At 41.6% G+C, this 72089-nt stretch overlaps 1 protein-coding gene across 3 annotated transcripts; it reads right to left on the bottom strand.

The window, feature by feature from the left end:
- Window positions 1-22546: 22546 nt before the first annotated feature.
- LOC115145796 (uncharacterized) lies at window positions 22547-65860 on the bottom strand. Of its 3 annotated transcripts, none has more exons than XM_029687330.2 (6): window positions 65784-65860; window positions 65148-65217; window positions 48821-48902; window positions 48126-48634; window positions 34386-34439; window positions 22547-24029 (listed from the first exon to the last, which is right to left on the bottom strand). In XM_029687330.2, exons 2-6 carry the CDS (start codon window positions 65214-65216, stop codon window positions 23904-23906), a joined length of 840 nt encoding a protein of 279 aa, XP_029543190.1. In that variant the 5' UTR covers window position 65217; window positions 65784-65860; the 3' UTR covers window positions 22547-23903. The 3 variants fall into 3 exon arrangements, 2 of the variants coding, with proteins under 2 accessions (XP_029543190.1, XP_029543189.1); XR_003866052.2 differs by lacking the exon at window positions 65784-65860 and adding an exon at window positions 32101-33076 and having other exon boundaries at window positions 23940-24029; window positions 65148-65777; XM_029687329.2 differs by lacking the exon at window positions 65784-65860 and having other exon boundaries at window positions 65148-65777.
- Between the last annotated feature and the right edge of the window lie 6229 nt (window positions 65861-72089).

Here is a 72089-nt window from a genome sequence, read left to right as displayed (position 1 = left end):
TAGCTTCTACAGATTGTAAATTAAAAATAAACATTTTTGCTAAAATAATTATTATATTATTGATTGATTGATTATGGCTAGTTCTAGGCAAATGTTGCAATTCTTCAGCCATTCCTGGACTTGTGACCAGAAATGAGCTACATATGGACAATACCAAAATAAATGATCTAATGACTCTGCCTCCTCACAGCAGAATCTGCAGAGCTGGGAAGATTGTATCCCCCATATATATAACATTCTATTAGTTGCAAGAATTTTGTATAGTAATTTATATTGAAAAATTTGAAGTTTTGAATCCGGCCTTTTTTGCGTATCAATTCATAAACCATGTGCCATGGAATGGGTACCTCGAAAATCTATTCCCAACTATTTTGCTATTTATATGGCACAGCTTTTTTGGTCCTTAAATGAAATTGGTATATGTTTTTATTTATCACACTTTTCTTTAACCATTTATGTTCTTTAATACAGGGCCGACATACAAGTTCCTTACTTTTTTCCCCTTCTACTTGCCTCTTCCATTATTGTGGTAATGCTGCAATTAATTGGTTGTAATTTTGGGTAGAGCAGACATTTCCATATGTCTGTGTTAGCTGCATGTGTGACATAACCCCACCAGTCCTATTTATGATATCATTCACTAAATTTATACCTTTATTAAACATTTCTTCGATAAATACAGTTTTTTTAATCAATTAGTATATTTGAATTTAACCACAATATTTGTTGTACTATTTGTTCCGTCCCTTCAGGTGGACTAAACTGAAATTGCAACCAATTTTCTAAAGATAATAAAATAAAGATATTTTGGAGATTATTTCCTTTTCAAACAACCGAAAGTGAGCAGGTGTAATCTGAACAAAGGGGAAAAGGCCCTTCCTGAATATAGGATGAGACATTTGTACCAATTGACTAGAGAACCAGTTTGGATTTAAGTATAACTTTTGTATGACTGATGCCTTTAGTGAGAGGTCTAATGTTTTAATATTTAATTATTTCTGCCCACCGAATTCATATTCGTTATATAAATAGGCCCTTTTAATTTTATCTGGTTTGCCGTTCCAAATAAAAATTAATATTTTTTGTTAATATAATTTAAAAAGCAGGTAATTAGGTGTAGCCAAAACCATAAGCAAATAGGTCAACTGTGATATAACTAAGGAGTTAATCAGGGTGATTTTTCCACAAATAGACAGGTATTTTTCTTTCCATGGTAGCAAGATCTTATGTATTTTTGCTAACTTTCTATAAAAATGTATTGGAGTGAGATCATTTATTCCTTTCGGATTTGTATACCGAGTATGTCTACATCTCCGTCAGACCATTTAATTGGTAAACTACATGGTAATGTGAAATGTGCATTTTTTAGTGATCCAATGCGTAATATGGTACATTTATCATAATTTGGTTTTAATCCAGACAGGATAGCAAAAGTATCTAGATCCTCTAAGAGGCCGTGGAGAGACTCCAATTGTGGTTTTAAAAGAAAACATGAATCATCAGTGTACAATGACACCTTAGTTTTTAGGCCACGGATTTCTAATCCCTTAATATTATTGTTTGATCTAATCTTTGCAGCTAACATTTCGATGGCAATAATAAAAAGATATGCCGATAGTGGACAACCTTGTTTTACTCCTCTAGATAGTTTAAAACTTTCTGAGATGTAGCCATTATTTATTATTTTACACCTAGGGTTACTATACATAACCTTAACCCATTTTATAAGAGATTCCCCAAAATTGAAATATTCTAGGCATTTATATTTAAACTCCAGTCGTACTTTATCAAAAGCCTTTTCAAAATCAGCTATGAAAACCAGGCCTGGTCTCCCCAATATTTCATAGTGTTCTATTGTTTCCAGTACTTGTCTTATATTATCTCCAATGTATCGTCCATGTAAAAAACCTGTCTGATTAGGATGAATAATATCTGACAATACTTTTTAAATTCTGTGTGCCAAGCATTTTGCTAGGATTTTTGCATCACAACACTGAAGTGTAAGAGGTCTCCAATTGTTTTTTAATGGACTGGATCTTTATATATACCACTTGGGTCCTGTTTCAGTAATAATGACATCAGACCTTCTTGTTGCGTGTCTGATAATCTACCATTTATATAGGAGTGGTTAAAACAAGCCAATAATGGTCCTTTGAGTATACCAAAAAAAGTGTTGTATACTTCCACTGGTATGCCATCCAGCCATCCTTAATTAAAGGCCCCAATTGCCTCAAGCAGTTCCTCCTCTGTAATTTGGCCTTCACATGAGTCTTTCTGTACAGATATTAATTTTACATTATTATTAGGAAAAAAATCCATACAATTAGTTTCAGTTAGTGGAGATGGAGGAGTCTGAAATGAAAACATATTCCCAAAGTACTTTAAATATAATCCGGTGAATCATCTGTGACTCCATCATTTGTAACAAGTTTTAATACATTTTTTTTGGTAGCATTTCTATATTGAAGATTGAAAAAGAATTTGGTGCATTTCTCCCCATGTTCCATCCAGTTCGCTTTATTTTTATAATATATTACACTAGATCTTTCTTGAATAAGTTCCTCCATTTCTTTTTGTTTTTCCTCTAACTTATTCAGTGCCTCTATAGTACCGTTTTTATTGTATCTAACTGTACTGTTAGTCCTTCAATTTTCCTTTGTTAACCTGTTGCCTCTACTTGGGACGCTTGCGTCCCAACTAGAGCTCTGGAAATGCAAATGCGCTACGCTAAATGCTAATAGTATTAGTTAAAACTCAAAAGTTCATTAAAATACACATGCAGGGTATCAAATTAAAGCTACACTCGTTGTGAATCCAGGCAACAAGTCCGATTTTTAAAATGCTTTTCGGCGACAGCATGAGAAGCTATTATCTGATAGCATGCACCAATACACTACAACAGAAAAGCACAGCAGGGGACGTAAACAAAATAATTAGCATTTTGGCGTTACACAAACCGCACAATAAAATAGAAAACAGTCATTACCTTTCACCATCTTCTTTGTTGGCACTCCTAGATGTCCCATAAACACTATTGGGTCTTTATTTCGATTAAATCGGTCCATATAAAGCCAAGATATCGTTATATGTAGACTGTGTGATAAACGAAAAAAACAGCGATTTCACAACGTAACGTCATTTTTTAAAATTCAAAAAGTAGACGATAAACTTTCACAAAACACTTCGAAATACGTTTGTAATGCTACTTTAGGTATTAGTAAACGTTAATAAGCGATAAAAATCATCCGTGGGCGATGTAAATATCATTAGCTGTCGTCTTGGAAAAAATTTCAGGAGAGAGCTCTTCCGGAATGATCTGGGCGGAGACCGGAGGTAAGTCGTGCCCCTCTTTCGGTTCAACCAAGAATCAAAGAGGATTCAATTCACAAGACTCTAGACAACATGGGGATGCTGTGGGAGTTGAATGCTCGGTCTTATCTAATTCGGCTCACTGTTAACAATTGCTTGAAGTGGCGCAAGGATATTTATTTCCATTTTCTGTGATCAGGTTTTCCTGCGCTTTCCGATGTAACGCACGTTATGTAATAGCCACAGTCGTGATTTAACCAGTTTTAAAAACGTCCGAGGGTTTCCTATCCACACATTCTAACCATATGAACGTACTATATTCCTGGCATGAGTAGCAGGGCGCTGAAATGTTGCGCGATTTTTAACAAAATGTTCAAAAAAGTAGAGGGTCGACTGAAGAGGTTAATATGGACTCTTTTGATCTAAATTGCTTTTGTTTTATAGATGAGTACTGAAATGCATGGCCTCTAAAGGCACATTTAAAAGTGTCCCATACAGTAAGGGGATCTGCTGTACCTATGTTATGTCTGAAAAAGTCAGTTATAAATTATTCTGTCCTAGTTCTAAACAATTTATCATCTAGTAGGCTTTGATTAAATTTCTAATATCCTCGCCCACGTGGAAATTCTGTAAGAGTAATATATATGCCAATTATGTGATGATCCGACCGCGTTCTGTCCCCTATCCCCTATTTTCCACCATAATTTGCAAATAAATTCATTAAAAATCCTACAATGTGATTTTCTGGATTTTCTTTCTCATTTTGTCTGTCATAGTTGAAGTGTACCTATGATGAAAATTACAGGCCTCTCTCATCTTTTTAAGTGGGAGAACTTGTACAATTGGTGGCTGACTAAATACTTTTTTGCCCCACTGTATATCCATCATCTGAACAGCAATACATTGGCTCTGGGATATGCAACCATTTCATTACTCACTCACTCAACTTACAAACATAACAAATCAAAATAAACATACACCACACCATCTACACATTCTGTGCTTTCTGTTTACTTAGTTTTTATCTTCACTATGTTGAATTAGTGCTTGTGTGTTCAATTAGTTATATGTGAAGATATATAGAAAAGCTATATTTTTTATTGTATTGTTACAATCCATAACCGGGCAAGAATTGTGTTTATTTTCCTCATCTATGAGAATTTAGCAATTTTTAAAGTAACCATGTCTCTGAACAACTGGTTATCAATATATAGTTTATCAACAACGAGAGCTACTCCTTTCGCTTTTAATCTATTTTCTTAGAAAATTGGATACAGAACTTTGCGCCGTTCTGCAATATCCTTCGGAAACTGAACATTCATGCCAATTTGGTCCCAGCAAGTCTTTTACCCAGGCTTTTAACCATTATTTTATCTTTAAATGAAGCAAATTTGGCAACGATTGGGCTGTCATACCTTTGGCCTCTCTGTCCGAAGCGGTGTACACGTTCAAGTTGGATTTTGTCGATAGCTTGGCGTGGGATCTGAAGCGCTGTAAGGAGGAACTCTCTAACTACAGATTCAGGAACTTCCCCTTCTTTCTCCTGGATACCTAAGGAGTAGGTACCAGATTCTCCCTCATGGATCTAGTGTGTATGTCCAGTAAGGCTTCCCTCAGAACGGTGTTCTCCTTTTTAATTTAGTTCATTTCGGTTTCAATCTTATTGACTATCCCTTTTAGCTTGTGTGTTTCCTTCTCCAATGTCACAGTCTTTTCATCCCTCATCTCGAGGCTTGCCTTCAACTCTTTTATATCCTTACTAACTAATTCAAGTATACCCAGTTTGTCATTTATTAATTTTAACAGATCAGTTTCGACCTTTACTATTCCCGGTGGTGAGATTATTAAATTGTCTGTGTCTGTAGAAGAGTCACGTTTTCGTTTTGAAATTGGTTCCCCTGTCTTACTCTCCGTCATCCTTTGCTTGTTTTCGTAATATTTGTCGATAAATGTCTCTAGTCTTAAGATTTGTTTTGTGTTATTATCCAGATTGAAGGTTATCACCCACCAGGTTATGTAGTACTAATATTTTAGTCTAACTTGTCAATATTGAATATTACGTTTTATCTTGAGGTGCTCCACATAACTTTGTTCAGTCCGCCATTACCATTACCTTTAGCCGCACTGGTTCTTGACACACTGATCGCTTAACCCGGAAGCCAGCCACACCAATGTGTCAGAGGAAACAACATATTACTGGCGACCGTGTCAGAGTGCATGCGTCCGGCCCCCCCACAGGAGTCGCTAGAGCACGATGGGACGAAGACATCCTGGCCGGCCAAACCCTCCCCTAACTTCAACGACGCTGGGCCAATTGTGTGTCACCTCATGGGTCTCCCAGTCACAACACAGCCTGGGATCAAACCCGGATCTGGAGTGATGCCTCAAGCACTGCAGTGCCTTAGACAGCTGCGCCACTCAGGAGGCCCTCATCCATCACCATTGGACACCTCAAATGAGTTTCCCACATATTCATCCTTACTCAACAAACACATCACATCAAGAAGCGATTAATTATCATTCATACAAGTAAACTCCACTCCAATTTTTTACAATTTGTTCCAGTTCTCGCTACTACTGATGTCCATTCAGAACCGTAGTCTTCACCAACTTTCCTCAATGCGCTGCTTGATTCGAACTCTACATCCACTTCTGCCATCAATCGGGGCGGCAGGGTAGCCTAGTGGTTAGAGCGTTGGACTAGTAACTGGAAGGTTGCAAGTTCAAATCCCTGAGCTGACAAGGTACAAATCTGTTGTTCTGCCCCTGAACAGGCAGTTAACCCACTGTTCCTAGGCTTTCATTGAAAGAATTTGGTCTTAACTGACTTGTCTAGTTAAATAAAGGTAAAAATAAATAAATACCTATAACATGATGCAGCCACCACCATGCTTGAATATATGAAGAATGGATCTCAGTGATGTGTTGGAGTAACCCCTCATTTATTTTGCAGTTTTAATTTAGTATTGTGGAGTAACTTCAACGTTGTTGATCCATCCTCAGTTGTCTCCTATCACAGCCATTAAACTCTGTAACTCTTTTAAAAGTCACCATTCACCTCATGATGAAGTCCCTGAGCGGTTTCCTTCCTCTCCGGCAAAGTGAGTTAGGAAGGATGCCTGTGTCTTTGTAGTGACTGGGTGTATTGATACACCATCCAAAGTCTAATGAATAACTTCACCATGCTCAAAGGGATATTCCGTGTCTGCTTTAATTTATTTTGTAGGTACCTTTCTTTGCGAGGCATTGGAAAACCTCCCTGGTCTTTGTGGTTGAATCTGTGTTTGAAATTCACTGCTCGACTGAGGGACTTAAAGATAATTGTATGTGTTGGGTACAGAGATGAGATAGTCATTCAAAATGCTATTATTGCACAAAGAGTGAGTCTATGCAACATTTTGTGACTTGTTAAACACAAAAAAACATTTTTACTCTTGAACTTAGGCTTGCCATATGAAAGGGGTTGAATGCAAAAGGGGGTTGAAAATTGAAGTAAGCATTCGCTGAATAGAACACCTGGTTTTCTGAGCAATCTTAATCCGTGTTCAAGCTATGTATTTGATCTTCGCATGTGCTAGCACCAGCCGAGCGAGCCTCCCTCTTTAGTGAGAGTGATGTGAGTTTGGTAAAACTGAAAGTATACATATTAGAAATCGTTTTCACATTAAAAAAATGTATATGCCGAACACAGAATCAAATATGCTTCCCAAAAATAACATTGTCGCTGTGGTAGAACGTTTATTTTGATTGACGATTTTCTGCATTTATCAGAGTGCCATCAGGTAGCCTGATTTCAGATGTGTCCATGTAAACAGGATTATTAGGGAAATCGTTATTTTTACAAAGCATATAAATATTTGAATCAAATAATCATATTAATTTGACTATCCACAATTGTATTATTGTGTGCATGTCACCATACTCAATGTGGCATGATCATGGTGATGTTGTATTCCGTTGCAATGTGTTAATATTTATTACTATGCATGATATCTAAGGAAGTCTCAATGTTTTGCTCGCCTGAGGTAGAGTATCTTATGATAAGCTGTAGACCACACTATCTACCTAGAGTTGTCATGTGTATTCAATTTTTTCGTAGCTGTACATTCCACCACAGGCTGCACTCAATTAGCTGTATACCGCCATAAGCAAACAGGAGAAAGTTTATCCAGAGGAGGCACTCAAAGTGGCCGGGGACTTTAACCTCTTCAACCTATGGGGGCGCTATGTCATTATTGGATAAAAAAAACGTGCCCGTTTTAAGCGCAATATTTTGTCTCGAAAAGATGCTCGACTATGCATATAATTGCCAGCGTTGGAAAGAAAACTGCCAGCGTTGGAAAGAAAACACATTTTCAAAACTGCAAAGATATTATCTGTGAGTGCCCCAGAACTGATCTTACAGGCGAAACCAAGATGAAACTTCAAACAGGAAATGATCAGGATTTTTGACCATCTATTTTACTAACGTCTCCTGTGAATATGCTGTGAACGAGCTTATGCACTCTGCCGTTCGTCCAAGATGTCTGCAGCATTGTGACGTATTTGTAGGCATATCATTGGAAGATTGGCCATAAGAGACTACATTTGCCAGGGGGCCGTCCGGTGTCCTTTGTCTAAATTGGTGCGTAAATTCCCAGTGGCAATCCTTGTACCATGTGATACAGAAGGAGACTCATACTTCCAGGAACGATACATCATTGAAGAGATATGTGAAAAACACCTTGAGGATTGGTTCTAAACAACGTTTGCCATGTTTCAGTCGATATTATGGAGTTAATTTGGAAAAAAGTTCGTTTTTTTTGGTAGCCAAACGTGACGCACCAAACGGACCGATTTCTCCTGCACAAAAAATATTTCAGGAAAAACTGAACATTTGCTATCTAACGGAGAGTCTCCTCATTGAAAACATCCGAAGTTCTTCAAAGGTAAATGATTTATTGAATGTTTTTGCTGGTTTTTGTGAAAATGTTGCCTGCTAAAGCTAACGCTAAATGCTAATGCTAAATGCTAACGCTAAATGCTAAATGCTAGTTTGCTATGGTAGAGAAGCATATTTTTGAAAATCTGAGATGACAGTGTTGTTAACAAAAGGCTAAGCTTGAGAGCTAGCATATTAATTTCATTTCATCTGCGATTTTCATGAATAGTTAACGTTGCGTTATGGTATTGAGCTTGAGGCTATGATTACGCTACCGGATCCGGCATGGCTCGACGCAAAGAAGATAATGAAGGGAAACTTAACCTCTTGCGTCCCCCCGACACGCAGGCGTCCCATCTAGACATCTGGAAATGCAAATGCGCTACGCTAAATGCTGATAGCATTCGTTAAAACTCAAACGTTCATTAAAACACAAATGCAGGGTACTGAATTAAAGCTACACTCGTTGTGAATCCAGCCAACAAGTCAGATTTTTAAAATGCTTTTCGGCGAAAGCATGAGAAGCTATTATCTGATAGCATGCAACACCCCAAAAGACCCGCAGGGGACGTAAACAAAATAATTAGCATAGTCGGCGCTACACAAAACGCACAAATAAAATATAAAACATTCATTACCTTTGACAATCTTCTTTGTTGGCATTCCTAGATGTCCCATAAACATCACTATTGGGTATTTTTTTTCGATTAAATCGGTCCATATATAGCCTAGATATCGATCTATGAAGACTGTGTGATCAAGGAAAAAAACAGCGTTTTATAACGCAACGTCATTTTTTTAAATTAAAAAAGTCGACGATAAACTTTCACAAAACACTTTGAAATACTTTTGTAATGCAACTTTAGGTATTAGTAAACGTTAAAAATCTATCAAATTGATCACGGGGCGATCTATATTCAATAGCTCCATGTCTTCAAATCATTTCAGGATATTTCAAGACCAAAACACCCGGTCGGAGACCGGAAGAAATGGGCTGTCTCTTCTTCGTTTGACCAAGAAACAAAGCCTAGGCAATTGACAAGACTGGTGACATCGTGTGGAAGCTGTAGGAATTGCAATCTCGGCTCCAGGTAATGTGGTTTCCATTCAACAATACATTCAAGTGGCGCATTGATATATTTTCCCATTTTCAGTGATCAGATTTTCCTGCGCTTTTCGATGAAACGCACGTTCTGTTATAGTCACAGCCGTGATTTAACCAGGTTTAGAAACGTCTGAGTGTTTTCTATCCACACATACTAATCATATGCATATACTATATTCCTGGCATGAGTAGCAGGGCGCTGAAATGTTGCGCGATTTTTAACAGAATGTTCGAAAAAGTAGGGGGTAGGATCAACAGGTTAAATCAGTTTTACCTAATTTCTATCAGAATGTTAAATGTGCAACCAGAGGGGAAAAAAACTCTAGACCACCTTTACTCCACACACAGAGACACGTACAAAGGTCTCCCTCGACCTCCATTTGGCAAATCTGACCATAATTGTATCCTCCTGATTCCTGCTTATGAGCAAAAATTAAAGCAGGAGCACCAGTGACTCTGTCTACAATGCCTTGAAAAAGTATTCATCCCCCTTGGCATTTATCTTATTTTGTTGCATTACACCCTGTCATTTAACTTCTTGGTGACAGGGGGCAGTTTTTTCACGTCCGGATGAAATGCATGCCCATATTCAACTGCCTGCTACTCATCCCCAGAAGATAAGATATGCATATTATTAGTATGGATAGAAAGTATTGGATAGAAAACACTCTGAAGTTTCTAAAACTGTTTGAATCATGTCTGTTAGTATAACAGAACTTATATAGCAGGCGAAACCCAGAGGACAAACCTTTCAGATTTTGTTTTTGTTGAGGTCACTCTCTTTTCAATGATTTCTAAGGGACCTTCTTGCAGTTCCTACCGCTTCCACTGAATGTCACAGTCTTTAGAAATTGGTTGAGGTTTTTCCTTTGTGTAATGAAGAAGTAGCCCTGTTCAAAATGAGGGTCACTTCAAGTGTATTGTTAGATAGAGGCACGTGACCAGAAAGGTAGCGTCAGTTTGTTTTCTTCCTGTATTGAACACAGATCATCCCGTCTTCAATTTTATTGATTATTTACTTTAAAAAACACCTAAAGCTGTATTACAAAAGCAGTTTGAAATGTTTTGGCAAAGTTTACAGGTAGGTTTTTGAGATATTTTGTAGTCACGTTGCACAAGTTTGGAACCGGTGTTTTTCTGGATCAAACGTGCCACATAAATTCACATTTTGGATATTTATCAACGGAATTAATCGAACAAAAGGACCAAGGTGTCACGTCCTTAGTTCCTTTTTTATGTCTGTATTTTAGTTTGGTCAGGGCGTGAGTCCGAGGTGGGCATTTTATGTTTTGTTCTGTGTGTTAGATTTCTATGTGTTTGGCCTGGTATGGTTCCCAATCAGAGGGAGCTGTCAGTCGTTGTCTCTGATTGAGAACCATACTCAGGCAGCCTGTTTTCCCACTATGGTTTGTGGGTAGTTGTTTTCTGTGTCTGTGTTTCACCATACAGAACTGTTTCGATTTTCATAGTTTCACTTTGGTTATTTTGTATTCAGTGTTCAGTTATATTTCATTAAAATGGACACTTACCACGCTGCGTTTTGGTCCGATCTTTCATACTCCTCCTCAGAGGAAGAAGATCGTTACATAAGGCATGATTTATGTTTTTATTTCTGTGTTTTGTGTTGCGCCTGCAGGGTATGCTTTCTCTCTTTGTTTACTATGGTGCTATCCTCAGATAATAGCATCGTTTGCTTTCGCCAAAAATACATGTTGGCTGGATTCACATCAAGTGTATCTTTAATTTGGTATCTTTACATGTGTGATTTCATGGAAGTTAGATTTTTATAGTAATTTATTTGAATTTAGCACTCTATGTCCCACATATCCCAGAGAGGTGAAATTGATTTTTATTTTGATTTCATGTAATGGACATACACAAAATAGTCCAAATTGGTGAAGTGAAATGAAAATAATAACATGTATCAAAAAATTCAAAAAAATAAAAAACAGAAAAGTGTTGTGTGCATATATATTCACCCCCTTTGCTATGAAGTTCCTAAATAAGATCTGGTGCATCCAATTACTTCAGAAGTGACATAATTAGTTGAATAAAGTCCACCTGTGTGCAATCTAAGTGTCATATGATCTGTCACAGGATCTCAGTATATATACCTGTTCTGAAAGGCCCCAGAGTCTGCAACACCACTAGGCAAGGGGCACCGTGAAGACCACGGAGATCTCCATACAGGTCAGGGACATAGTTGTGGAAGACTGGAATATGTTCCGCGATTCTTCTGGTGGCATTTGAGGAGTACACCACATCAGTCACTGGCCTCATCAATTATGACGTCGTCCCCACAATAACTGTTTATACATACCCCAACCAGAAGTCATGGATTACAGGCAACATTTGCACTGAGCTAAAGGGTAGAACTGCCGCTTTCAAGGAGCGGGACTCTTAACCAGATGCTTATAAGAACTCCGGCTATGTCCTCCGATGAACCATCAAACATGCAAAGCGCCAATACAGGACTAAGATCGAATTGTACTACACCGGTTGCAACGCTCGTCGGATGTGGCAGGGCTTGCAAACTATTACAGACTACAAAGGGAAGCATAGCCGAGAGCTGCCCAGTGACACGAGATAAACCAGACGAGCTGACAAGACGAGATATATAACTTCTATGCTCGCTTCGAGGCAAGTAACACTGAAACATGCATGAGAGCACCAGCTGTTCCGGACGACTGTGTGATCACGCTCTCCACAGCCGATGTGAGTAAGACCTTTAAACAGGTCAACATTCACAAGGTCGCAGGGCCAGACGGATTACCAGGACGTGTACTAAGAGCATGCGCTGACCAACTGGCAAGTGTCTTCACTGACATGTTCAACCTCTCCCGGTCTGAGTCTGTAATACCAACATGTTTCAAGTAGACCACCATAGTCCCTGTGCCCAAGAACACTAAGATAATCTGCCTAAATGATTACCGACCCATAGCACTCATGTCTGTAGCCATGAAATACTTTGAAAGGCTGTTCATGGCTCACATCAACACCATTATCCCATTATGCCAGAAACACTAGACCAACTCCAAGGACACTGGGACTAAACACCTCCCTCTGCAACTGGATCCTGTACTTCCTGACGGGCTGCCCCCAGGTGGTAAGGGTAGGTAACAACATATACGCCACGCTGATCCTCAACACAGGGGCCCCTCAGGGGTTCATGCTCAGTCCCCGCCTGTACTCCCTGTTCACTCATGACTGCATATCCAGGCATGACTCCAACACCATCATTACGTTTGCAAATGACACAACAGTGGTAGGCCTGATCAGCGGCAACGATGAGACAGCCTATAGGGAGGAGGTCAGAGACTTGACTGTATGGTGCCAGGACAACAACCTCTCCTTCAATGTGATCAAGACAAAGGAGATGATTGTGGATTACAGGAAAAGGAGGACAGAGCATGCCCCCATTCTCATCGATGGGGCTGTAGTTGAGCAGATTGAGAGCATCAAGTTCCTTGGCGTCGACATCACCAACAAACTAACATGGTCCAAGCTCACCAAGACAGTCGTGAATAGGGCACGACAAAACCTATTCCCCCTCAGGAGACTGAAAAGATTTGGCGTGGGTCCTCATATCCTCAAAAGTTTTTCCAGCTAGACCATCGAGACCATCCTGACGGGTTGCATCAGTGCCTGGTATGGCAACTGCTCGGCCTATGACCGCAAGGCATAACAGAGGGTAGTGCGTACGTCACCGGGGCGAAGCTTCCTGGCATCCAGGACATCTATACCAGGCGGTGCCAGAGGAAGACCCTAAAAATTGTCAAAGACTCCAGCCACCCTAGTCATAGACTTTTCTCTCTGCTACCACACAGCAAGCGGTACCGGAGCTCCAAGTCTAGGTCCAAGAGGCTTCTAAACAGCTTCTATCCCCAAGCCATAAGACTCCTGAACATCTAATCAAATGCCTACCTAGACTATTTGCATTGCCCCCCCCCCCCCCCTTCTACGATGCTGCTACTCCCTGTTATTATCTATGCATATTCACTTCAATAAGAATTGGGCCCTGTTTTTCAATTTTCGCCTAAAATGACATACCCAAATCTAACTGCCTGTAGCTCAGGCCCTGAAGCAAGGATATGCATTTTCTTGGTACCATTTGCAAGGAAACAGTTTGTGGAAATGTGAAAGGAATGAAAGTGAATATAACACATTTGATCTGGTAAAAGATAATACATCTTTGAAATGCAAGAGAAAGGCCATTATGTATTATTCCAGCCCAGCTGCAATTTAGATTTTGTCCACTAGATGGCAGCAGTGTATGTGAAAAGTTTTAGACGGATCCAGTGAACCATTGTATTTCTGTTCAAAATGTTGTATCAAGATTGCCCAAATGTGCCTACTTTGTTTATTAATAACTTTTCCTGTTCAAAACTGTGCACTATCCTTAAACAATGGCATGCTATTCTTTCACTGTAATAGTTACTGTAAATTGGACAGTGCAATTAGATTAACAAGAATTTAAGCTTTCTGCCAATATCAGATATGTATATGTCCTGGAAAATGTTCTTGTTACTTACAACCTCATGCTAACAGCATTAGCCTACGTTAACTCAACCAAACCTACGTTCCCACCGATCCTGAAGAAGTTAATAACTACTAATAACCTACATGTATATATATATATTATATATTATATTATATATATTAACTCAATTACCTCGACACCGGTGCCTCCGCATATTGACACTTGAATCTGTTACTTTGTTTAGGTATTTTCTTAAAACTGCATTGTTGGTTAAGGGCTTGTAAGTAAGCATGTGACAAATACAATTTGATTTGATTATTTAGCAGTGTTTTTATTTGGTTTGTTTTGGGAAAATGCCCTCCCAGAAATGCAAAGATGAGTCTGATAGAACCATGGAAACCAAAAACGCCTCTTGGTCGTTTTTTAAAGCTCTTACCAGGTACAGGGACACACTTTTTGTGTCTGTTTGCTCTTCTGCTGGTATGCTGTCTTTCTCTCTCAGTGGTTCTTCCTTTAAAAGTTTTGAGCTTATGTCACAACCGTTAGTGGTAGATGGTGGCATTCTGTCATTGCACCACACTATCACAAGGGGGAGTTAGAACGCTGATCTATCGGTAGTCTGAACTGTGGCACAAATTGGCTATCTTTTTATAGATTAATGGAGGTGTTTTCAGTCTGAGAGTCTCTTTTCTCTGGCACTAGAGTCGTGCATCAGGCAACAACAACAACAAAAACTATCAGTGGTCCTGGAGTTAAGAGAGAACTTGGGTAAATACAATGGGGAATTACACTTGACATGTGGATTGACGATTTTCGAAAAATAGCCACATTGGGCTTTTGGTTTCTCTCCCTCTAAAAACAGAAATAAATCATTCTAAATAACAAATTGGTTTTTACCACAGTGTGAAAGAGTGATAGCCCCTATATAAAGTGAGTTTCTGAAACACAGAGTCCTTCTTTGCTGATGTGAAAAAGACATCGTTATTTTTAAATTAAACAATCCATAGAAAGTTGGTTGCAAATTCAGCTTAATCCACCAGAAATACAACAAATATTGTGGTTAAACTCAAATATACTAATTGATTAAAAAATATATATATACAGTATATTGGAACCTTTATCAAGTGGAATGGGGAAAAAGTACGGAACTTGTCTGTCGGCCCTGCATTAAAGACCAAAATTGGTTAAAGAAAATTGTGATAAATAAAAATATATACCAGTTTAATCTAAGGACCAAAAAATGGACAGCTGTGCCATATAGATTGCAAAATAGTTGGGAAGAGATTTTCGACGTACCGAATCCATATTATTATCCTGAAAGCCCAGATTAGAACGAAAAATTGCTTGTCAATTCATGGTTTATGAATTGACAAGCAATTTTTTGTTCCTCCCAAAAGCCCTAATCTGCTCACTTTAAATTAATAGAGATCCTGGTCATGGTGCTACAGTATGTTCTTACAGCATAATCAAAGTGAGGACAATCGGCGATCTGCTATATACTTATGGCCTATTGTAACCTGGAGTCACCCCTTTCCAGTACTGCTCACTCCACCCCAAACTCCACCCTTAAACACAGTTACAATGAAACAATGAGCTCTTTATCTAAAAAAAAAGACACCTAAGAGAACAGATGAAATTGACATAGTTGTCAACCAGCCAGCTTTCTATGGTGCTACCCTTTCCAGGGTTAAAACTGTAACCACCAGAAGACTTGAAAATGAGATTATGAACTCCGAGAATGAGAATGGTAAATAGCTGTAAGTAATACATTCATTCAATGCATTGGAATACAAAAGAATGATGGGCTATTAGCAGGACAATAGACTCTTGCTAAGGAGGGTAGGGAACAGAGGGTAAGGGGAGCATTGTAATTATATAAAAGCACCTTAGATATTCTCTGTAAGGTTTTACATTTCTAAATCAATATCACAGACCAGATTTGAATGACAAATGCCCCTTAGATATTAATTTACAAAAGGATAGCCTAACATCTCGGCTGTGACAAAAAAATCCCCCCAATTTGCAATGTATTAAGTACTCTAAAGTTTTACATTTCTAACTCCAAATCACATGCAACTGCAAAATGTCGGATCAAGTATATATGTTGTATCATGTGCTTTTGTCTTCCAGCCACCCTATCAGGACAGTACCCTGAGGATGGCCCCGACTATTGTGTCTTGTTACCACTAATCTTATTTATATTCACTTGTTTATTATTCTGTTAGTTCTTAGTTTATAGTTATTTCATCTTGTGAGTTCAATTACAGACCACCTGGCCCCTTGACTTAGTGCGGCCATGTCTAGAGGTAAACTCTACTGTAGGTAGGGGTCAAAGACAACTCAATTTGGCTTGGCTTTGTCTAATAAGCAAGGACATTAACCCTATCAACTGTAGTTCATCCATTTAACAGAAATGTAATTTCTGTCAAATTTTTGTTGTTGCTGAAGAACCTTCCCCAAGACATAAGACCTTTTTGTCTAAGCAATCTCACAGGCTTGTAAGCTGGCAGCTAGGTGACATTTACTGTAGAGTTACAGCAAGCGTATCTCTCACGCAATACAAGGCTAAGGAAATGTACAGTACAAAGCAAGATTATTGTCAACCTAGTGTTGTCCACTGCACCGTGTTCCTCATCAGGGACTTTATTGTGTGCTCTGACACTCCTAAATTAGAAAAATAAGACTGTCCCTGACCTCCCTGGGATGACTGGGCGTGGGAGAAAGAGAAAAGGGAAGTCAAACGGGCTTTATGGCCAATTTGTGAAAATAGAGAGTTTAGACCGCATTTTCATTGGATGGCCAAGGAATGTAGATCAAAGCAACTCTGTTACCATAAGATAAGGTTTTAATGTTTGGGGGGGGGGGGGGATTGTTTCTCTGCAAATTAGCTATAAACACTGACATGATTCATTGCCAAAACTCATTGTATGTAGCAACTAGCAAGTAATCCACAATTTGTTTCTTGGATGATTAGAGGGATAAATCTGCATCCGAGTGCCTACAGAGAAACGTATGTCATTGGCAGACACTGTGACATGAGAAAGGTTGGAGTGGTTAGATAGAATAATTATTTTTCCCCATAGCTTTCACACATGTGATTAGGTAGGGTTTTGTTCGTGGAGCAGATGGCCAGAAACTTCATATATCAACAGGCCAACATACTAAATGTGTGATCTTGCGAGGCCACTAAGTATTCAAGCAGGAACTTAAGATTATTTGGTCACCGCCCTGTCTCTTCTTTCTTATTGTACATGTTCGTGTTCAGACTAATATGCCTAAAACGTTGTCCTCCAAGTCTACAGGTCAGTCTGGGGATGGCCATACCCACCTCAACGGCTTCTGAACACAAGGCATAAATGTTTGACCCTTCTGTCGACTCCAACCACCTGCAAACTTATCAGCAACACACACACCGGTAACTGTCGCCTCAGTGTTTACCCCCTCTCCATATTGCATACAACTTATGTTTTACCATATTTTAATTAATTTTTTGAGTAAATGGCAACATTGTAGAGGCTGAAACAGCCTGAAACTGGTAAAACATTCCATGTTTTCCGGGGCGGCAGGGTAGCCTAGTGGTTATCAGGTTATCCTCTAGGATTTTGCTTATGCTTAGCTCCAATTTGTTTATTTTTTATCCTGAAAAACACCTGTCCTTAATGATTACAAGCATACCCATAACATGATGTAGCCACCCCTATGCTTGAAAATATGGAGCAGTACTCAGTAATGTGCTGTATTCGAATTTACCCCAAACATAAGACTTTGTATTTAGGACAAAAAGTTAATTGCTTTGCCAAGGCTAATTCCTTGTTGCAAACAGTATGCATGTTTTGGAATATGTTTATTCTGTAAAGGCTTCCTTCTTTTCACTCTGCCAATTAGGTTAGTATTGTGGAGTAACTACAATTTTGTTAATCCATCCTCAGTTTTCTCCTATCACATACATTAAACTCTGTAACTGTTTTGAAGTCACCATTGGGCTCATGGTGAAATCCCTGAGCAGTTTCCTTCCTCTCCGGTAACTGAGTTAGGAAGGACACCTGTAATTAATAACTTCACCATGCTCAAGGCAATATTGGGGCGGCAGAGTAGCCTAGTGGTTAGAGCGTTGGACTAGTAACTGAAAGGTTGCAAGTTCGAATCCCCGAGCTGACAAGGTACACATCTGTCGTTCTGCCCCTGAACAGGCAGTTAACCCACTGTTCCTAGGCCATCTTTGAAAATAAGAATTTGTTCTTAACTGACTTGCCTATTAAAATTGTGATTTTTATGTGGTAGCCAGTTTGCAGTTGACTCGTGGTAACAATTGCCTCCTTTTTTCATGATAATCATGAAATTGAAACAACATGGTGAATGTTTTGCATTACTTATCCTTGAACAATGTGAATAAACCAATATGGTTTAGATATCAGTCCTCAGATTCTGGTTAGGCTCTCCCCTTGTACGTAACAAAGATAGCCTGCACTTAAACCTAGTCTCTAACTGAAATTTGATTTGGCCCTATCGTATGTCTGATGACTGCACATAATATAGTGAAACATTTAGCATTAGCGCAGATATTCACTCATCTGAGGTCAGCTTTGTTACTTTGGCTGCTCTCTTGCAGCTAAGCCCACCTGACGTCCAAACAGTATGGACTTCCTGCTGGGTTTCACTCTGTCGATTGCTGGCGTAACCCTCTTTCAAAGGAGAGTGAGCGGGGCGGAGAGGGAGGGAGAGCATTGAAGCAGCTTTGCAGGCCATCTGGACACTTGTGTGGCATTACCAGATAAAACGCAAGCTGATAATGAGTCGTCAACAGTAGTTTGTGTGTGTGTCCTCCCACTCCAAAGTCTCTTTTTAACCAGATCTTCATTACGAGTGAGTGATTCAGCGTTTGGCAGGCTGGTTTGTGTGTGAAATAGGGTTTTGTGTGTGTGTGGCAAGCTGCCTAGAGTAGGATTATTCTGCCTCAGAAATACCACATGGCATTTGTTCCTGTGTTCTTCATTCTCTTCCTCGTTCTCCTCCTCTACCTCACTACTATTGTATCCTATCCCCTCCTTCAACTGAGACTTAAACCCGGAAGGTTAAAAGTATTACCCTTTCCAAAAGTCACATATTTTGCTACTTTTTATTTGTACAATAAAGTTGACCACACAGTACTTAGCCCACGGATTGTTCGGTTTTCATCTTTGAAGGTTTGCAGTGAATACTAATTTCCCCTCAGAAATAGCTACATGTTTGTAGCCATTCGTGCCGTCTCATCTCCAGTTCAACCACTCCATCCAAATCTTCCACTCCATTTTCACACTCCCTCTCTTCCAAAGCATCCACCATCCCCATCTGCCTCACTACAGGCCCTTTTCTCACAGCCAACCCAGTAGAGTGGTGCTGACGTCAGTGGCTCTCACACACACACACTGATGGTAAAAAGCTTGCAGGATTGGCTTGCACCGTTTGGTGAGATGTTCTATTGTGACCCAGTGAGGAGGCTTGTGAACCTTGCAGTCTTGGCAGGCTTTGGTGTGATACAACACAAGTCCTGCCTCGGTCTACCAGGCCACCACTCAACCTCTGCACATACAGAGACACACACTGGTGTTAAATACTCATATACTGTATGTTACTCTTGATTCTTAAGATTAATATATATCTGCAGATGCCTTAGCTGCATATAACCCACATACCAGGCGCACAAGCTTTACACACTCTGAAAATACACACAGTTGCATAAACGAATACTGTATGCAAGCACATGCTGTAATCACATACATTCAAATCCCACTTCCCCACCCACTCCTAAGGTGTATTGGGAAGTGTCCTGCTGGACCTCCAGACAGCTTTGGCCCTGGGCTCTAGCTCCAGATGGGCAGATTGAAACCAAAAATTGGTCCTGGCATTTCTAACATACCACCCCATTTTATTCCTTGAGGCCCACATTATTAGCCAGAAAATTATAATTTTGTGTGAAAAAAACAAACAAAGTTAAATAGGCCCACTAGGCTAAAAATGGACCAGTCTGCCCCTGGCTCCAGATCCACCTCTGTTTCATTTTATTTGTGATACAGCATGAAATCAAACCAGGGTCTGTAGTGACACCTCTAGCACTGAGATGCAATGCCTTTGACCACCGCGCCACTCCGGAGCTCTAAGCACCTGGCCCAGCACAGTTGAACCATGCTGCCTGACCTTCTATATCAGGGTTCCTCAACTGGCAGCCCGTGGGCTGAATTTGGCTCCCGGGTGGTTTTATTTGGCCCCCCAAGTTTTCAGAACAATGTTTTTTATCTCCAAGTAATTTTAATTTGGGAAATCTGTTCTATTCCCACGAATAATAAAGATACGTGATGGTACACAAATGTAAGCAAGATTTGAAATGATTGTTTTATTCAAATATCTGTTTGGGCTTCATACAGTCAATTTGAGTGACCCAGGATTCAACTCCCAGAGCTCCACCAGTACTGGGGCTAGAGATGCAGTAAGCCAGGGTCATGGATCAGGAGCTGGGTGGGCCAGGGCAACGAGGACGGCCACACAGAGTATAGAGACACAAAAGAGATTGCATGGGAGATTGTCCTCATTGAAAATAAATTCACTTGTTTTTGGATTCACCTCCTGCATTGAAATGGAATTGACACCAACCCTGGTACATAGCTACAGTAATACAAAATGGTAATCTGTGTCAATGCATGTAGAATTATTACCTGTAATGTGCTCACAATGGAAATTGTGAGGATAATTATTTTGATGACAGCACTGTACAGTGCATTTGGAAAGTATTCAGACACTAAGTTGTTAGAAATGTTTGCAAATTCATTCAAAATAAAAAACTTAAATACAGTGTGGCAAAAAAGTATTTAGTCAGCCACCAATTGTGCATGTTCTCCCACTTAAAAAAAGATGAGAGAGGCCTGTAATTTTTATCATAGGTACACTTCAACTATGACAGACAAAATGAGAAAAGAAATCCAGAAAATCACATTGTAGGATTTTTAATTAATTTATTTGCAGAATATGGTGGAAAATAAGTATTTGATCACCTACAAACAAGCAAGATTTCTGGCTCTCACAGACCTGTAACTTATTCTTTAAGAGGCCCCTCTGTCCTCCACTCGTTACCTGTATTAATGGACCCTGTTTGAACTTGTTATCAGTATAAAATACACCTGTCCACAACCTCAAACAGTCACACTCCAAACTCCACTATGGCCAAGAACAAAGAGCTGTCAAAGGACACCAGAAACAAAATTGTAGACCTGCACCAGGCTGGGAAGACTGAATCTGCAATAGGTAAGCAGCTTGGTTTGAAGAAATCAACTGTGGGAGTAATTATTAGGAAATGGAAAACATACAAGACCACTGATAATCTCCCTCGATCTGGGGCTCCATGCAAGATCTCTCCCCGTGGGGTCAAAATGATCACAAGAACGGTGAGCAAAAATCCCAGAACCACATGGGGGGGACCTAGTGAATGACCTGCAGAGAGCTGGGACCAAAGTAACAAAGCCTAACATCAGCAAGGGCATTGAAGATGAAACGTGGCTGGGTCTTTCAGCATGACAATGATCCCAAACACACCGCCCGGGCAACGAAGGAGTGGCTTCGTAAGAAGCATTTCAAGGTCCTGGAGTGGCCTAGCCAGTCTCCAGATCTCAACCCCATAGAAAATCTTTGCAGGGAGTTGAAAGTCTGTGTTGCCCAGCAACAGCCCCAAAACATCACTGCTCTAGAGGAGATCTGCATGGAGGAATGGGCCAAAATACCAGCAACAGTGTGTGAAAACCTTGTGAAGACTTACAGAAAACATTTGACCTCTGTCATTGCCAACAAAGGGTATATAACAAAGTATTGAGATAAACTTTTGTTATCGACCAAATACTTATTTTCCACCATAATTTCAATTTTTTTTATAAAAAATCTTACAATGTGATTTTCTGGATTTTTTTCTCTTTTTGTCTGTCATAGTTGAAGTGTACCTATGATGGAAATTACAGGCCTCTCATCCTTTTAAGTGGGAGAACTTGCACAATTGGTGGCTGACTAAATACTTTTTTGCCCCACTGTATAGCATTTAAATAAGTATTCAGACCCTTTATTCAGTACTTTGTTGAAGCACCTTTGGCAACGATTACAACCTCGAGTCTTCTTGGGTATGATGCTACAAGCTTGGTACACCTGTATTTGGGGAGTTTCTCCCATTCATCTGCAGATCCTCTCAAGCTCTGTCAGGTTGGAAGGGAGTGTCCCTGCACAGCTATTTTCAGGTCTCTCCAGAGTCTTGGCTGTGTGCTTAGAGTCATTGTCTCTTTTGTAAGGTGAACCTTTGCCCCAAGTCTGAGGTCCTGAGCAGGTTTTCATCAAGGGTCTCTCTGTATATTTCTCCGTTCATCTTTCCCTCGTTCCTGACTAGTCTCCCCACAGCATGACGCTGCCACCACCATGCTTCACCATAGGGATAAAAATGGACCAGTCCATAAAGGCCTTATTGGTGGGGTGTTGCAGAGATGGTTGTCCTTCTGGAAGGTTCTCCCATCTACACAGAGGAGCACTGTCAGCGACCGTCGGGTTATTTTTGCTTTGTCATTATGGTGTATTGTGTGTAGATGAGGGAACATTTTGAATGCATTTTAGAAAACGGCTGTAACAATGTGGAAAATGGGAAGGAGTCTAAATAATTTGCAAATGCACTGTATATTGTATATTGACGCAAATGTAGAAATGTAAAAATAAAAATCACTCCTAAGAATCAAGAGGCCACAGGGCGTTTATTTGTTCAGAAGTAATGCGAGGGACACAGAAACATCACAGCAGTCACTTTAGAAGAGCTTGGTTACGGTGACGACACTGTTTTGATCTCAACATGTCCATCACGGTATACATTCATATGCATAAATAGGTTGTCATGTCACTCGAGAAAAGGTTTTTCATATCTGTCCTCTGATTACCCTAGCATAACGACTCTACAGCTAAGACTACTTTCAGTTTTACATTCAATCCATCAGGAATGTCATTCAGAAGCATAATGTTGGTTGTCTCATACAAGAAAAGAAGGTATGGGTTAGAAATCTCATGTCATTCTAGTAGATTTCTTATACTTCCCTTAAATGCTTACATACTGTTCTTTTCTACACCTCAGCACAGTGAAATGCATGCAGGAAAAGAGGACAATGGTTTTCCTCTACAGTGAAAATCAAACTCAGACAGGTTGAAGCAACAAAAAAAAATGTTTTAAGGTTAACGCGAACTACGATCATACATGCCGTAGTAGCTTATTACCTGGACAATTCAAATAACATCCACAAAATAGTAGACAGACATCTACTTTACTTTCAAATGACTGCATGTGTCAGGGATGCCCTCTGTCACCACAACCTATTCATGTGTATTAGGACAGATTGTCAGGCCAGTTTCCCTCTAATTGGTTGATACATACAAAGAAATCGACTCTACATGTATTGTGCAGTGTACAGCTTGCAATGTATCAAGAACCCCTCTGTTAATGAGTGGTCCTAATGAGCTTTTTCCAGTCTAGACAATGAACCTGTCTTGAGTTTGATTGACCCTTGATTGTCATCAAGATACAGTTCTCTTGTGAATATCAAATGCATCGGAGTAGTCTGAACGCTTTCCAATGCTTGTGTTGTCCTTTGAAAATATATTTGATAGTGAAGTCCATTTTCTGAACAGACATCCAAAAGACAGCTGTTAATGTATGAAATATCTGAAGTGTCCTTGGAACTAAGAGCTTGAGTGAAGCGGTGTATTTTCAAAGAGACTTCTATTGCAGCCTTATCATTCCCCAGTACATACAATCTGCATGTCTCACATCATCATTCAATATCAGGGTTAAGATCACCCCATTCTTGGTGTATTAGATGCTTGTGTTTGTTGAGCAGTTGTCCGAGCAAGCGCATGACTTGACAGAGTGGGATTACCTGAGAGTACAATATTGACCTTTCAAACATTGGCTTTGTCAAATTATCCCATCGGTCATTATTACTCATTATTTAGCACAGTCTCATCTTCAAAGCTGAGACAAGTTATAGTCTGGGGGTCTCCTATACGGTCAATAAGTGTGTGGGGGGTCTGTTGGTGTTATCCCCTCACACACATGGGCGGTCTTCGGACGGAGTCAGTGGACTGCAAGGAGGGACCGTGCTGAGGGACCGGAAGGCAAAAATGGAGGGATCGTAGGCATACCTGGGTAGAGGGCGAGTGCCAGTCAAGTTCTGTGGACAGAAAAAGAGACAGTATGGTTAACCAAAGGAAGGAATAGTTAGTGTTTTGGCTAATCTGTTTTTTAATCCTCTATGATTCTGGGTAGATGGAAAGAGCAGGGCTTACCCTGCTTCCCTCGGCATTAGTTAGTGGTAATATACTGGTCAGCCACCCCTACTGTAGCTAGGTCAGAGTTAGAGGCTAATGTGATGCTAGCTGGTGCCCTCTTTACAGAGCTAAGATTCACAGTAGGCAGAAGATAACTATTTATGGGATGGAGCCCTTTCATTCAACTAGTCTGGATGGGGTAGAAACTAAGGCAACCATTTACACCGAGTTGTCCCTATGCCATGGAGATACCCTGGAACGACTTTGGTAATCATTCCATTGCATCCAGAATAACTGCAGATAGGGTACATAAAGCAATAATTGAAACTCAATTTCTCACTAAATTCTGCTTCAACTGAGCTTAGAACAATTACTTTAGTGACTTTAAATAGTGACGCCAAGAATGGAAACATTCCTGTTAAGTATATCTGATATTTTTGCATGTGAATGACAAATGTAACCAAAACCACAGACATGTAGGAAGAGAACTGAATGGAAAAGTATGATATTTCATTTCTACCTTTTCAGTGAGACTTTATATTCATAACAGGGCTAGTGACATAACACTCTTCCACTGGATACTGTACAGAGCCCTGGGCAGGACTCTCACTCTTCTCTGTTGTGAAGGACTGCAGGGTATGTCTAAAATTAGCCCAAGTCGTTTTCCCCTCGACAGGAAATTGCTTTGTGTCATTTGGCAGTGAGGCAGCACTTTCTCCGGCCTACTCAGAGGGGTAGTGGAAGTTCTAGGGTGAAAGATTGACCTACAGTATCACAAGGCCCCACACACTGTAATCAGGAACTGGCCTCCGTGGATAGAGGGCAAACAGAGTAGAATGAGAGAGTCTGGGGTTTGTGCGATTCATTCTATCATTTCATCATCCGCCTTCCTCTCTTTTAATCCCTCTCTCAACCTGAACCCATTTCTCCACCCCACCCCACATCCCTTCAGTATCATATTTCTCTGCCTTCTCCATCACCTCAATATACTGTACATGCTGTTACTGTAATGTGCAGACTTCCACATCAAGTGTAAAGTGCATTAAAAGATAAATAAAGCTCTGCTCTACAATATATTGGGGTAAGTTTTTCTGACCAGCAGCTCTAATAAGATGTCATTTATGTCTCCTCTTCACTCCCGTATCCTGACCTGAGCCTGGATCAAAGCACACTAATATTGCCAGCTAGCACGATAATGCTAACTTTAAATGGACACATTGAGGTGCTGCCAGTCTCACGCCTCTTAACAGGAGTCTTTCATCCAGCTCTGCATCCCTCTGTCTCGAACTTGCTCTTCCACTCACAATCCTCCCCCTCTCTTCCACCTCCTCTTCGGGGGCTGAAATCAGACACTGCTCTTGGCGGCTCCATCCCTGAGAAAGACCTCTCTCCACCTCCTCCTACTCTCTCCCACCCCAGAGCTGAAGTTTCAGGAGTAGAGGAGAGTGGGGTAAATTGAGGTGAAGGGTTAGTTAAGCCAACCCTTGTTACTAGGAAAGCATAAACAAAATGGAGTCTGAAGGAAGAAACCACATGGAAAAAGTGGTAAACAAGTTGTCCAAAAAACAGACTTTCACAAAGTCAGAAGTCTAAACCAAAGTAGATCGTTGTAAGATTGTTTTGTTCATCAGTTGGTGTCTCGACAAGCTTCAAAATGAAGTCCTAAACCTAGCATGAAAGTGCATCGTTGTAGTTGTGTCGGCTAATAGTCAAATTGTTTGCCTTGGGGTAAGTTGAGCCAATGGCCACCATACCCAATACAAATGATTACACAGTCAGTTTTTGTGATAATATGCATAAGTATTTTTGCAATAGCTCATGCATTTGAACTCAAGATTTTTATTGTTACAGAGAATTGTTACATCATGCCCCGTATTTTATTTTATTTATACGTTATTTTAGAAGGTAAGTAGACTGACAACACATTCTCATTTGCAGCAACGTCCTGGGGAATAGTTACAGGGGAGAGGAGGGGGATTAATGAACCAATTGTAAACTGGGGATTATTAGGTGACTGATGATTTGAGGGCCAGATTGGGAATTTAGCCAGGACACCGGGGTTAACACCCCTACTCTTACGATAAGTGCCATGGGATCTTTAATGACCTCAGAGAGTCAGGACACCCGTTTAACATCCCATCCAAAAGATGGCACCCTACACAGGGCAGTGTCCCAATGACTGCCCTGGGGCAATGGGATATATATATTTTTTTAGACCAGAGGAAAGAGTGCCTCCTACTGGCCCTCCAACACCACTTCCAGCAGCATCTGGTCTCCTATCCAGGAACTGACCAGAACCAACCCTGCTTAGCATCAGAAGCAAGCCAGCAGTGGTATGCAGGGTGGTATGCTGCTGGCTTATTGAAACGTAAAACAATCGTGGGTCTAGCTCCCCTTGAGGTTTTTGAGAGTCCATTTGAGCAGCAGCAAGGGATGACAAAATGATACTGACGAGGTACATTGACAAAAAGAAAATGAACATGTACGGTTTCTCCAGAGAAGGTGAACCATCGCCCCAGTCTGAGGTCCTGAGCAGATTTTCATCAAGGATCTCTGGTTCATCTTTCCCTCGATCCTGATTAGTCTCCCAGTCCCTGCAGCTCAAAAACATCCCCACTGCATGATGCTGCCAACACCATGCTTCACCGTAGGGATGGTGCCAGGTTTCCTCCAGACGTGATGTTTGGCATTCAGGCCAAAGAGATCAATCTTGGTTTCATCAAACCAGACAATCTTGTTTCTCATGGTCTGAGAGTCTTTAGTTGCCTTTTGGCAATCTCCAAGCGGGCTGTCATGTGCTTTTTACTGAGGAGTGGCTTCCGTCTGGCCACTATCATAAAGGCTTGATTGGTGGAGTGCTGCAGAGATGGTAGTCCTTTTGGAAGGTTCTCCCATCTCCACAGAAGAACACTGGCTCGGTCAGAGTGACCATCAGGTTCTTGGTCACCTCACCGGCCTTCCTCCCCCGATTGCTCAGTTTGGCCGGGCTGCCAGCTCTAGGAAGAGTCTTGGTGGTTCTAAACTTCTTTGGAGGCCACTATGTTATTGGGGACCTTCAATGCTGCAGAATATTTTTGGTACTCTTCCCCAGATCTGTGAATGGACACAATCCTGTCACGGAGTTCTACAGACAATTCCTTCGACCTCATGTCTTGATTTTTGCTCTGACTTGAACGGTCAACTGTAGGACCTTATATAGACAGGTGTGTGTGCCTTTCAAATCATGGCAATCAATTGAATTTACCACAGGTGGACTCCAATCAAGTTGCAGAAACATCAAGGACAATCAATCGAAACAGGATGCACCTGAGCTTAATTTCGAGTCTCATAGCAAAGGGTCTGAATACTTTTAACATTAAAAAAAAAAAAAAAAAAAATCTTAACCCATTTTCACTTAATGTGGTATTGTGTGTAGATTGCATTAAATATTTTTTCCCTCATTTTAGAATAAGGCTGTAACGTAACAAAATGTGGAAAAAAGTCAAGGGGTCTGAATACTTTCCGAATGCACTGTACCCGTGCAAAAGAGAGGCTCTGATGACATGGAGTCTGAGCTTGCTAAACATATGAAGAATCACCCAAACCAGTTTCATGGACTTAGGCAACTTCTCTGCATTTGAGGCTGCTATGAATTGGCACATCCCTGTCCCAGACAACTGGTCAAGAAATGAAGGGTACGTCTCAACAGAGATCTATATCTGCATGAAGGAATACATTTAAGATATACAATATACCACACCCCCATTCCATGAATCAGAGGAGACTGGTGGGAGGAGCTATAGAACGGGCTCGTTGTAATGGTTCCTCCCACCAGCCTCCTCTGCCACGAACAAAACCTTTTACCTACCATCACCCAGTTATCTCAAGGCTGCTCAACTTACCCTGTCCCTATACTGACCCCATACCTGGGGTAAGTTTTGCCAAGAGACCACTTTTTTGGGACAAGCCATGTTTTCAAAACATTTTTGTTTACATGAATTCTTATTATTTCCAGGGATACACAGCATCCTGAAATCTAGTGTCTCTCCTGGTCCCATGCCAGGAAAGAGAGAGATAATTAGGTTAATGGAGAAAAAAGGAGGGCGAAAGAGCAAGAGAGAAAGACAGAGGCGGGGAGAAAGGGAGAAGAGACGTGTAGGGGGAGTTAAAGGGGAGAGTAGCAAGGAGAGCGAGCACGGGGAGGAGGGAGGGTGAGAGAGAGTGGTGAAGAGGAAGAACAGAAGTAACAAGAGATGGAGAGAGAAAGAAAGCATCGTGCATCCCCAAAATCGCTGCAAAGATCTACTGTACTAGAAAATGCTGTGTCTGGAAAATAACCATTACCAAGAGTCATCATTAACAACAAAAACAACAATGAGAGGAGGAGATCATGAACAACATCTCTGTAGCAGAGGAACACAACACAGAGCAGCCCGTCGGGCTAAAAATGGAAAGTGACTTCATCCCTGGTGATACACCACAGGGTAACCACAGACACTCCTCCATCTCTCCTCTTCTTCTACCACTTTGAAAGATGAGCCTCAATTATTTATTTCAGTCAGAGCTTAGACACAGCGAAAGTAGCGTTCAACCACATAGAAAGGGTTAGCCTATGAGTGCAAAATTGTAACCCGAGTGTGTCTGTGCTGACACTAATGGTGTGTCATAAACGTGTGTTTGCAATCCACACAGAGAATCCAGTCACTTTCCCGCCACACTCTATGCATCCTTCTGGACTGTGCTGGTTTGTGCCAAAATGCCCAGGTGCCATTGACTCAACTCGAGCTGCCTAGCCTGCCTCCCCCCACCACTTACACAACCCGTGGCCCACACACACTTACCCTGCTGGTGACACATGGCGCTCCAAAAACACCCTAGAGTGGTCTCAGCACTGAGATAATTTTTAGAGCTAGTGTATATAGCTTGCATCTTCGCTGAGCCATTGCAATAAAATATCCTTTAACTAGTGTCACTTGCCTTAAATAAACCCTTGGTTCAGAAATAAACAATGCCCAGCGATGACAGTATATAGTAATTTTGGACCTAAAGGGAAGTCAATTGTAAGTTCTAAGCTGTGATGAAAGGATAATTGCTTGCTGTTTAATATAGAGTTTCTGCTTTCTTGTTAGAGTAGACATAGTGGCTGTAGCAGAGGGTCATAGAAACCAGTGCCGGTTAAAAGCTCACAGCGTGAAATAGCTCACAATCAATGATTATGATCTTTTTCACACTTATAACAAAATTACCCGACACTTGTCGGGTAACTTTAGCAACTGGGTGGAATGGCGAGATTTAGCCATTTGTGTGTTAACATTGCGATTGCTGCAAGCCTGTTAGCTTGTTGTGAACACTCCTGTGTAGATGGCTGCGCTCGTTTGGATGTCTCGTCTCACCCTCCCTCCCTCTTGAATTAGCTAGCTAGCGTAATAATTTGTCAGCTGGTCGATGTGGCTTGTTCTCAGGTGTGCAGTTGTATCTTGCTTGTTTAGCTAAATGAACAAATGTAAAGCTCTTTTTCAGACAAAGTATAAACAACTTTCACCTAGCTTGCTAGTAATGCTTGTTTCATTAATTAAATGTTAGCTAAGCTAATAATATAATGATCCTAGCTAGTCATAGTTGTCAGTGGGAGATTTCCTAAAATGAAGACACTTTTTAGGCTTATAGCCAGCTAATAGCTATACACCTCCAGAAACCCTACACAAGGCAGGATTGCTGGTCAGCTAAATATCATCTTTGCATCTACCAACTAGCAGCTAGGTACTGTGTCAATGTAAAGCCAGTCCTAAATTGCTCCCTCCACCAGTCCTAAATCACTCTCTCCCCCTTGGTCCTATCCCCTCGATGTTTGCAGATCTGTTGGGTCTTGGCAGGTAGGCTATAAGCAGTGCAATTATGGATCTCACACCTTACAGAGCTACAGAAACAAATGGTTAGGGCCAAGGGGAGGGGTAGGAAGCAATTTGGGACCGGACATAAGTGTTGAGACTTTACCAATCACACTAAGTTACACCGAGTTACCCTTATTGTGTCTCTGTCCTCCCTCCAGATGAAAAGACAACCAACTTTGCATGTCTAGCAGATTGGATGTTAGCCTACCACGTCAAGCTCAACATTGACAAGAGAAGCTGCTCTTCCTGCCTGGAAAGGCTGCCTGCTCCAAGGCTCTGCCACAGATAACAACAACCCCTAGCCAACTGTGTAAAACTCCCTTCGCTGGCTCCCATCGGCAGTGTGCATGAAATTCAAATCCCTGTTCCTTGCTTTTAGGGCAGCAAGGGGAATCACTCTGCCCCAATCTTTGTCAGCACTGCCAAACCTATTGTTCTTCATATTGCCATTACACATGTAGCATGTCTCATGAAAAAGTTGCACGTCTTAAACTCTACCCATTTTTTTTGTTTATCCTGTAGCTGACATAAGAGCACTGTTGGAGGTGCGACAGGCAGAGATACCCAGAAGGTAAACACCCATCTGTAGAACTTGTCAAGAATATTTAGATCAGTGTTTCTTAACCCTGTTCCTGGGGACCCAAAGGGGTGCACATTTGTTTTTAATTTAGCGCTGCACACCTGTTCGAAATCATCAAAGCTTGATAATGGGAAAAGGGGAAAACTAGTCAGTTGTACAACTGAATGAGTCTTCTGCAATTAACCCGACCCCTCTGAATCCAAGAGGTGCGGGGGGCTGCCATAATCGTCATTCAAGTCTTCGGCGCCCGGGGAACAGTGGGTTAACTGCCTTTCTCAGGGGCAGAACGACAGATTTTTTTTACCTTGTTAGCTCTGGGATTCGATCCAGCAACCTTTCGGTTACTGGCCCAACGTTCTAACCATAATAAGTTGATAATTTGTGTCAGCTGTATAGTGCCAGGCCAAAAACTGAAATGTCCCCAGGGACAGTTTATTTGTTTTTGTACATACACCAGATACAGTAGGTGCAGTGAAATGTGGTGCTTTACAGGGTCAGCCATAGTAGTATGGCACCCCTGGAGCAAATTAGCGTTAAGAGCAAGGCACAGACAGATTATTTTTTACCTTGTCGTGTTTTCAAACCAGCGACCTTTCAGTTACTGGCCTAACGCTCTAACCGCTAGGCTACATAAAAAACACTGGTTTAGATAAGTGTCAAATATATGCCTCACATTCTTCCTCCAAAGGACTTTTCTATGGAAAGACCAAGGTAGCCATTAGCACTTGCCTTCAACCCTAATTCTTTCTTTCAAAAGAACCCAGTTTGGAAACTATACTCAATACCTGCAATGTTCTGTACATTTCATCTGAGTTGTCACTGAATATACCTCAGTTGTACTTCTGGTGGAATTGTACAAAAACATAAAATGACTGGGGTCCCAAGGAACGTATTAAATTCTATACTGTTTCCCTGTTCACTCCTAGTAACCAGTAAATCAGCTTGGTCAATAATGGGACTCATTACCATGGGTTTTTCATCATTGGGTATTCATGCATTCTTTTCCATACCTATTTCTAGCTTTGTCTCTTGTGGATCCCCTCATCACCATGACTTCAAGGAGGAAGTCAAGGTAAGCCACACAGGGTGCATCATATTGAATATGCACGGGTGTGCTTCGCAAATGGTAAAATGTAAACAACTGGAGACATAATTTTGGGAGAGGGGTTGTTGACACGGCAGCACCACTGTAGATAGCAAAATAGTGTAGAAGCCAGGGACGCTGGCAAAGGTGTGGCGAGCTGACATTTGCCCTGCTCTTTTCAATCAGGTGTGGCAGACAAGTTTCAGTACTTTCAATACAGCTGACATGATTTCATACTTCATGATAATAGCCTATTTAATTACAGTCGTATCTTAGATAAAGTGGAAGCCCACTAAATTGTAGGGTAAATACATAGCTGAAATGGACTTATCCCTAAAAAGGGAATATTTTCCATAATTTCCAATGTTGCCCTGATCCCATCCCTACAATTTACTTTTATTAGTTGTGTTTAAACGTAATTGTGTTAGAATCCCACTCACTGTTTGCATCGTTGTTTGTCCTAGGGTGCACAAGCTCTGGCAGCGTTAGGTCTTGTCCTCTTCTCAGACCACCCCACAGTCCATTCGGAGGAGCAGCCTGATCCTGTGCCCAACCGCTCTGCCTCTCCTGGGCGTTAAGTATCCTTGCTGCATCCCTGGTCATTCACTTCATTCATCGTCACTGTGTCATTACTTTCATCATACTTTTGCCTCCTTTACAATCGCATTTTCAGTTTTATATACTTTTTGTTCACCACATGGTCTCACCACATTCTACCTCTTGCTTGTATTAGTAATATCTAGGTTTAAAAACTGATTCTGTTAGTATTGCTTGTAAAGAATATCAGGAAAAACTAAGTTGGAGTTTTACACATTTCTTGGAAGTCATGGCTTCAAGCCTGACTAATATGTCTTAGTATGAGCAGAGGGATTTAATCATTTGTCTGAAGACATAAGGAAAGCAAAACTTTTGAATTGTATTATTCATGTCTTTTGGCTTTGTCGTTATTGTTTTGTCTTAAATTGGGGAATGTATTCTCTTCCTCCCCCACCACCCTTGAAATAAAAAACGGTCACATATTTCAGTGTTGTTGTTTGCTGTCATTAACCTAACATTAAGCTGGTCCAGTGGGTAAGTGTAACAGGAAAAGCATGACACATTGTATTGGGGTGGGCTGTTGTTATAGCTAGACAGTTTTTTTGCCTAGGCAGCAAGAATACACTTCATCTTTGACTTATCTAGTGTCATCAATAACAGCTATAAGACAGCAGACCCTTATGAGACGTGGGAAATGTTCATGTACATTTTTGCTTTTGGTCTGATACCTGCCAGGATGAATAGTTTTCTTCCAGATAGCCTGTAATGTGTTCCTCATAACCTGAAATAAAATCAACCTACTAATTAAGCATATGGCCATGGACTAACAAAGGACACCAAGGAAGGTCTTGTTTTCTCCATGGCATTATCGAGACAAACCTGGAAGAAACAACAAAGTTGAGTCTTCAGTTCCACATTACGCCAGTAAAGGTCATTCGTAACATAAAATGAGAGGACTTTAACAGATGATTTTGGTGAAATTGTACTATCATGGCAATCATCGTATTGTTGATCCATAGCAAGCTATATACCTCAGTGGTTGATAGATGATTACTTGGCTTTACCACAAATGTTTTTATTTGTATTTACTTTCCATTCAAGGATTGCTCCAGCAGAGGCAACCATGGTAGACTACTGCTATGTCTGAAAGACGGTGGGTTGCGGTCACAGACTCTTGACTGCATAAGGAACGTCAGGGCTAGTTGTGGTCATGCAAATAGCGAGCTGGTATATAATATTATGGACAGAATGGCAACTGGCTAGATCAATACATTTGGTTATCAAAATAACATATTTGAACAATGTCAAATCAAAGTGACTGTAGTGGAGATGTGGGTGAGAGGAGAGCGATCCGCACAAGCGCAGTGGCACAGCCACGAGCTCAGCCATCTACACAGTTTTCACAACTAGGTAACAGGTTTGTGGCTAAATCGCTATGCTAACGCATAAACTCTCACCATTCTGACCAGTTGCTAAAGTTACCCGACGCTAGCTAGCTAGCCAGCCCCGACAGCATAGCAAAATAATCAATAATATATTTAAAAAGTGATTATTTCTTATTTATTCAAGTAAAGTGTCAATTTCAATCAGGCACTGATGTTATCCACCTAAGCAACAAGATAAACCAGAAGCAAAATTGAAGCAGAAGCAATTGACCAGTGAGAATTCTCAAGCCATGAGCTTTTTCACACTTTCACGTCACAATCACAGGCAATCATAAGTGTAAAAATGTTCACAATAATAAGCTTTCACATGGAGTATTTTTACATGACACTGGTGTCAGATTCTATCCCAGTATGCATTTGGAGGGGCATCAACAGTGTAGCGAGACAGACTTGTTCACGGGGGTCTGCATGATCTCTGTCTTATCGCGACTTTAATGGACACGGCCACCTTGACTGGGTATTATCGCTTGGTTTGAAAGGATAAGGACTCCGTGTGTTTGTGTTTGAATTTTTTATATCCTATATTTAACTAAAAATAAGAACAAATGCTTATTTACAATGACCATTTGTGCACTGCCCCTTATGGGACTCCCAATCATGGCCGATTGTTATACAGCCTGGAATTGAACCAGGGTCTGTAGTGACGCCTCTAGCACGGAGATGCACTGCCTTAGACCACTGCGCCACTCGGGAGCCCACATTTTACTATCCTTGTGGAGACCAGAAGATTAATCTAAACTCACCCGAATCTTTATGGTCCGTGTTTTCCCACCACAGTTCTTTTTAAGGAGCATTTTCTGAGGGGAAGAAATGAGAAACAATTATCAGCAAACATCCCTCATTAAACCAACTTTATCCCTCAGCATTCTGTCCCATGTCTTACTGAAACATTTCAAAACACACCTGAATAATAATTACAATAAATAATGAATTGATTTGTATACCCCATTTCATACAAAGAATGCAGCTTAAACTGCATACTTCGAGGGCAGTTTACAGTGCCTTGCAAAAGTATTCACCCCCACAGCCATTTTTCCAAGTAGGAAAAATGCCAAGGGGGTGAATACTTTCGCAAGCCACTGTATTCCGTCGAGAGCAGCCAATGGGTTTCATTGACAATTAGAAGTAAATTCATTTGATGATGTCACAGCAACTGACCACTGTGAGTCAATTAAGAATTATAAATCAAGAAAGTGACGGAAGTGCAGCTGCTGCTAAACCAAACAAGGCAGTCAACAAAGCTTATAATATCCTGTCAAAGACTACTTCCCAGTCCAAGTTAGAATGTAAACGCAAGACTCCTGCTGTTGTGGAGGGATGGGGATTTGGTACAGTGGCTTGCATTTTTCCTATTTTGTTGCCTTTCAACTAGAATTTTAAAAAACAATTTTGGGGGGGAGGGTTGTATCATTTCATTTAAACATGCCTACCACTGCAACATATTTTGTATTGTGAGACAAACAACAAATAAGACAAAAAAACAGAACTTGAGCGTGCATAACTATTCAACACCCCCAAAGTCAATACTTTGTAGAGCCACCTTTTGCAGCAATTACAGCTGCAAGTCTCTTGGGGTATGTCTCTATAAGCTTGGCACATATAGCCACTCGGATTTTTGCCCATTCTTCAAGGCAAAACTGCTCCAGCTCCTTCAAATCGGATGGGTCCCGCTGGTGTACAGCAATCTTTGTCATACCGCAAGGTTCTCAATTGGATTGAGGTCTGGTCTCTGACTTGGCCATTCCAAAACATTTAAATGTTTTCCCTTAAACCACTCGAGTGTTGCTTTAGCAGTATGCTTAGGGTCATTGTCCTGCTGGAAGATAATCCTCTGTCCCCGTCTCAAATCTCTGGAAGACAAACAGGTTTCCCTCAAGAACTTCCCTGTATTTAGCACCATCCATCATTTCTTAAATTCTGACCAGTTTCCCAGTCCCTGCTGATGAAAAACATCCCCACATCATGATGCCGCCACCACCTTGCTTCACTGTGGAGATATTGGTATTTTCGGGGTGGTGGGTTTGTGCCAGACATTTTCCGCGATGGCCAAAAAGCAAAAATGTGTCTCATCTGACCAGAGTACCTTCTTCCATATGTTTGGAGAGTCTCTCACATGCCTTTTGGCGAACACCAAATATGTTTGCTTATTTTTTTTAAGCAATGGCTTTTGTATGGCCACTCTTCTGTAAAGCCCAGCTCTGTGAAGTGTTCGGCTTAAAGTGGTCCTATGGACAGATACTCCAACCTCCGCTGTGGAGCTTTGCAGCTCCTTCAGGATTATCTTTGATCTCTTTGTTGCTCCTCTGATTAATACCCTCCTTGCCTGGTCCGTGAGTTTTGGTGGGCGGCCCTCTCTTGGCAGGTTTGTTGTGGTGCCATAATCTTTCCATTTTTTAATAATGGATTTAATGGTGCTCCGTGGGATGTTCAAAGTTTTGGATATTTATTTATAACCCAACCCTGATCTGTACTTCTCCACAACTTTGTCCTTGACCTGTTTGGAGAGCTCCTTGGTCTTCATGGTGCCGCTTGCTTGGTGGTGCCCTTTGCTTAGTGGTGTTGCAGACTCTGGGGCCTTTTGAAACAGGTGTATATATACACTGAGATCATGTGATACTTCAATAAAGTCCACCTGTGTGTAATGTAACTAATTATGTGACTTCTGAAGGTAATTGGTTGCACCAGATCTTATTTAGGGGCTTCATAGCCAAGTGGCTTCATAGCCAAGTGGGTGAATACATGTGCACACGTTATTTTTTTCATTTCACTTCACCAATTTGGACTATTTTGTGTATGTCCATTACATGAAATCCAAATAAAAATCAATTTAAATTACAGGTTGTAATGCAAAAAATTTGAAAAACGCCAAGGGGGATGAATACTTTTGCAAGGTACTTTATGGACCTCACATGCCCAACCCCCCTAAACCTTCCCATCAACGTTTGTAGTCTGTTTAGTAGTTGAAAGTTTGCTGATCATTTAATAGCTCTTAAATGTGCTCTGTATCATCCCTGAAACCGTATATGCATCTCTGTCATTTGAGGACCATAAAGGAAATTCTGATTTTTTGTTTCTCGAGGCGCACAGTTATGAACTTAATGCATATCTGACAGACCAATCATTTGTGGCCAACCAGGTAAAAAAGACATCTGCCACAAACTGTTTGCTTTGACAATCGTTCCCTACAGACAATGGGTCGTGCCACATCTGAGCAATTGGGTTCGGATTACCGTGAGCACGGTGGATTAGTAGTAGAGATAAACAGCCATGTGACCCTTTTGACCCGTTTAAGAATATTACAAAGATTTTTTTTTAATTTAACCTTTAACTATGCAAGTCAGTTAAGTTATGGCAAGGCGATCCCCGAGGGGAACTCCACCCCCCCACATTCAGCTGAAAAGGTGGCGCAGGGAATTCAAAAATATTCTTTAGAAATATTTAACTTTCACACATTAACAAGTCCAATACAGCAAATGAAAGATAAACATTTTGTTCATCTACCCATCATGTCCGATTTATAAAATGTTTTACAGCGAAAACACATATATTTTTTTGATAGAGTCACAAAAGCAGGATTAGAGATAAAATGAATCACTAACCCTTTGAAAATCTTCATCAGATGACACTCATATGACATGTTACACAATACATTTATGTTTTGTTCGATAATATGCATATTTATATCCACAAATCTCGGTTTACATTGACGCCATGTTCAGAAATGCCTCCAAAATATCCGGAGGAATTATAGAAACATTATAGAACATTTTATAAATCAAGAAAGCTAAGGTAACTGAGCTAAACGACTACCGCCCCGTAGCACTCACTTCCGTCATCATGAAGTGCTTTGAGAGACTAGTCAAGGACCATATCACCTCCACCCTACCTGACACCCTAGACCCACTCCAATTTGCTTACCGCCCAAATAGGTCCACAGACGATGCAATCTCAACCACACTGCACACTGCCCTAACCCACCTGGACAAGAGGAATACCTATGTGAGAATGCTGTTCATCGACTACAGCTCGGCATTCAATACCATAGTACCCTCCAAGCTCGTCATCAAGCTCGAGACCCTGGGTCTCGACCCCGCCCTGTGCAACTGGGTACTGGACTTCCTGACGGGCCGCCCACAGGTGGTGAGGGTAGGCAACAACATCTCCTCCCCGCTGATCCTCAACACGGGGGCCCCACAAGGGTGCGTTCTGAGCCCTCTCCTGTACTCCCTGTTCACCCACGACTGCGTGGCCATGCACGCCTCCAACTCAATCATCAAGTTTGCGGACGACACAACAGTGGTAGGCTTGATTACCAACAACGACGAGACGGCCTACAGGGAGGAGGTGAGGGCCCTCGGAGTGTGGTGTCAGGAAAATAACCTCACACTCAACGTCAACAAAACTAAGGAGATGATTGTGGACTTCAGGAAACAGCAGAGGGAACACCCCCCTATCCACATCGATGGATCAGTAGTGGAGAGGGTAGCAAGTTTTAAGTTCCTCGGCATACACATCACAGACAAACTGAATTGGTCCACTCACACTGACAGCGTCGTGAAGAAGCAGCGCCTCTTCAACCTCAGGAGGCTGAAGAAATTCGGCTTGTCACCAAAAGCACTCACAAACTTCTACAGATGCACAATCGAGAGCATCCTGGCGGGCTGTATCACCGCCTGGTACGGCAACTGCTCCGCCCTCAACCGTAAGGCTCTCCAGAGGGTAGTGAGGTCTGCACAACGCATCACCGGGGGCAAACTACCTGCCCTCCAGGACACCTACACCACCCGATGTTACAGGAAGGCCATAAAGATCATCAAGGACCCGAACCACTGCCTGTTCACCCCGCTATCATCCAGAAGGCGAGGTCAGTACAGGTGCATCAAAGCTGGGACCGAGAGACTGAAAAACAGCTTCTATCTCAAGGCCATCAGACTGTTAAACAGCAATCACTAACATTGAGTGGCTGCTGCCAACACACTGTCATTGACACTGACCCAACTCCAGCCACTTTAATAATGGGAATTGATGGGAAATGATGTAAATATATCACTAGCCACTTTAAACAATGCTACCTTATATAATGTTACTTACCCTACATTATTCATCTCATATGCATATGTATATACTGTACTCTAGATCATCGACTGCATTCTTATGTCACTAGCCACTTTAACTATGCCACTTTGTTTACTTTGTCTACATACTCATCTCATATGTATATACTGTACTCGATACCATCTACTGTATGCTGCTCTGTACCATCACTCATTCATATATCCTTATGTACATATTCCTTATCCCCTTACACTGTGTATAAGACAGTAGTTTTGGAATTGTTAGTTAGATTACTTGTTGGTTATCACTGCATTGTCGGAACTAGAAGCACAAGCATTTCGCTACACTCGCATTAACATCTGCTAACCATGTGTATGTGACAAATAAAATTTGATTTGATTTGATTTGAGAAAGCTACGCCAGATAACAGAAATACTCATCATAAACTTTGACTAAAGATACATGTTCTACAAATAATTAAAGATACACTGGTTCTTAATGCAACCGCTGTGGCAGATTTCTAAAAAACATTACGAAAAAAGCCTACCATGCAATAATCTGAGACAGCGCTCAGACGTAAAAGTATTTCTCCGCCATGTTGGAGTCAACAGAAATACGAAATTACATCATAAATATTCTCTTACCTTTGATGATCTTTCATCAGAATGCAGGGCAAGGAGTCCTAGTTCCACAATAAATCATTGTTTTGTTCCATAATGTCCAATACTAGTGTCCAATTAGCTGCATTTGCTAGCACTTTCAGCTCACGTGCCCAAAAGCTGACGCTGGTCCAGGACAACTCGCACGAAAACTTCAAGAAGATATATTCCAGGTCGAATAAACTGGTCAAACTAAGTAGAGAATCAATCTTCAGGATGTTATTTTCATATATATCCAATAACGTTCCAACCGGATCATACTTTTTCATCTGCAGCCAAATGGAACGACGGTGGCACCCACAGAGAAATGCGCCACAGGGAAATTGCATTCTGCCAAGACAGTGACTATTTCCCCTCCCATTCGGTCAAAGTTCACACCAGAAGCTCCATTCCACGTTCTACTGAATGAGGACATCTAGTGGAAGGCGTAGGAAGTGCTACCAGATCCATATCTTGTTGGGAAAGGAAGGGGCGATGACGTCAAATTTGACCCACATTCAGAATTTCACTTCTTGTTTGGAAGATTGCCTGCCCTATGAGTTCTGTTGTACTCACAGACATAATTCAAACATTTTTAGAAACTTCAGAGTGTTTTCTATCCAATAGTAATAATAATATGCATATATTAGCAATCTAGGACAGAGTAGGATGCAGTCCACTATGGGCACGCAATTCATCCAAAGTGAAAATACTGCCCCCTCTCCCCAAACAAGTTTTAATGAACAAATTCTTAATTACAATGAAGGCCTAGGAACAGTGGGTTAACTGCCTCGTTCAGGGGCAGAACGACAGATTTTTACGTTGTCAGGTAAATGACTGTACATTATGTCACACTTATGTTGTATGCTGATTTTATTCACTTGCTTCTCCTTTTATTTTAGCAGCCTATTGCAAAGGTGCTACTACTATTAGTCGTTGTTGAGGTGTTTGGATTCATGGTATGTCCTAGCACCGTGCGCTGGCATTACTATTACTTTCCTTTAAAGAGTTGTGCTAACAGTGTTTAACTCCATCTGTCGGCAAAGTGACTACAATATCCTTGATTTGGCGCAGAATTGTAGCATAGTGTGAGTAGTTGCAAAATGTACTCTAGGTTCTTTTAATGGAGAGAAGGTGCTATCCACTAAAATAGTTTGTGAGAAAGAAAAGAGAAAGGTTGAGATGCAGGAAATTACTTTTTAGACAGTTCAGACATGAAAGGCAAAACAGAGGTAGATACCATTTGATATGAAGGATGGAGAAGTCTAGACATTTATTTAGATTGATAATTTGGAGACTCCAAGAATGCATCCCAAATGGCACCCCATTCCCTATACAGTACTTACTTCTGACCAGGGTCCATAGGGACGCACACTTGGAGTTGCCCAGAAAAGGGTTAATGGGAGAGTATTGTCTGGCAGCTACCTCTGAAGACCCCCCTATTGTTTTCCCTCCAGCACCTCCCATTCCCCTTGACTGAGCTCACATACACACATAAAGATGTAGAAACACACACGGACACACACTCAGATGCCGATCAGACAGAAACACACACAACCTCATCCTTTCCTTTTATTTCCCCTAGCCCCTGTCACTACTGCCCGCTGTCTCTCATCTGTTCCCTTTTTCCAAAAACACCCATGGACATATGGACCCCTAAAATCCTCCCCTACACACAGACGCATACACACACTTCCAATATCATAGTCTGTGCCAATGTGGCTATTGGATTTTAACGATCACTGGACCAGCTTCTCTGTGACTCATTAGTCATTGTCGTTTTCTGTTGTTTATTTAATCCTCTCCTTCTGCCTTGCTGGCTTTTGTGAGAAACGAGGGCAGACATCTGCCGTCCGTGCCTCCCTCATCTCTCCGGACCACCGAGGTGGCAAGCGCCGGGCAATGGATTGTGTGGGTGTGTGTGTGCAGGAGAGCAACGCTATTGTGTCCCTTTACCTAATCCCAAACTCAATGTAATGAAGCATAGTCTGCAGTCTGGCTAGTGGTACAAGGCTACCCTAAAGTAAAGCCTAGTTATTCAGTGTCCTGAATACAGTTTGAGTGAAATAACATACTCACACAACTTTCTTGGTCAATTGTCCTTCGTGAAAACCCATTAGTTAAATTTAGGTAATGCTTTACTTGAACACATAACAGATATGGATGAGAAAAATATAAAACAATACACTTGAGTCATCTTGGAAGATCTGTGGTGTGGTCCACAGACTACATACCCAAACAAGAGTTGAAACATGGCATCATTGGCCAACATAGATAAAGAATGCCCCTTCGATGAACCTTAAATGGTTAGTCCATCCAAATATGATACTTTTCTGTTTGTTTTATAAGATTGGATGTAGTCTACAGGGAACAGATGGCAATCCACAATAGGTTTTATACCTAACTTTTTGGGAGTAAAAAGAGAGATGTAGTTAGCATGGCTAATTGCTCGAGGCCTCAATTCGCATTGAAAACTAGCATACCAAAATAATAAATATATAAAAATTCCAAAGGGAAATGGGTTTCTCCACGAGTGCCTTTTATGTCCCTCAAACATTGTGTGTAAGTTTTGATAAAGCACTTCATTTAACAGTTGGATAACCTACACTCTGATTCCAACTAAAGTAAACCATGTTGAATATTCAAATAGCAGTGTGTTTACATGTCAATAACTGTATTTCTTTCTCAAATCCCCCTTTTTGGAATATCCCACGACATGTTCGTCCAACTTCTGGGAAGATTTAACCCCAAGATTTGCACCATTTTAAAGCTCTAGTTATTTTATTGTTTTGGGAAAGATATTCTCAATTGTACTTACTTAATGTGATTAAGTCAACCCTGTTTAAGGTCAACCCTGTAATATGAACTGAACTTCCATTTCAACATGGTAAAATTATTTATTTTTATTTAAAAGAAACATTGAACATCTAATAGTCAAGCAGGTGAGCAGTTATACAGTTGAAGTCGGAAGTTTACATACACCTTAGCCAAAAACATCTAAACTCACTTTCACAATTCCTGACATTTAATTCTAGTAAAAAGTCCCTGTTTCAGGTCAGTTAGGATCACCACTTTATTTTAAGAATGTGAAATGTCAGAATAGTAGAAGAGAGACTTATTTTTTTCTGCTTTTATTTCTTTCATCACATTCCAAGTGGGTCAGAAGTGTACATACTAATTGAGTGTATTTGATAACACTGCCTTAAAATAGTTTAACTTGGATCAAACGTATCAGGGAGCCTTCCACAAGCTTCCCACAATAAGTTGGGTGAATTTTGGCCCATTCCTCCTGACAGAACTGGTGTAACTGAGTCAGGTTTGAAGGCCTCCTTGCTCGCACACACTTTTTCAGTTCTGCCCACAAATGTTCTATAGGATTGAGGTCAGGGCTTTGTGATGGCCACTCCAATACCTTGACTTTGTTGTCCTTAATCCATTTTGCCATAAATTTGGAAGTATGCTTGGGGTCATTATCTATTTGGAAGACCCATTTGCGACCAAGCGTTAACTTCCTGACTGATGTCTTGAGATGTTGCTTCAATATATCTACATAATTTTCCTTCATGATGCCATCTATTTTGTGAAGTGCATCAGTCCCTCCTGCAGCAATGCACCCCCACAACATGATGCTGCCACCCCCGTGCTTCACGGTTGGGATGGTGTTCTTTGGCTTGCAAGCCTCCTCCTTATTCCTCCAAACATAACGACGGTCATTACAGCCAAACAGTTCTATTTTTGTTTCATCAGACCAGAGGACATTTCTACCAAAAGTACAATCTTTGTCCCCATGTGCAGTTGCAGACCGTAGTCTGGCTTTTTTAAGGCGGTTTTGGAGCAGTGGCTACTTCCTTTCAGATTATGTCGATATAGAACTTGTTTCACTGTGGGTATGGATACTCTTGTACCTGTTTCCTCCAGCATCTTCACAAGATCCTTTGCTGTTGTTCTGGGATTGATTTGCACTTTTTGCACCAAAGAACGTTCATCTCTAGGAGACAGAACGCGTCTCCTTCCTGAGCGGTATGACTGCTGCGTGGTCCCATGGTGTTTATAGTTGCGTACTATTGTTTGTACTGATGAACGTGGTACCTTCAGGCATTTGGAAATTATTCCCAAGGATGAATCAGACTTGTGGAGGTTTTCTGAGGTCTTGGCTGATTTCCTTCGATTTTCCCATAATGTCAAGCAAAGAGGCATTGAGTTTGAAGGTAGGCCTTGAAATACATCCACAGGTACACCTTCAATTGACTCAAATGATGTCAATTAGCCTAACAGAAGCTTCTAAAGCCATGACATAATTTTCTGGAATTTTTAAAGCTGTGTAAAGGCACAGTCAACTTAGTGTATGTAAACTTCTGACCCACTGGAATTGTGATACAGTGAAATAATCAATAATTGTGCAATAATTGTCTGTAGACAATTGTTGGAAAAATGACTTGTGACATGCACAAAGTAGATGTCCTAACCAACTTGCCAAAACTATAGTTTGTTAACAAGAAATTTGTGGAGTGGTTGGAAAAACTAGTTTTAATGACTCCAAACTAAGTGTATGTAAACTTCCGACTTCAACTGTGTGTGTGTATATATATATATATATATATATATATATATATATATACACACACACACACACACACATATATATTTAAATACACAGTGGGGCAAAAAAGTATTTAGTCAGCCACCAATAGTGCAAGTTCTCCCACTTAAAATGATGAGAGAGGCCTGTAATTTTCATCATAGGTACACTTCAACTATGACAGACAAAATGAGAAAAAAAAAACATAAAATCACATTGTAGGATTTTTAATGAATTTATTTGCAAATTATGGTGGAAAATAAGTATTTGGTCAATAACAAACAAGCAGGATTTCTGGCTCTCACAGGCCTGTAACAACTTATTTAAGAGGCTCCTCTGTCCTCCACTTATTGCCTGTATTAATGGCACCTGTTTGAACTTGTTATCAGTATAAAAGACACCTGTCCACAACCTCAAACAGTCACACTCCAAACTCCACTATGGCCAAGAACAAAGAGCTGTCAAAGGACACCAGAAACAAAATTGTAGACCTGCACCAGGCTGGGAAGACTGAATCTGCAATAGGTAAGCAGCCTGGTTTGAAGAAATCAACTGTGGGAGCAATTATTAGGAAATGGAAGACATACAAGACCACTGATAATCTCCCTCGATCTGGGGCTCCACGCAATATCTCACCCCGTGTGGTCAAAATGATCACAAGAACGGTAAGCAAAAATCCCAGAACCACACGGGGGGACCTAGTGAATGACCTGCAAAGAGCTGGGACCAAAGTAACAAAGCCTACCATCAGTAACACACTACGCCGCCAGGACTCAAATCCTGCAGTGCCAGACGTGTCCCCCTGCTTAAGCCAGTACATGTCCAGGCCCGTCTGAAGTTTGCTAGAGAGCATTTGGATGATCCAGAAGAAGATCGGGAGAATGTCATATGGTCAGATGAAACCAAAATATAACTTTTTGGTAAAAGCTCAACTCGTCGTGTTTGGAGGACAAAGAATGCTGAGTTGCATCCAAAGAACACCATACCTACTGTGAAGCATGGGGGTGGAAACATCATGCTTTGGGGCTGTTTTTCTGCAAAGGGACCAGGACGACTGATCCGTGTAAAGGAAAGAATTGAATGGGGCCATGTATCGTGAGATTGAGTGAAAACCTCCATCAGCAAGGGCATTGAAGATGAAACGTGGCTGGGACTTTCAGCATGACAATAATCCCAAACACACTGCCCGGGCAACGAAGGAGTGGCTTCGTAAGAAGTATTTCAAGGTCCTGGAGTGGCCTAGCCAGTCTCCAGATCTCAACCCCATAGAAAATCTTTGGAGGGAGTTGAAAGTCTGTGTTGCCCAGAAACAGCCCCAAAAGATCACTGCCCTAGATGAGATCTGCATGGAGGAATGTGTGAAAACCTTGTGAAGACCTACAGAAAACATTTGACCTCTCTCATTGCCAACAAAGGGCAAATAACAAAGTATTGAGATAAACTTTTGTTATTGACCAAATAGTTATTTTCCACCATAATTTGCAAATAAATTCATTAAAAATCCTACAATGTGATTTCTGGATTTTCTTTCTCATTTTGTCTGTTATAGTTGAAGTGTACCTATGATGGAAATTGCAGGCCTCTCTCATCTTTTTAAGTGGAAGAACTTGCACAATTGGTGGCTGACTAAATACTTTTTTGCCCCACTGTATATATATACACTGCTCAAAAAAATAAAGGTAACACTTAAACAACCATGTAACTCCAAGTCAATCTCACTTCTGTGAAATCAAACTGTCCACTTAGGAAGCAACACTGATTGACAATAAATTTCACATGCTGTTGTGCAAATGGAATAGACAACAGGTGGAAATTATAGGCAATTAGCAAGACACCCCCAATAAAGGAGTGGTTCTGCAGGTGGTGACGAGAACACTTCTCAGTTCCTATGCTTCCTGGCTGATGTTTTGGTCACTTTTGAATGCTGGCAGTGCTTTCACTCTAGTGGTAGCATGAGACGGAGTCTACAACCCACACCAGTGGCTCAGGAAGTGCAGCTCATCCAGGATGGAACATCAATGCGAGCTGTGGCAAGAAGGTTTGCTGTGTCTATCAGCGTAGTGTCCAGAGCATGGAGGCGCTACAAGGGGACAGGCCAGTACATCAGGAGACGTGGAAGAGGCCGTAGGAGGGCAACAACCCAGCAGCAGGACCGCTACCTCCGCCTTTGTGCAAGGAGGAGCAGGAGGAGCACTGCCAGAGCCCTGCAAAATGACCTCCAGCAGGCCACAAATGTGCATGTGTCTGCTCAAATGGTCAGAAACAGACTCCATGAGAGTGGTATGAGGGCACAACGTCCACAGGTGGGGGTTGTGCTTACAGCCCAACACCGTGCAGGACGTTTGGCATTTGCCAGAGAACACCAAGATTGGCAAATTCGCCACAGGCGCCCTGTACTCTTCACAGATGAAAGCAGGTTCACGTGACAGACGTGACAGAGTCTGGAGACACTGTGCAGAACGTTCTGCTGCCTGCAACATCCTCCAGCATGACCGGTTTGGCGGTGGGTCAGTCATGGTGTGGGGTGGCATTTCTTTGGGGGGCCGCACAGCCCTCCATGTGCTCGCCAGAGGTAGCCTGACTGCCATTAGGTACCGAGATGAGATCCTCAGACCCCTTGTGAGACCATATGCTGGTGCGGTTGGCCCTGGGTTCCTCCTAATGCAAGACAACACTAGACCTCATGTGGCTGGAGTGTGTCAGCAGTTCCTGCAAGAGGAAGGCATTGATGCTATGGACTGGCCCGCCTGTTCCCCAGACCTGAATCCAATTGAGCACATCTGGGACATCATGTCTCGCTCCATCCACCAACGCCACGTTGCACAACAGACTGTCCAGGAGTTGGCGGATGCTTTAGTCCAGGTCTGGGAGGAGATCCCTCAGGAGACCATCCGCCACCTCATCAGGAGCATGCCCAGGCGTTGTAGGGAGGTCATACAGGCACGTGGAGGCCACACACACTACTGAGCCTCATTTTGACTTGTTTTAAGGACATTACATCAAAGTTGGATCAGCTTGTAGTGTGGTTTTCCACTTTAATTTTGAGTGTGACTCCAAATCCAGACCTCCATGGGTTGATAAATTTGATTTTCATTGATCATTTTTGCGTGATTGTGTTTGTCAGCACATTCAACTATGTAAAGAAAAAAGTATTTAATAAGAATATTTCATTCATTCAGATCTAGGATGTGTTATTTTAGTGTTCCCTTTATTTTTTTGAGTATATATATATACACACACACATATACATACATATATCACTTTTTACCCCTTTTCTCCCCAATTGGTAGTTATAGTGTTCTAAGGGAGTTACAGTGATGGGACAAGAGCCATGCGTCCTCTGGAAAACGACCTGCCAAGCCGCACTGCTTCTTGACACACTGCTCACTTAACCCGGATGCCAGCCAGAGGAAACACTGTAAACCTGGCGACTGTGTCAGTATGCATGCGCCCGGCCCGCCACAGAAGTCGCTAGAGCGCGATGGGACAAGGACATCCCGGCAGGCCAAACCCTCCCCTGACCCGGATGACGCTGGGCCAATTGTGCGCTGCCTCGTTTTTATTTTATTTAACCTTTATTTAACCAGGTAAGTCAGTTTAGAACAAACCCTTATTTACAATGATGGCCTAAGAACAGTGCATTGTTCAGGGGCAGAACGACAGAATTTTACCTTGTCAGCTCGGGGATTCGATCGAGTAACCTTTCGGCTCTAATCACTAGGCTACCCCTGGCGCCCCTCATGGGTCTCCCAGTCGCGGGGGCAGCTGCGATACACTGCAATGCAGACCGCTGCGCCACCCGGGAGGCCTTGGTTCTACTCTTTTTAGTAATTGTCTGGTGTTTTGTGGTGGAAAACTGAACATAACACATTAACCCTGTTACCCATAAATATATAGGCCACAAATGTTCTTAAAAAGTTCAAACATTGTTGTGAAGACTGCATTCAATCTCCCTTCCCTGTTTTCTATACAACATGCCAATTTAAGATGAAATCAACTCTTTCACTTTTATATAAAAACAATTCTTAATTTAAATTACACTAGCCAAAAGGCACTATGCATAGCATGACCCAGCTATGTGATTCTATGATTGCCAAATACTTATGTGAGATTATATCCAAACCACAGAATACTAGGCTGATTGGAGAATGAACAACGCAATACAAACGGTTGCTATTTAAGAATTGTGGACACTGCATAGAAACACTAACCTGTTGCATTTTCTCCAGGTCCAGACTCGGCCTCCCACCATCTCCCCCGTAGCTGTGCCTGTGCTTCGTATAGGGAACCGCTGACTGGTCAAAGTGGGTCAAGATAATGGGCCTGGCAGCAGGCTGCACCACCTGGAACTGGAGCCGAATGGGGGGCGGGGGCTTGAGGCTGCGAGGCGGGCTGGAGCTAAAGAGCACTGGGCTTGGGGAGGCCCCCAGGCAAGTCCCAGGCTCCAAGGCCGCCACCACCGGACCACAGCCGAACAGGTCCCGCACCTCCTCGTCGCTGGAGGCACTGCTGTGGTGCTCGACGTGGTGATGGTGCAGCATCCACTTCTTGCCATCTCCAACGCCACAGCTGATTCGCTCCAGCTCTTCTTCGGAAGAGTGGTGGTCCAGAGTTGGGTCTAGAAGGAGGCGTAGGCGACAGAGGCATGCCGGGGAGAGGGGACCCTGGTTGTGCTGTTGGCTGGTGGCCAGAGGGGTGAGGCCGCCGTTCCGCCGCCTCTCTGAGGGGGGCAACCAAGAGTATAGGTCAAAGTTGAAGAGGCAGAGATAGCAACAAGCTTATTGTCTTCTTCTATACTGTGTTACCTAGAAGTTGCTTAATCTGTTAAATGACCATCTTGTACACATCCATGTAACAATGAAGACCATAGACGACTTGGGTTGGTTTGAGCGAGCGGCCCACATACCTCTGTCAATCTGTGCAAGCTCCTGGTTCTCCCCCTCGGAATCGTCGCTCTCTGCTCCCTCCCCACTGCAATGGTAGGAAATCTAGAAGGAAAGGGTTAAAGGTTAACAATGACATCAGGCAACATATGGCTCTCAACCAGTTAAATGAATTAGCATCAGTACAAGCCACTCTTTGGGGCTTTAAGCAACATGGTGGCCCACTAACCCAAAAGCTCAATCAACATGATTTATCCAAAGAAATTGTGCAATGTAAAAAAGGTCTAAATTAGCACAACTCTGTTTCACATGTAGCGTGCATATCATGCGAACACCTAAACTTGGTCAAATGGCCTATTCTTCCTGAAAATGGCCTTATACTCGAGTTGGAATTTGGAAGATGGATGAAGTTACAAAAAGCTTAAATCTAGGCCAAGTCTGCTCTCTACAAGACAGCCTCTTCAGTTCAATGTAAACCCTTGGCAGCTCTTGATGCTGCCATGTCCATGTCCCAGACTGTCCCTTTAAAAAAATGAGATTTCAGTCTTGTGGTTCGATGTGGCAGTTAGGGGATGTTAGTCCCCTCATGGGGGACAAAACCAGTATCTCTTCCTCAAACTGTCAGATTGAATCTAAGATAAATCAAGAAATCTGTCATTAATTGTAATTAACGTTTTTGCAGAGGTTTTAGTATAGAGCAATTTTACATCTAGCTAAGGTATTTGTATTTTTTTTACTTGAGAAATATTGCACCAATGTGTCGTCTTATGTTAACAAAGTCAGATCTGATGGGCAGGTCTGTCTCACTGTCTGTGTTCTGCGGTAAGATTGGATAGAGCGCAATCCCAGCAGCTGTTTAACCCGTGTTAGTGGGCAAATGAGCATTGTCAAAATCAAAACAACCCTCAAGTAAGTCATGAACTCACAAAAGTCAGTTTTGAATGAGACTGACTTTATGAACAAAATTATCCTATTTACATTTTGACACTATATATAAATGTTTTGACTAATATCGATGCCACATGTTTTTTTATCAGATAGGTATTTTATTGCCTTCACTTGTGCTTTAAGAGCATTCTCCTTTTGAGGAGTCTACGACAACAAAAAGAGAGAAACCCAACAGACGGCAGCACTAAGAGTTAAGTAACGCACCACACTGAGTGAGGCCAGGCCGAGCAGCTGCCATCTGTGCTCACATGCACACACAGACTCAACACCTCCCCTTCCTACTGAAGCACTTCAAACAGTGAAAAGGAGAGAAAGAGAATCAGTGCTCCTCGAGCAAGCCGCATACACTATTTGTGATAAACCCGCACCCTCCAAGTACCTTTACAATCAACGGTAAAGACCTGCAAGTCTGCGAATCAGTCAAACTTCTTAGTCATTGTACAAAATAATCTGCAGTGGGACGAATACGTAACAATCATGGTTAGAAAGAGAAACAAGAAAGGTTCAATGTGCCAAAGGCTGACCTGGTAGCTATATACACAGGCTACATTCACCCCTGCCTGGAATACGCAGCACCAGCTTCGCATTGCTTCTTAACTCAAGCCCTCTCTGATCAACTGGAGCGTATCCAGAAGTATGCTTGCAGAATCATCCTCAGCACAGCATATCCTGAATAGATGGATGCTCTGACTTCATTATCACGACCCTCACTTCATGAGAGAAGAGAGAAACTGTGCCTTTCAGGGACTGGTTACCCACTGCCTGTCAAGGACACGTGTCAGGAAGGTCCACCCAAAGTGCCCTCTTCTCTATCCAACAGGCCAAGACAGATATATAAAAGTTGTCCATAACCTACGCAAACTAAATCAACAACTCAGAGTCTCCTAAATGTATATTGAAAAAATAAATAAACGGAACATGTAAAGTTGGTCTCGTGTTTCATGAGCTGAAATAAAAGATCACAGAAATGTTCCGTACACAAAAAGCTCATCTCCCATATTTTGTGCACAAATTTGTTTACATCCCTGTTAGTGAGCATTTCTCCTTCGCCAAGATAATCCATCCACTTGACAGGTGTGCATAGCAAGAAGCTGATTAAACAGCATGATCATTACACAGGTGAACCTTCTGCTGTGGACAATAAAAGGCCACTCGAAAATGTGCAGTTTTGGCACACAACCCAATGCCACAGATGTCTCAAGTTTTAAGGCAGCGTGCAATTAGCATGCTGACTGCAGGAATGTCCACCAGAGGTGTTGCCAGATCATTTAATGTTCATTTCTATACAATAAGCCAATGTCATTTTAGAGAATTTGGCAGTACATCCTAACGGCCTCCCAACCGCAGACCACGTGTAACCACACCAGCCCAGGACCTACAAATATGGTATCTTCACCTGGTGATCGTCTGAGACCAGCCACCCAGAAAAGCTGATGAAACGGAGTACTTTTGTCTGTAATGAATCCCCTTTGTGGGGAAAAATTAATTGGCTGGGCATTGCTTCCAAATGGGTGGGCCTGGCTCCCAAGTGGGTGGGCCTATGGCTGTCCCCCTGTACAGTCATGTAAAATCCACAAATGAATTCATTTCAATTTACTGAGTTCCTTATATGAACTGTAACTCAGTAAAGTAGTTGAAATTGTTGCATTTTGCATTTATATTTTTGTTCAGTTTAGTCATGAATTGTTTTTTGTATGTACTGTAATATCCATGCATTTCAGTGACTGCCATATGTATATCTGTAAAACTTGAACATTACTTCTACTTCTACATACAACAGGTGTGCATTCAAAGGTTTACTGCCATCACACGGTCACACCTGCCATCTCCATGTCATCACCCACTAGCACAGCATGGGACTGGGGTGTGTGTGTGTCGCTGTGGGGCCCAACACATTCACAGGGCTGGAGGGAGCTTGCATTTCCTGACAGTGATATGAACCTTTCAAAAAATTCAGAATAGGTTAAAAAAAATACATGTTTCCCCCTTACCACTGATACGGGATCAGGTAATCTGATCGAAGATCAGTTTTTAAGGGCAACTTCTACCTCAAGCAAGGGGTTAAGGGCTCAAATCCAGGTTAGATGTCAAGGGTGTGCCCCATCTTGGAGCAACAGGATGAGTCAACATAACAGTGACGTTGCATGTTGACTTAACTATTTGGCGGTATTTCAGGGAACCTGGTATTAACTGTTTATAAGGACACCAGGTGACTAAGAGGGAACACACTCATACACACAAAGGTAAAAAAACAAACAAACATTCATACACACGATAAACACACATTCACATGCACATGCACACACACACACATTAACGTTGCACTTAACTTCTTTGGGACTGGGGGGCAGTATTGAGTAGCTTGGATAAAAAAGTGCCCAGAGTAAACTGCCTGCTACTCAGGCCCAAAAGCTAAAATATGCATATAATTAGAGATTTGGACAGAAAACACTGAAGTTTCTAAAACTGTTTGAATTATGTCTGTGAGTATAACAGAACTCATATGGCAGGCAAAAACCTGAGACAAAATCCAACCAGGAAGTGGGAAATCTGAGTTTTGTAGTTTTTCCAAGTCACTGCCTATCGAATATACAGTGTCTAAGGGGTCATATTGCACTTCCTAAGGCTTCCACTAGATGTCAACGGACGCTAGAGTCCCACATATCCCAGAGGAGTTAAAGGACATACATGCACGCACAGTAAAGCCAAAGTTATTCAGTGTGTGTACGACTGGGGTAAGGAACTAGGCTATTTATCACACCAAATATCCTTACATTTTCTGCTACATTCCTTCTTCGCAGTCCCAGTTAGTCTCCTTATCTATGTTACATACATTCACCCCACATTGGAAAAACAGGGGACATTTGTTTTATCTGAGGAACTCAAACAAGGTTCAAATAATTGGACCATGAAAAATGCAAATGTCTATGGGGTTTTCATGACTAATGTACTTGGGATCCATGATACTTGTGATGAGCCTGTAGACTTGTATCAAAGGGTACTCTTGAAAAGGACATCAATGTTATGCACAGTGAAGTGTGTATGAAAATAGATTATTTTTGCAAATGCACGGTAAACATAAAATATGATATAGGTCATGCATGTATGTATTCAAAAGTTGAGGGAACTGTGTGTCTGGGTGTTTCTGATGAGATTCTGCACAAGAGAGAAACTAACTCTTGAGATGTGCATATGCTGTGCAATGGAGCTGAACTGATTTTCTTACTGTTTAAGCAGGGGACCATTAGGCTATTAGATACAGCAACACCTTGCCTTATGTGGCACACAGCACACTTTGCCTTCAAATCTAGGGCTGCACATTTTGGGGAATATTCAAAAGGTGGAAACTTTCCATGGGAATTAACGAAAATATGCAAATGAATGTTAATACCATTTAAATGTAGATGTTTTTTGCCATATCATGTGGAGACAGAAACATATACCTTTTACCTTATCATAAGTAGACATAATTGCAAATGATTAAATACGTCCAATAGAAATTTTTAAAAACAACTTAGTTACGAATTGAACTTTAATTAAATGAGTTGACTCTTCACATGGGATGATTTCACTGAACAACAAAAGAGAATATCGAATGATCCCCAAATGTTCCATCGCATCTCCCAAAAACGTTTTCAACATACATTTGAAAAATGATCGTTTCTATACTAAAGCTTTGGTTGTCTTCCTCTCAGGCTTCCATGTCTTCTCCCTGGACATCAATGTCCATCTCTTGAACATCAGACTGAGGCCTCTTCTTCACTGTCACTTTCCAACCCTGTTGAGGATTACTCGATAGCCACCAAATTTTCAACCTGGTCAGCCTGTTGCATGCTTTGGTGTGTGTGTTCCCAAATAAGGACCAGTTGTGCTCTGAGGTGGATGATGTTGTTGGGATTTGGAGGATGGAGGCAACATGGGAAAGAGCCTCAGATCCATAAAGTCCCTTCCACCAGGTGGCTGAAGAGATATGTTAGCACAACTGCCATATTGCATCTCCATCCCAAAGCCCTTGCTTGGAAGTACACTTCACCAGACTGCCAAGAACCCATCCCTCATCCAGGCCAAGGTGGCGAGACACGGTAGTGATGACACCATAGGCCTTGTTGATCTCTGCACCAGACGGGATGCTCTTGCCAGAATACTTGGGGTCCAACATGTACGCTGTGGCATGTATGGGCTTCATGCTTTTTGATGCATTTCAGAACTGCAGTTTCCTCTGCTTGAAGCAACAGTGAAGTGGGCATGGCAGTACGGATTTCTCCTCTTACATCTGCAAGCAGAGTCAGAACATCAGACAGGATGGCACTGTCTCCCTCAATCTATTCAATGGCAACTGCTATACAGTGGTCCCTCCGTTAAAAGTTGCAGCTGTCCTTGTAAATAACAATTTGTTCTTAACTGATTCCATATATGTTATTTCATAGTTGTGATGTCTTCGCTATTATTCTACAATGTAGAAAATAGTAAAAGTATAGAAAAACCGTGGAATGAGTAGGTGTGTCCAAACTTTTGACTGGTACTTGCTTAATTAGATTAACATTATGGCGTTTCTATTCCAAGAAAAATGAAAAACCTTCTGGGTGTCTGTTAGGATGGAACATAAAATATGGTGCTGTACAAAGTGACGGTCAGGAGTATAGTACTGGGCTGTTTAGCTAAAGAATCCCTGTGTCGTGCAGGCATGCGGGAGACCGGGGTTCAATTCCCCGATGGGGAGGAAGGAGTCGGCTGTCCTTGTAAATAAGAATTTGATCTTAACTGACTTGCCTAGTTAAATAAAAGTTACACTAAGAGCATAACATTTCTACACCCCAATTTCCCAATTCTAGTCTAACCAATACCCAAACGGAGATTCGGTGAAAATAAAAATCCCACTGATTTATCAAGACCAGTCCCCATGCTTGTCTCAGAGCAGCGTGAAACGGTGGAAAAACGTTGTAGGCTATCGCTTCAAACTTCAATATGCTCTTTAAATAAAGACCTACACCACTTTTAACAGCACATTACTCAACGCTAGTGAGACTCATGTCGCCCTACAGTATATCAAAAAATATGACGTGACTCTCCTCCAATAATTACATAGAGGATATTTCTGTAATTCATTGATATTTATTCCCATTGTAATTCATTATGGATCCATAACTAAATAAACAAACATCGGCATTTTGAAAGAGTATTTTATCATTATTTTATCAACGAAAGCATAAAGACTCCATTATTAGTTACATCGTTTTAGTTTGAATGTGCAGACTGGCACTAAGAACAGAACAGCGGGAATGTTTCCCTTGCCAGCGCCATTATTAGTGCAATGCCCCTTAAAGTGTTGCCAGTTTGGCGGGGTAGGGGAGTCTACCTCCCCATTCCCCTTCTTCCTCCCTTCCCCATGGGCTCGGTCGGTCTTCTGTGCGCGGCTCTGCGGTTCATCCCGTGCCCCCTGCCCTCGTGCCTTAACCTGTTGCTTCTACCCGGGACGCTTGCGTCCCAACTAGAGCTCTGGAAATGCAAATGCGCTACGCTAAATGCTAATAGTATTAGTTAAAACTCAAAAGTTCATTAAAATACACATGCAGGGTATCGAATTAAAGCTACACTCGTTGTGAATCCAGGCAACAAGTCCGATTTTTAAAATGCTTTTCGGCGAAAGCATGAGAAGCTATTATCTGATAGCATGCAACACCCCAAAAGACCCACAGGGGACGTAAACAAAACAATTAGCACCGGCGTTACACAAACCGCACAATAAAATAGAAAACATTCATTACCTTTCACCATCTTCTTTGTTGGCACTCCTAGATGTCCCATAAACACTATTTGGGTCTTTATTTCGAGTAAATCGGTCCATATAAAGCCTAGATATCGTTATATGTAGACTGTGTGATCTTTAAAAAAAACATCATTTCAAAACGTAACGTCATTTTTTAAAATTCAAAAAGTCGATTTATAAACTTTCACAAAACACTTCGAAAATACGTTTGTAATGCAACTTTAGGTATTAGTAAACGTTAATAAGCGATAAAATTCATCAGGAGGCGATGTAAAGATCATTAGCTGTCCGTCTGGAAAAATGTCCGGCTAGAAACTCAACGAAAATATCCGGTCCTAGACCGGATTAGATACGGTGTCCTGTATGTGTTTGACCAAGAAAAAACTCGAAGGGAAATGACAACACTCTAGACACCCTGTGGAAGCTGTAGGTACTGCAACCTCAGTCAATTAATTGTGGTTCACGTTTATCAATGGGTTCAAGTAGCGCATGGATATATTTTCCCCATTTTCAGTGATCAGTTTTTCCTGTGCTTTTCGATGTAAATGCCGTTCTGGTAAAGCCACAGCAGTGATTTAACCAGTTTTTTAAACGTCTGAGTGTTTTCTATCCACACAGACTAAGCAAATGCATATACTATATTCCTGGCATGAGTAGCAGGGCGCTGAAATGTTGCGCGATTTTTAACAGAATGTTCAAAAAAGTAGAGGGTCGACTGAAGAGGTTAACCCTCGCGCGCTTTCAGTGGATACAGCTGGAGAACTGCAAGGCAATCCCATTGTGCGCCACTCGGGAGCCATGAACAATATATATTGTCCTGCTAATAACAGATCTGTGAGAATTTCCAAAAGGATTTGATCTAATTCTAAATTAATAACAGCTTTGTTTAAAAAAATAACATTTAGGAGATGATTTTGTTTCCAAATAATGTAAAATGTGCGAGAAAAAAGGCCATTCTTGAACATGGGGTGAGACCTTGTTACTAATTTGTAAATAAAGCCACTGCTATGCAGCGTCTTAGACCGTTGTGCCTCTCAGGCACTGTAAAACAAGAGCGATCGGGAGTTGCCTACAGTAAGACCAAAATAATCCTAACAAAATAAAATAATTTAAAAAACAGTGTAAAAGTTTAAGTAAGTAATACTGAAGTTGTGCACAATTATCAGTTTCTATTTAGGTTTATGTCGCCCATTCATTGTCAGTTAGGACACACAGTAGAACCCAAAAGCACTGACGTATGCTAACTCCCCCTTGCGCTGGTCTGGTGGAATGAAGTGGTGATACAGGGTACCATACTAAACCACAAATTACCTCTAAGTCTCACAGGGTAAGCTCTCAATTTTTAAAAGGAGGAACCACTATGTTTCAGGAGTTTCAGGCTGCTTACCAATCTCTCCCAAAATACATCCAGGAGGATCCTCTTGATGGGGCTGTCCATATCGGCAGACTGTGATATCGCCATTTCTTGGAGACTCCTTCCCCTCCAGGAGACATGTCAAACATTGATGACAACACCAACCCAACGGGTGTTGCTGGGTAGCTTCAATGTGGTGCTCTTATTCTTCTAATTTTGCTTGGTGAGGTAGATTGTTACTATTACTTGATGACTTACTTGATGACATATCAAACCATTTCCTTGGCTCTCTTGTAGTGTAACCATTGCTTTCAATGCCATGATGTCCTTGAGGAACAGATTCAATGTATGAGCAGCACAGCCAATGAGTGTAATGTGAGGGTTGGACTCCACTTTAGACCAAGCAGCCTTCATATTCGCAGCATTGTCTGTCACCAATGCAAATATCTTCTGTGGTCCAAGGTCATTGATGACTGCCTTCAGCTAATCTGCAATGTAAAGACTGGTGTGTATTGTCCCTTGTGTCTGTGCTCCTGTAGAATACTGGTTGAGGGGTGGAGATTACGTAGTTAATTATCTCTTGCCCACGAATATTTGACCACTCATCAGAGATTATTGCAATACAGTCTGCTTTCTCTATGATTTGCTTGGCCTTCACTTGAACTCTGTTGAAATCTGCATCCAGCAAATGAGTAGATAAAGCATGTCTGGTTGAAGGGGTGTAAACTGGACGAAGAACATTCAGAAATCTCTTCCAATACACATTGGCTGTGAGCATCAGAGGTGAACCAGTTGCATACATAGCTCGAGCAAGACATTCATCAAAATTTCTGATACCATGAGCTGTTGCTATCGTTAAGGTGTCAGATTTATCATTTTCACCTTGAATAGAACTAGAGGGACTTTGTCAGAGGTTGCTTGTTGTGAGCGCTGAGGGAACTTTTTGCACTTGGCCAGATGATTCTGCATCTTTGTGTAGTAGTGTGGGCTCAATAGCATCTCATTAGCGTGCCAGATCTTGAGAAATCAGCTGTACGTGTGATGGACTGTGCATGCAGATGGTCGCAATTCCATTGAATTGGGGATAGTTTAACCAAAATATGCCACAAGACCTAGAATTGCCTTGTGTATCCCACAAATAGGTTCAAATAGGTTCTAAACTAACTTTTTTGATGAATTTAAGCAAATTCAATTAAAAAAATATATTTCCCATGGAAGGTTTCCAACCCTTTGCAACCCTAGTAGTGAACATTAATCATTAAATGCCTATAAACTAGTAATGCCTTTATGTAATTTGAAATGGCTCCTGCTTGCTTGTTGAGCATTAGAAATGCATGCACCAAAAATCCTGATTTCTGAGGACCACCCTTACTAGTGATGCACCAATTTCCTTTCACATGCAAATTCAGAACACACAACATTCTATAATAGAACTGTGTTATTTGACATGAATATTTTTTGACACGCAAAGACACAAAACGGCATTCCATAGTATGTCGTGTTGATCCGGCGCCGACAGAGATGGCCGCCTCGCTTCGCGTTCCTAGGAAACTATGCAGTTTTTTGTTTTTTTACGTGTTATTTCTTACATTAGTACCCCAGGTCATCTTAGGTTTCATTACATACAGTCGAGAAGAACTACTGAATATAAGATCAGCGTCAACTCACCATCAGTACGACCAAGAATATGATTTTCGCGACGCGGATCCTGTGTTCTGCCTTTCAACCAGGACAACGGAATGGATCCCATGCGGCGACCCAAAAAAACGACTCCGTAAAAGAGGGAAACGAGGCGGTCTTCTGGTCAGACTCCGGAGACGGGCACATCGTGCATCACTCCCTAGCATTCTTCTCGCCAATGTCCAGTCTCTTGACAACAAGGTTCAAAAATCCGAGCAAGGGTAGCATTCCAGAGGGACATCAGAGACTGTAACGTTCTTTGCTTCACGGAAACATGGCTCACTGGAGAGACGCTATCGGAGGCGGTGCAGCCAGCAGGTTTCTCCACGCATCGCGCCGACAGAAACAAACATCTTTCTGGTAAGAAGAGGGGCGGGGCGTATGCCTTATGGCTAACGAGGCATGGTGTGATGAAAGAAACATACAGGAACTCAAATCATTCTGTTCACCTGATTTAGAATTCCTCACAATCAAATGTTGACCGCATTATCTACCAAGATAATTCTCTTCGATTATAATCACAGCCGTATATATTCCCCCTCAAGCGGACACATCGATGGCTCTGAACAAACTTTATTTGACTCTTTGCAAACTGGAATCCATTTATCCGGAGGCTGCATTCATTGTAGCTGGGGATTTTAACAAGGCTAATCTGAAAACAAGACTCCCTAAATTTTATCAGCATATCGATTGCACAACCAGGGGTGGAAAAACCTTGGATCATTGTTACTCTAACTTCCGCGACGCATATAAGGCCCTGCCCCGCCCTCCTTTCGGAAAAGCTGACCACCACTCCATTTTGTTGATCCCTGCCTACAGACAGAAACTAAAACAAGACGCTGAGGTCTGTCCAACGCTGGTCCGACCAAGCTGACTCCACACTCCAAGACTGCTTCCATCACGTGGACTGGGATATGTTTTGTATTGCGTCAGATAACAACATTGATGAATACGCTGATTCGGTGTGCGAGTTCATTAGAACGTGCGTTGAAGATGTCATTCCCATAGCAACGATTAAAACATTCCCTAAACAGAAACCGTGGATTGATGGCAGCATTCGCATGAAACTGAAAGCGCGAACCACTGCTTTTAATCAGGGCAAGGTGACTGGTAACATGACCGAATACAAACAGTGCAGCTATTCCCTCCGCAAGGCTATCAAACAAGCTAAGCGTCAGTATAGAGACAAAGTAGAATCTCAATTCAACGGCTCAGACACAAGAGGTATGTGGCAGGGTCTACAGTCAATCACGGGCTACAAGAAGAAAACCAGCCCAGTCACAGACCAGGATGTCTTGCTCCCAGGCAGACTAAATAACTTTTTTGCCCGCTTTGAGGACAATACAGTGCCACTGACACGGCCTGCAACGAAAACATGCGGACTCTCCTTTGCTGCAGCCGAGGTGAGTAAGACATTTAAACGTGTTAACCCTCGCAAGGCTGCAGGCCCAGACGGCATGCCCAGCCGCGCCCTCAGAGCATGCGCAGACCAGCTGGCTGGTGTGTTTACGGACATATTCAATCAATCCCTATACCAGTCTGCTGTTCCCACATGCTTCAAGAGGGCCACCATTGTTCCTGTTCCCAAGAAAGCCAAGGTAACTGAGCTAAACGACTACCGCCTCGTAGCACTCACTTCCGTCATCATGAAGTGCTTTGAGAGACTAGTCAAGGACCATATCACCTCCACCCTACCTGACACCCTAGACCCACTCCAATTTGCTTACCGCCCAAATAGGTCCATAGACGATGCAATCTCAACCACACTGCACACTGCCCTAACCCATCTGGACAAGAGGAATACCTATGTGAGAATGCTGTTCATCGACTACAGCTCGGCATTCAACACCATAGTACCCTGCAAGCTCGTCATCAAGCTCGAGACCCTGGGTCTCGACCCCGCCCTGTGCAACTGGGTACTGGACTTCCTGACGGGCCGCCCCCAGGTGGTGAGGGTAGGCAACAACATCTCCACCCCGCTGATCCTCAACACTGGGGCCCCACAAGGGTGCGTTCTGAGCCCTCTCCTGTACTCCCTGTTCACCCACGACTGCGTGGCCACGCACGCCTCCAACTCAATCATCAAGATTGAGGACGACACAACAGTGGTAGGCTTGATTACCAACAACGACGAGACGGCCTACAGGGAGGAGGTGAGGGCCCTCGGAGTGTGGTGTCACACTCAACGTCAACAAAACTAAGGAGATGATTGTGGACTTCAGGAAACAGCAGAGGGAACACCCCCCTATCCACATCGATGGAACAGTAGTGGAGAGGGTAGTAAGTTTTAAGTTCCTCGGCATACACATCACAGACAAACTGAATTGGTCCACCCACACAGACAGCATCGTGAAGAAGCAGCGCCTCTTCAACCTCAGGAGGCTGAAGAAATTTGGCTTGTCACCAAAAGCACTCACAAACTTCTACAGATGCACAATCGAGAGCATCCTGGCGGACTGTATCACCGCCTGGTACGGCAACTGCTCCGCCCACAACCGTAAGGCTCTCCAGAGGGTAGTGAGGTCTGCACAACGCATCACCGGGGGCAAACTACCTGCCCTCCAGGACACCTACACCACCCGATGTTACAGGAAGGCCATAAAGATCATCAAGGACAACAACCACCCGAGCCACTGCCTGTTCACCCCGCTATCATCCAGAAGGCGAGGTCAGTACAGGTGCATCAAAGCTGGGACCGAGAGACTGAAAAACAGCTTCTATCTCAAGGCCATCAGACTGTTAAACAGCCACCACTAACATTGAGTGGCTGCTGCCAACACACTGACTCAACTCCAGCCACTTTAATAATGGGAATTGATGGGAAATTATGTAAAATATATCACTAGCCACTTTAAACAATGCTACCTAATATAATGTTTACATACCCTACATTATTCATCTCATATGTATACGTATATACTGTACTCTATATCATCTACTGCATCTTTATGTAATACATGTATCACTAGCCACTTTAACTATGCCACTTTGTTTACATACTCATCTCATATGTATATACTGTATTCGATACCATCTACTGTATCTTGCCAATGCCGCTCTGTACCATCACTCATTCATATATCTTTATGTACATATTCTTTATCCCTCTACACTTGTGTGTATAAGACAGTAGTTTTGGAATTGTTAGTTAGATTACTTGTTGGTTATTACTGCATTGTCGGAACTAGAAGCACAAGCATTTCACTACACTCGCATTAACATCTGCTAACCATGTGTATGTGACAAATAAAATTTGATTTGATTTGAATATTTGCATACATGTTTGTCCTGAAAATCCATTGTTTCAACAATATTTTATATGCATGTTTATAACATGTTATTTTATGTACAACATCTAACAAAGAATACAAATTCATTGAATTTCACTGAATAAATTGTATTTCCTTTCATTCAAATTGCAATTCTGTATCCTGTTACCAACTTCAATTCAAATTGCCTCATATTCAAATTCTGGAATCTCAATTCAATTTTGAATTGATCCGAAACCTGGTTGCTATACAATGGTGGAGGTTGAGGCGAGTGACCCATTCACAATATAAAGTCCCTCCACACCCTACATTAAACAGTCTCTCCAGGATTCCAAGATAGCATACATAGTACAACGCAAAAATCAACCAATCCATGCATATTGCGCGAGAGCTCACAATTGACCCATCACTGCACTTTACTGCATTAAAAGGGTCCAAAACAAATGTGGTTTCGCAATTTCGACCACTTACCTCAAACTGCCCAATCAAACCATACGTCAAACTTTCTTCCCCCGTCTGCGTGTTAAAATGTCAGTCATCAACCATCAGTTTATGACAGACAGAACAATGAACAGGAATCTCATTTACCAACAAAAATCACAGCTAAAGACCGTGCAAACTATTTCCAAATATTTGACATGAAAGTGGGGGAAAATTGTAATGCACTCCATGCAACGTTGTGCTGGAACACAAGGTCACTTCGAAACAGCAAAGCATGTGAAAAGAATGTCCAAACAGTCATCACAGCAGCGGCAGATCACCATGACCAAAGCAACAGCAGGGAAATCTGTGGTAGTGATGTGCAGTTCGCGAATGATTCGTTATTTTTGAAATACTTTTTAGTGACTCGAGAATCATCATTCTTTTATTATTTGACTGCTGGCCGCCAATGAATCGCAAATAATGATTGATTCACGAGCCTCTGGCTCAGCGTACGCAGACCAACAACTGTGCCCGCTATAAAATAGATCATTCTGCAGGTACCATAGAGACGTATTCGACTTAAAATCCTACTAGGACTGAGCACATGTGAAATTAACATGGTCCCAAAAAATGGCTGCCGTGTAACGTTGAATTGGTTGCCACTGAAGGTTGAAGAAAAGCAAGTGTAAAGGTGGGTGACTTCAATCACCAATCACCATCATTACATTACATTATTAAAAGTGATGATGCAGCCCCCTGCCAACAAACGGTTAGTGTTTTTATTGAAGACTGGTGACACCAGCTTTGTATATTGCGGCAAAGTCCTTAGGGCTCCAGCTAAGATAACCTCTAGTCTAGGGAAACACCGCTAGAGCTCTTGGACTCTGAGGAGACAGTCTGCAGAGTTGAACAGCTGTTGGATGGGCAAATCATACATGTAGTTTAAGCAGGCCAGGTGCATGTGTGTGTGTTAAAGCATTCTGGGCAGTTTAGGGTGGAAACACTGCTGGGCATACACACACACACACACACACACACACACACACGTTACTAACACAGATTCCCCTTTCAGAGGAGAACCAGATGTGCAATACATTGAAGTAGGGCGATGGTGTGTGTAATACTGATGTTATACTGAAATGTCAAATGTGTGTTAATGTTTATACATATATATGTAAGCTATTTTGGTAGCATTGCCTTTAAATTGTTTAACTTGGGTCAAAAGTCTTGGGTAGCCTTCCACAAGCTTCCCACAATAAGTTGGGTGAAATTTGGCCTATTCCTCCTGACAGAGCTGGTGCAACTGAGTCAGGTTTGTAGGCCTCCTTGCTCACACATGCTTTTTCAGTTCTGCCCACAAATGTTCTATGGGATTGAGGTCAGGGCTTTGTGATGGCCACTCCAATACCTTGACTTGTTGTCCATAAGCCATTTTACCACAACTTCAACAGTATGCTTGGGGTCATTGTCCATTTGGAAGTCCCATTTGCAACCAAGCTTTAACTTCCTGACTAATGTCTTGAGATGTTGCTTCAATATACCCGCATCATTTTCTTTCCTAATGAAGCCATCTATTTTGTGAAGTGCACCAGTCCCTCCTGCAGCAAAGCACCCCCATGCTTTACGGTTGGGATGGTGTTCTGCGGCTTTCAAGCATCCCCCTTTTCCTCCAAACATAACGATGGTCATTATGGCCAAACAGTTCTATTTTTGTTTCATCAGACTAGAGGACATTTCTCCAAAAAGTATGACCTTTGTCCCCATGTGCAGTTGCAAACCATAGTCTGGCTTTTTTGGAGCAGTGGCTTCTTCCTTGCTGAGTGGCCTTTCAGGTTATGTCGATACAGGACTAGTTTTACTGTGAATATAGATATTTTTGTAGCCGTTTCCTCCCGCATCTTCACAAGGTCCTTTGATGTTGTTCTGGGATTGATTTGCACTTTTCACACCAATGTACGTTCATCTCCAGGAGACAAAACGCGCCTCCTTCCTGAGCGGTATGACGGCTGCGTGGTCCCATGGTGTTTATACTTGTGCACTATTGTTTGTACAGATGAACGTGGTACCTTCAGGCGTTTGGAGGTCTTGGCTGATTTCTTTTGATTTTCCCATGATGTCAAGCAAAGAGGCACTGGGCTTGAAGGTAGGCTTTGAAATACATCCATAGGTACACCTCCAATTGACTCATAATGTAAATTAGCCTATCAGAAGCTTCTAAAGCAATGACATAATTTTCTGGAATTTTCAAAGCTGTTTAAAGGCACAGTCAACTTCGTGTAATGTAAACTTCTGACCCAGTGGAATTGTGATACAGTGAATTATAAGTGAAATAATCTGTTTGTAAACAATTGTTGGAAAAATTACTTGTCATGCACAAAGTAGATGTCCTAACCGACTTGCCAAAACTATAGTTTGTTAACAAGACATTTGTGGAGTGGTTGAAAAACGAGTTTTAATGACTCCAAACAAAGTGTATGTAAACTTCCGACTGATTTGAAGTAGGAGCAAAAATACTGTACTGCCCACATAATGTGTGTGTGTGTGTGTGGTTGCAGTAGTCTTTCGAAGTAACCAGGTCATTCACCTAAAACCACAGGCCCTAGCAAAAACACTCTGCATAATGCAATACTAATTAATATAGACGGGTCAAAAATGTTGCTGCAATCAAAAATATAACAAAATGTTGCTGCAATCAATTGGCTACCAACCCACAACCGGTGGTTGTTGTATTCTTTATTTTAGTTCAATGATACTATTATAATAGCACTTAACAATGTTAAAATGTATATTTTGGATGTGGGATGGGATGTTACTGTGGGGGCAGGGTAAATTCAACAGGGGGACGATGTTACTGTAGGGGGAGGGAGGGAGGGGGAAATTCGACAATACTGTGAACATATTATGCTTACCTTGAACTGAAAGGGATGTATCTCGTTGAGTGAGTGTCTCCTTAGCTTCTTGGTTAGAGTCTTCAACATCCTGAAATTTTACGAATATGGTTTCCCAAACTATTTTTGTTGCTAAATGTACACTGGTGTGAAGCCATGCGACAACTACAGTGCATTCATTGCGAATGTACAGCAGTTTACACATCGGTCGCACACATTTACACATGAACGCACACACCACACACACAAAGGTGGCACGCTCAACTTCTGTTGAAGAGAAGAATCAGCCCCGATATCAGGTTGAAGATAAACTCTGTGCAGGTCAAAATCTTGACATGATAGCGACCAAATCCGTTATTTGTGACAGGCTGGATTAGGACGAATTTGAACTAAAACCGAATTCTTGTGCGTTTATTTAGCTTGGTAGCGACGTAGCCAGTCCTGGTAGCTGGTTTCCCAGGTCCCAAATGAATACATCATAGTCGTTTCGACTTTCTCCTCTGCTTTGCAAAAATAATTGTGGGAACAGCGCGCAAACTATGTAGGTTACTTTTACTGAACTTGCTCACATTTAGACACGCACACAGCACTCATTCTCACAGACATACACACAGCCGAATGTAGGCTACATGGCACGCTAGTTTACAACAGACATACTACTTCTCTCCGTTATGGATCCGTCTTTTTCATTGGCTTCTCCACCGAATGATGTCGTTTTTTTCTGTCGAGGGAGGGGTGACTGTCTATTTCTTAAAGCCATATCTTGTTTTCATGGAACGATACGCCTTATGTTTATATACTGCCTAAGTCTGTAATGTATTTCAGCCCATTTTCATCTATTGGAGGAACAAGAGGGTTACATAGATTTGGGAACTGTCATTAGGATGATGTGTGTCAAGTTTTGAATTTGAACTATAAAATAGCCTACTTCTTTTAAATATAAAATAATATAATGTATTAGAATAGAATTAAAAAATAATGCAATTCAAATAGAATAGAATATCACTTTATTTATTCATTATACAGTGACAATGGAAAAATAATAGCTTAAAATAAACCGTTTAAAGAAAAGGGGCACTCCAAAAAGTTATCCATGGCCACAAAATATGAACAATGCATCATTACAAACTTATATTGTGAGTTATGATAGGGTAATACCGTTTTAATAAGCCCATGTGGCATTTATAAGTTAGTTTCTTCAGGAATCGATGGGTATATTATAAATTGAATGACCATTGTATAGCACAAAATCTTCCATATTGTGCCTTTACTGTAAGTGAGTGAGTGCATCCACGGGAGGGAAAGAAGAAAGGGAGGGGGACAGTTAAGTATATGTCCCTTATAATAGTCTTCATATTATTACTTTAATTTTGAGTTGCTTCTGGTCGGTTCAGTGACGTGTTAGCTTTGACAGCATTGGATTTGTTTCTTGTCATCCGAATAAAGACAATTGAACTGAAATTAAAGAGAGATTGAGATGTGGGTAAGAAAGAAGAGAGAGAGAGAGAGAGAGAGAGAGAGGGGGGAGAAAGAGGAGGATAGAGAGAGAGTCTGGTATAATTGGCGAGAGTAGAGAGATTCTATTTCAATGACATCATCATCTCCCTTACAAAAAAACATACTGTTTTCACATGTTGAGCTTAAATTTCAGAATCTATACAGCTAAAAACAACATTGCGATGTCAAAACAAGTTGACTTTGAGGTTAAAGAAAGTGCAGTGGGTACTAAGCTAACATATGGATTTGTTTTAGATGGTCATACCATGGATCATTTAGCTACCTTATTTGGTTTTGAAGTGTCTGTCTATATCTAGGCGATGTAAGAAAGCTCAGGAAATAAGTTTTTTTTTTTTTTTTACATATTTAACCCCTTCTGTTTGTTGGCACCAAACTACCTCCAATCAATCAATCAAATGTATTTATAAAGCCCTTCTTACATGAGGTGATGTCACAAAGTGCTGTACAGAAACCCAGCCTAAAACCCCAAAAAGCAAGCAATGCAAGTGTAGAAGCAAGGTGGCTAGGAAAATCTCCATAGAAAGGCCAGAACCTAGGAAGAAACCTAGAGAGGAACCAGGCTATGAGGGGTGGCCAGTCCTCTTCTGGCTGTGCCAGGTGAGGAATATAACAGAACAAGGCCAAGATGTTCAAATTATCATAGATGACCAGCAGGGTAAAATAATAATAATCACAGTGGTTGTCGAGGGTGCAACAGGTCAGCACATCAGGAGTAAATGTCAGCTGGCTTTTCATAGCCAATCATTCAGAGTATCTCTACCACTCCTGCTGTCTTGAGAGAGTTGAAAACAGCAGGTCTGGGACAGGTAGCACGTCCGGTGGACAGGTCAGGGTTCCATAGCCGCAGGCAGAATAGTTGAAACTGGAGCAGCAGCACAGCCAGGTGGACTGGGGACAGCATGGAGTCATCAGGCCAAGTAGTCCTGAGGCATGGTCCTAGGGCTCAGGTCCTCTGAGAGTGAGAGAGAAAGAAAGTGAAAAAGAGAAAGAGAGAGAATTACAGAGAGCATACTTAAATTCACATAGGACACTGGATAAGACAAGAGAAATACTCCAGATATAACAGACTGACCCTAGCCCCCCGACACAAACTACTGCAGCATATATACTGGAGGCTGGGACAGGAGGGGTTGGGAGACACTGTTGCCCCATCCGACGATACCCAGAGACATGGCCAAACAGGCAGGCTATAACCCCACCCACTTTGCTAAAGCACAACCCCCCCACAACACTAGAGGGATATCTTCAAACATCAACTTTCCATCCTGAGACAAGGCCGAGTATAGCCCACAAAGATCTCCGGCACGGTACAACCCAAGGGGGGCACCAACCCGGACAGGAAGATCACGTCAGTGACTCAACCCACTCAAGTGACGCACGCCTCCTAGGGACGGCATTGGAAGAGCACCACTAAGCCAGTGACTCAGCCCCTGTAATAGGGTTAGAGGCAGAGAATCCCAGTGGAGAGAGGGGAACCGGCCAGGCAGAGACAGCAAGGGCGGTTCGTCGCTCCAGTGCCTTTCATGATCACATTTTTTGGTTCAAGTCAAGATTCCAGCAGTCATGTTTAGCACTAACTGAAGTTTATTTAGTGCTTTATCCGGGTAGCCGGAAAGTAGAGCATTGCAGTAGTCTAACCTAGAAGTGACAAAAGCATGGATACATTTTTCTGCATCATTTTTGGAGAGAAAGTTTCTGATTTTTGCAATGTTACGTAGATGGAAAAAAAGCTGTCCTTGAAACAGTCTTGATATGTTCGTCAAAGAGAGTTCAGGGTCCAGAGTAACGCCGAGGTCCTTCACTGTTTTTTTTTAGACGACTGTACAACCATCAAGATTCATTGTCAGATTCAACAGAAGATCTCTTTGTATTTTGGGACCTAGAACAAGCAACTCTGTTTTGTCCGAGTCTAAAAGTGCAATTTTTGGGCTTCACCATGTTTCATCGAAATGTACAGCTGTGTGTCATCCGCATAGCAGTGCAAGTTTACTTCTTATGGCTACAATCCCGTTAACGGGAGCGATATGACAACAGCCAGTCAAAGTGTAGTGCGCCATTTTCAAAACATCAAAAATCTCATAATTAACATTCCTCAAACATACATGTATCTCATACCATTTTAAAGCTATTCTCGTTGTTAATCCCACCACCGTGTCCGATATCAAATATGCTTTACAGCAAAAGCACCACAAACGATTATGTTAGGTCACCACACAGCCACAGAAAAACACAGTCATTTTTTTCCCCAGCCAAAGAGAGGAGTTTCAAAAAGCAGAAGTAGAGATATAATTAATCACTAACCTTTGAGGATCTTCATCAGATGACACTAATAGGACTTCATGTTACACAATACATGTATGTTTTGTTTGATACAGTTCATATTTATCAAAATATGAGTTTACATTGGCACGTTACATTCACTAGTTCCAAAAACATCCAGTGATTTTGCAAAGCCACATCATTCAACAGAAATACTCATCATAAATGTAATGATAATACAAGTTATACACATGGAATTATAGATATACCGCTCCTTAATGCAACCGCTGTGTCTGATTTCCAAAACACTTTACGGAATAAGGCAGCCATGCAATAATCTGAGACGGCACTCAGAAACATTTGTCACTATAGCCTCCATGTTGACGTCAACATAAACAAGAAATTACATGATAAATATTCCCTTACCTTTGATGATCTACATCAGAAAGCACTCCAGGAATCCCAGGTCCACAATAAATGTTTTTTTTTTTTTCGAAAATGTCCGTTATTTATGTCCAAATACCTTCTTTTGTTAGCACTTTTGGTATACATATCCAAACGCTCATTCTGGTCAGCGTTATATTGGACAGAAACATTTCAAACTAAGTACAGAATCAATCATTAGGATGTTTTTAACATATAGCTTCAATAAAGTTCCAACTGGAGAACACCTTCTTGTCTTCGTGAGCAATGGAACGCAAGTGACTACCATGAGGAATAAGCATGATCAGAAAATGTCTGACTGCCAGACACCTGGCTGAATCTGCTATCATTCACTCCCACAACACCATAGAAGTCTCATTATAATTTATATTGATGGTTGACATCTAGTGGAACCCATAGGCAGTGCAACATCATTAATATCTCAAGGGATTTCATTGGGGACTCTGGTGAAAGCCCAGATATCTCACTTCCTGTTTTGATTTCTCCTCCGGATTTTGCTTGTCATATGAGTTCTGTTATACTCACAGACATCATTCAAACAGTTTTAGAAACTTTAGAGTGTTTTCTATCCAATACTAATAATAATATGCATATATTAGCAACTGAGACTAAGGAGCAGGCCGTTTACTTTAGGCACCGTATTCATCCAAGCTACTCAATACTGCCCCCCCAGCCATAAGAAGTTAACATTATGTTTCCGAATTACATCACCAAGAGGTAAAATATACAGTGAAAACAATAGTGGTCCTAAAATGGAACCTTGAGGAATACCGAAATGTATAGTTGATTTGTCAGAGGACAAACCATTCACAGAGACAAACTGATATCTTTCCGACAAATAAGATCTAAACCAGGCCAGAACTTGTCCGTGTAGTCCAATTTGGGTTTCCTATCTCTCCAAAAGAATGTGGTGATCGATGGTATCAAAAGCAGCACTAAGGTCTAGGAGCACGAGGACAGATGCAGAGCCTCAGTCTGACGCCATTAAAAGGTAATTTAACACCTTCACAAGTGCAGTCCCAGTGCTATGATGGGGTCTAAATCCAAACTGGAGCGTTTCATATACATTGTTTGCCTTGAGTGAGTTGTGCGCAACAGCTTTTTCTAAAATAATTGAGGGGAATGGGAGATTCGATATAGGCCGATAGTTTTTATATTTTCTGGGTCAAGGTTTGACTTTTTCAAGCTAGAGAGCCGTTCAACATAGGAAGGGCAAGAACAGGAAGCAAGTCTTTCAGTAGTTTAGTTGGAATAGGGTCCAGCATGCAGCTTGAAGGTTTAGAGGCCATGATTATTTTCCTCTATTGTGTCAAGAGATATATTGCTAAAGACCTAGTGTCTCCCTTGATCCTAGGTCCTGGCAGAGTTGTGCAGACTCAAGACAACTGAGTTTTGGAGGAATACGCAGATTTAAAGAGGAGTCCGTAATTTGCTTTCTATTGATCGTGATCTTTTCCTCAAAGAAGTTAATGAATTTATCTATGCTGAAGTGAAAGCCATCGTCTCTTGGAGAATGATGCTTTTTAGTTAGCTTTGCGAAAGTATCAAAAAGACATGTTGGACTCTTCTTATTTTCCTCAATTAAGTTGGAAAAATAGAATGATCGAGTAGCAGTGAGGGCTCTTCAATACTGCATGGTACTGTCTTTCCAAGCTAGTCGGAAGACTTCCAGTTTGGTGTGGTGCCATTTCCGTTCCAATTTTCTGGAAGCTTGCTTCAGAGCTTTGGTATTTTCTGTATACCAGGGAGCTAGTTTCTTATGACAAAAGTTTTTTGTTTTTAAGGGTGTGACTGTATCTAGGGTATTGCAAAAGGTTAAATTGAGTTCCTCAGTTAGGTGGTTAACTGATTTTTGTACTCTGACGTCCTTGGGTAGGCGGAGGGAGTCTGGAAGGGCATCTAGGAGTCTTTGGGTTGTCAGAGAATTTATTGCACGACTTTCGATGATCCTTGGTTGGGGTCTGAGCAGATTATTTGTTGCGATTGCAAATGTAATAAAATGGTGGTCCAATAGTCCAGGATTATGAGAAAAAACATTAACTTCTTGCGTCGAGCCAACCCGGATCCGGGATCATGACTACAGCCTCAAGCTCATTACCATAACGCAACGTTAACTATTCATGAAAATCGCAAATGAAATTAAATCAATATGCTAGCTCTCATGCTTAGCCTTTTGTTAACAACACTGTCATCTCAGATTTTCAAAAATATGCTTCTCTACCATAGCAAAACTAGCATTTAGCATTTAGCGTTAGCATTTAGCATTAGCATTTAGCGTTAGCATCACCAGGCAACATTTTCACAAAAACCAGCAAAAACATTCAATAAATAATTTACCTTTGAAGAACTTCGGCTGTTTTCAATGAGGAGACTTTCAGTTAGATAGCAAATGTTCAGTTTTCCTGAAAGATTATTTGTGCAGGAGAAATCGGTCCGTTTTCTGCGTCATGTTTGGCTACCAAAAAAAAAACGAAAATTCAGTTATAAAAACGCCGAACTTTTTCCAAAATAACTCCATAATATCGACTGAAACATGGCAAACGTTGTTTAGAATCAATCCTCAAGGTGTTTTTCTACATATCTCTTCAATTATGTATCATTCCTGGAAGTGTGCTTCTGCTTCTGTGTCCCATGGCAAAATGAGTGTTACTGACAATTGCGCACCAATTTAGACAAAGGACACCGGACGGCCCCCTGGCAAATGTAGTCTCTTATGGCCAATCTTCCAATGATATGCCTACA

Source organism: Oncorhynchus nerka, linkage group LG18, assembly GCF_034236695.1.
Source record: "Oncorhynchus nerka isolate Pitt River linkage group LG18, Oner_Uvic_2.0, whole genome shotgun sequence".
Lineage (NCBI taxonomy): Eukaryota > Metazoa > Chordata > Actinopteri > Salmoniformes > Salmonidae > Oncorhynchus > Oncorhynchus nerka.
Note: the sequence above shows the minus strand (reverse complement) of the source record. Positions and strands in the feature narration are given on the sequence as shown.

Bases quoted from the DNA above. Each gene is read 5' to 3' on its own strand.
- LOC115145796 (XM_029687330.2), bottom strand. From the start codon at position 65,216: ATGTTGAAGACTCTAACCAAGAAGCTAAGGAGACACTCACTCAACGAG. The intron at 48,903-65,147 runs GTAAGCATAATA...CTTTCCTTCTAG, and splicing joins TACATCCCTTTCAGTTCAAG to ATTTCCTACCATTGCAGTGG. The intron at 34,440-48,125 runs GTTAGTGTTTCT...TCTTCCCCTCAG, and splicing joins ACCTGGAGAAAATGCAACAG to AAAATGCTCCTTAAAAAGAA.